A 72,089-nucleotide genomic window follows, 5' to 3' on the forward strand; every position below is an offset into this window, starting at 1 on the left:
GGCATCCTGCTGATTCCACATGCTCATCTTTACTCCAGGACATAAGCATACATTGTCCATTTGGACCGCAGTAGATCCATCTCCCCACATACTTCTTGTTTTTCTTTGGGTACAGGAACTTCGTTTCTTCAGGTGCATGAATGCTGGCCTTCATGTAGTCTCTAATTTCTTCATCTATCAGTGCCCTATTTTATTTATTTATTTATTTATTTATTTATTTATTTATTTATTTATTTATTTATTTATTTATATATACCACGCCATAGCCCATGGGCATCAGGGCGCAAAACTTACAACATATAGGCTTTTAGTATTTGATGACTGGTTTACTCAAACAGGGTTGTTTTCAGGCTTTTCCTGAAGACCTCATAGTTTGCTTCTGTTCGCATTGGTATGGAGAGTTTATTCCAATTTTTTACAGCAGAAGCAGGGAAAGATCTGCCGGTTCATCTAGCTCTTTTGATCTGTGGTATGATCAGGAGGTGTGAAGCAGTAGAGCGCAGAGACCTGCTTAGTGAGTATTTTTTTACTGTTTGCTTCAGATACAGTGGGGCCTCTCCATGCACACACTTATGCGTAAGGGTCAGTGTCTTGAATTGAATTCTTTTTTCTATTGGTAGCCAGTGAAGCTTCTCACGATACTGTGAGATGTGCTCTCTTTTTGTTGCATTGAAAATTATTCTGACCACATCGTTCTGGTTTATCTGCAACTTTTGAATGTTCCCTTTGCCTGCCCCATTCAATACGGTTTCGCAGTAATCCACAAGGGGGCATCATTATGGCCCGGACCAAAGTCTCGCAATTTTAGTGAGATACTAAAGAATGTATCTGTCGTAGAACTTTTAGATGGTAATGTGCATTTTTAGATGGTAATGTGTTCCATCCTGATTCAACATCAATCATGATCTTCATTCCTACTGCCTTCTTTGCAGTCTTCTTACATTGTGAGATTATTTTCCTGATCACTCAAAATCCAAGCAAAACCATCACTATCATGGCTCCAAGGAACTTGAACATGTCTGCCGTCCATTGTGGAACCCATGAGAACACTGATCCAAATCAGCTGTCATCAACAATGACTTTCACTTTGTCTATCATCTGGACATGTAAATTTGTCAGCAACGTCATCACCTCTGTCAAGGTGCCATTCTCGTCATCATGAGAAGGTATGAATGTGCAACATGATTCTCTGATTTTGGCACAAACACCTCCATCCATAGCTGTAATCATGTCCAGGATGTATCTATTCTGAAGAGTCATCAGTCGTATGGTTCTCAGCTCTTCCTTAATAGCATTGAAACCTTTTATAGTAGTGTTAATCATTTGCAACAATTCCCATCTGGATATCTGTAACCACTTGGTATTTGCTGCTGTCTGGATCTTGGCATGAAGATAATCGTGAATATCAATGAATAATCTGTGTTCATATGGAATGGAATCAAAAGCTTCTATTGACTTGGCTGAAAGATAGTTCTCTCTGTTCATTCAATTTATCAGCTCAGCAGACTTCTTTTTCCTCAGGTGAGCATCTGCCTTTGGAAAGTCACCAATGTTCAAGTCACTTTTAGGAATCACCAAAGCTGGAACATGGACATTTACTACAGAACATCATCCTGCACATTCTCTGGGCAGCTTCACATAAGTTCTGGATCCACAGGCCCAGTAGTGATCCATTATCACTGCTGTCCCATCCTTCATTCCTGGTACATCGAAGACTCAACCACAATTTTGATTGTTTCCAACTTTTCTTGTGCCATTGTTTCTGAAACACAGCTTTGCACTGTCCAATGGCACTATCTGTAAGGGCCATCTTTGTCTTCGACCCGCGTTAGTAGTTTAGCAATTCTTGGCCATAAAGGTTTGCATCCATTCTCCACAATGTCAATAGTTGGTTTATAGCAACCATTACTACCCACGCTCTACAAATAACTACTCCTTCCTCCCATTCATCTGGAGAAAGTACTAAGTCCCAAATCTGCATTTGGCCTCTGTTCTTCCATCTTCAGGTTTCTTCTGCAGATGTTTGTACTTTCAAGTCGTCTGTTTACTTCCCATCTAATTGCAGCTCCTTAAACACCAGGTTATTCATATCTTATCACATGTTTTCTGATATGTGTTCTTACTCTTGTCTTTGTGTCTTGAACATAATCATCTTCATCTGGAGCTGTCCATTCTGTTGCCCACACCAAGGATGCTGTTCGGCCCATGAACTGACCTCTTGCTGAGATAGACAATGTGCTGTCTGGACATCTACCTCAACAGCTATGTATATCTTAGACTTTCCCATACTATATGACATGAGTGCAAAAATTGCATTTCTCCTCTGAGGACTCCTTCCTACCTCTTTCAAGTGCTGATACCACATGTTATTCCCCAAATGTGCTGTACTGTCTCAATAATCGTTGAAGTCATGATCATCCTCCCTTGTACTTCCCTTAGGTCTCTTTCATGCCACATGAGCTTTTATATTCATCTCATGAAGCATGTCCACATAGTTCCTTCTTACTGGGGGAATCATAGGAACACTTATCAGTAAAATCAGCGTCTCTACATGTGCTACTGGTGCAGGAATGATCACTGGTTCTCACAATACACATGTTATAATAAACAGTGTGCATCGTGAGAACCAAAAGAATGACGATAAATATAATACATGGGTAAATGATGTACCAGTACATCCATCCCCAGCAACAGTGGCTACTTGCACGTTGCTGTGTTCTCTCATTGTTTGCCACATTATTATTATTGCTGTCAATGTTACCCATTTTGCCTGTGATTACTTTTAAGGAACACATTTTTTTTTTAAATTAGGCAGATTTCTCAGGTGATCAGGCAACAGATGAATCTCCTTGCGAATCTCATATATCAGCCAATTTATTGCAGATCGATTCCTGGGATGCCTTAGAAATACAAGAGTGTCAGTGCGTCGTCCAACAAGATAAGGATGTTTGTGGATCAGAAAATGAAGGATCAATCCAAGTAGTTTATGAGCGTCTTCATCAGGCACTTTCTGTACAGACCTCAGGTAGCTGGAGGACCTGCTCTATGATAGCTGCGAGCAGTCTTCTTACAATAGGACCATTTTTAGGATCTTGCAGAAACAGGTGAATGTTAGTAGTTCTCCCAACAAGCGCAGAATATGCACGAAGAATGAAGAGGGAAACAGCAAAAATGATCCGATGAATGTTGCCATTAGACACCACCATAGGTGCGCCCAACGAGAAACTCAGTGAGAAAGAAATTGGGGAACTGCTCCCTCTTCCAGTCATCGAAAAGGAATTTGAGATTTGGCAGGTTTCTTCTTCTGGATCTTAATGCCTCACTGTCCACATTCAGCAAGCTCCTGTGGCTCAAGAACAATAGCTTTTCACTCCTTGCTTAACAGCTACAAAGAGTGTCTCGGAAAAACCACAGTCCAATGTGCACACTTTCCCTCCGTCTACTTGACAGTCTCTGCGTCGTTCTTCCTTGTCATCAATCTCGTCTGCAGGTACTGAACTACTTCTCTGTGGCTTGTTTCTGAATGGGGTGGGGGTGTGGTGCTCTCTCCAGAATACACTTTAACATCTCCCAGATGTATCCATGCATGTCTTGCTAGTATGCTCAGTGCTCCTGGGGTAACATGCTCCACTATGAAAGGGCCATTAAACCTTGGCGTGTGCCACTTTCGTGTGAAATTCCTAATTAAAACTATGTCACCTGGGAATATTCTGGGTACAGGTAATTTTTAAGGTCAGGCTGCTGTATGGTCTTCATCTGTGTTCTGAGATCGACACCCCGTTCGCTTGGCTTGTTCTGAAATGACAGAGATACTTGTGGTCAAACATGTTAAGTAGGCAAGTGTAACGCTCACCTGGTATCCACAGGGACGTCACTCATCCTGTTCTGACCTCTTACGACCTCAAACCCTTCCCTGGAGGCTATTCGACTGGAGACTGGGCCTGAAACACAGGATTGGTAGAGTTTAACTCCCTATTGTCTCTGTGTGCTTGAACCATTCTTCCCCGGGGTCCAACCCTTCCCTTTGATCCACAGCTCACCTTCTTTTCTTGGATAGTGTTCTCTCCATCCTGCTTTCAGCGCAGGGGCACATTGATTGATGCAGGCTCGTTGCTGCCTAGTTACTTCACTGGCAAGAGTCCGACAGGTAAGTATAATGAGTCTTTTGAACAGTTCTCTAACTTTGTTCCTTTCCTTCCTTAGATGATGGCTGGCGTCCGGGGATGGCGGCGTGCTGCTGAGATGAGTAGCGCTCAAGGCGAGAGTGAGCGAGATGCGCGATGCACCCCTTTTGTATTTGCATTGAACTAAGTTATTTTTCTGTGTTTTTTAGGTGCTGCGACATTTTCAGCGTGGATGCCGGTTATGCAGAACAAATGCGGTGGGTAAGCGCAGTATGCAGCGCCTCTAGATGTTTCCACACTAACCTGGAGTGTATTTTCCCTCTTGCAGATGGATGAGAAGTTCCGGAGACAGACTTCCCCCAGAGCGGCTGCGATTTAGGTAAGCGTTTGTCGCTCATACAGTATTTAAAAGTAAGCGAAGATTTGCAGAATGCTTACTAATGCCTTTTTTCTGTTCTTTTCCCTTTTCCTTAGGAAGCGGCGTGCCGGGATGGGAATGACACCGCCGAAGATGCCCGCAGAGCAGAAGGAGTGATGAATGATGGGCAGAAGCGTCGCAAGGTAAGGCTGTTCCTAACGGTGTTCTTGTTCTTGCAGGAGCTGAGCGCAGAAGAAAGATGCAGGCCTACTGGAGACCGATCCAAACACAGTGAGTGTCACGCTGCAGGTGCAGAAAACGCAAAGCATGTTTCTCAGCCTGGGTGTGGCTTAAATAGTCTCTGGGTATTCCAGGTGTCTCTGGGCTGAACCACACCCAAAAGACTAGACCGCACATGCAGTTCTGGGAACCGAAATATGTGGGGGCATCCATCTTGTCCCCATCAATGCACTACAAGTCCAATCCCCAATGTTATCCTATGGGAGTGAGTGAGTCTGTTGCCACAAGCGCCAAGTCTGACTCCAAGTGGGTCTTTGGAGGGATGTAGAGGCCCTTGAGGGCCATGTAGGTGATCGTGGCCTGGCTCCAGCCTGACATCTTGGAGGGCTGGGGACATGAGGCGCAGGAATCATGACAGCACTCCCCCCCAAGGGTCCTCTCAAGGTGGCTCTTCTGTCTGGTCCTGGTTTGGTTGGATGGTTTTGATGAAATCGTCTAAGCAAGTGAGGTGCATGGATGTACTCACATGGCTCCCATGTCCTGTCTTGTGGACCATACCCCTTCCAGAAGTCCTTGACTTCGAATTCTGGCTCCCCGGCGACTACTACTGGCTGCGGTGGCGTTGCTACCCGGGTCCCAGGTTGAACAGGTTTAAGGAGAGACACCTGGAAAACAGGATGAATCTGCATGTTTGATGGCAAAGCTAGTCTGACCGCCACAGGATTCATCACGGAGGTGACAGTGAATGGACCCAGGTATCTTGGATGGAAATTTCGGGCTCCTTTAATGGACATGTGTTTAGACGCCAGCCAGACTTTGTCTCCCACTTGGTAGTTGGGGGCCTTTGCTCGGTGTTGATCAGCAAACTTCTTTTGGCGATTCTTAGCTTGAAGTAGGTGTTCAGCTGCCCTTTTAAAGGTTTGAGAAATGGTCGTGTGCAAGGTTTTGACTGCTGGCATTTCCAGGGTTGTAGGAACGTCCAACTTAGAAGTACGTGGGTGCCTGCCATACATGGTATAAAAGAGTGCCTGCCCAGTGCTGGTGTGTAGGGAATTATTATAAGCATATTCAGCTATCCATGATAGGTCGAACCAGCTTCCTTCAGCTAGGTGTAACATGCAACGCAGATACTGCTCGAGCGTCTGATTTGTCCTCTCAGTTTGACCATCCGTTTGGGGATGGTGACTGGTGGATAGCCGGATGTCGTTCTGGGCCATAGAGCAGCATTTTCTTCAGAAGTTAGATACGAATTGAGTACCTCGGTCTGAGACCAACACTGAAGGAAACCCATGGAGCCGCACAATGCCTTCAAGAAATACCTTTGCCAGAGTGGATGCATTTGGGAGCCCCTCAAGAGGAATGAAATGCGCCATTTTTGAAAATAGGTCCACGACCACAAGAATAGTGTTAAACCCTTGACTGGGTGGCAAGTCAGTAATAAAATCAAGAGACAACGTGTGCCAGGGTGCTGGTGGGATTTCCAATGTTTGTAATAGCCCAGCCGGTTTGTGCTTGGATGACGTGTTTTGAGCAAACACTCCACAAGATAGGATGAATTGGATAATGTCTTTACGCCACGTGGGCCACCAATAATTTCGTTTTACCTTGGCTAGGGTTCTAGCGATTTGGGGGTGGCCCTCGATCAAGGAATCATGATAACCGGACATGACTTGTTCTCGTAGTTCTTGGTTTGGTAAGAATAAACGATTCCTGAAGTAGGGCAACAGATCTTTTATCAAGTAATGTTCTCCTTGTGCACTCCACGCTTGTAATTGCTCCAGACTCATCAAGTTTTGGATTTCTTCATGTAATTCTTTCTGAGTTATGGTTGCTGTGATTCCTAGGCGCTTGTCACTCGGGATGATTGCTATTGGATCAGGGGTCTGATACCCTTGCTCTTCCACCCCCATACGGGAAAGGGCATCGGCCTTCCCGTTTTTTAACCCTGGTCGAAAAGTAATCACGTAGTCATATTCAGCAAAAAAAAGAGCACAACGTAGTTGTTGTGAGGATTGGGCCTTTGCCGTTTTTAGGTACTGGAGGTTCCGGTGGTCAGTTATTACAGTGATTGTGTGTCTGGCGCCCAAGAGGTAGTGCCGCCATGCCTTATAGGCTTACTTAATGGCCAGGAGTTATTTGTCTGTGATAGCATATTTGAGTTCAGGGGTGTGTATTTATGCGACCAGAAGGGAACAGGGTGTAACTGGCCCGTTTCGGGGTCCTTTTGTGAGAGGACGTCTCCCATAGCCATTCTTGAGGCATCCGTTTCCACCAAGTATGGGAGATCAGGGCGAGGGTGGCATATATTGGGGCAGATGTGAATCTTGCTTTGAGTTCCTGGAAAGCCTCCTCAGCTTCTGTTGTCCACTGGAACTTTTTGTTGCTTTTCCTTAGTAATGACGTGAGGGGATGCACGATTTGCGAAAATCCTGGGATGAACTGGCGGTAGAATTTTGCAAAACCCAGCATACTTTGAACCCCCTTGAATGAATTTGGGGATGGCCAGTTCAGGATAGCATCTACCTTGAGTACATCCATTCGGATTCCATTTGGGCTGAGAATAAAGCCCAGGAATTCCACCTCGGGGACGTGGAATGAGCACTTTTCCAGCTTGGCGTAGAGCTGGTGTACACAGAGTTTCTCCAATACGGATCAGACGTGTTTAACGTGGTCCTGCTTTGATGCGGAATATACTAGGATATCGTCGATGTACACTAGAGCACAGACATCAATCAATTCCCGTAGGACATCGTTCATGAAGTATTGAACTGCAGCAGGCGCGTTGCAAAGGCCAAAGGGCATTACTTGATATTCGTACAAGCCGTATTTGGTGCGAAAAGCGGTTTTCCATTCGCCCCCTGTTTTACGCCAACAAGGTGATATGCCCCCCTCAGGTCTAGTTTTGTGTAAATTTGGGCATCTTTGACTTGATCAAGCAATTCAGGGATCAGTGGCCGGGGGTAGCGATTTTTTACGGTAATCTGGTTCAGTGCGCGATAGTCGATGCACGTTCTCAAGTCCCCCTCCTTTTTCAGTACGAAGAATAGAGGACTGGCTGCTGGAGACTTCGAGGGACAGATGAACCCGTTGGCCAGGTATATGTCAAAATAGGCCTTCAGGTGCCGGTTTTCTGGTTCTGTGAGTGCGTAAATTCGCCCACAAGGGATTTGTGCGCCGGGTATCAGGTCGATTTGGCAATTGTATGGTCTATGCAGTGGCAGGGTATTAGCCTGTTCTTTCTGAACGACATTTTGAAAGTCCTGGTATTCACTTGGTAGGGTGCCGATTGCCACAGTCGCAAGCGTGGAGATTCCGGTGTCTATTGGTTGTTTCTCTTGGAGATAACATGTGTGGGCCCAAGTCTCAGGAAAGGCCAATTCTTTTGCTCGCCAATCGATTCGAGGATTGTGAGCTACCAACCATGGCATTCCAAAAATCAACCGGAACTGTGGTGCCTTAATGAGGTCGAAAACAATAGATTCTTGGTGTCCATCCTGGCACAGAAGGATTAAAGCTGCAGTGCAATGGGATACTGGACCAGAAGCTATTTCTGTGCCGTCGACAGTGGTAACAGTGTCAGTGGTTGATTGAGGGCATAACGGATGCCCCATCTTTGCCGCAAGATCCTGGTCGATGTAGTTCCCAAAGGCTCCACTGTCTATGTACGCTCTTACTGCTTGCATCCGAGATGGTTGTTGGTGATTGATCAAGACCACAGATGCAAAATGGGAGGTCTGTAGTTCACTTTCTACACTCGACAAGTGGACCCCTACACTTGCCGGGCTGGGGGGGTTTCCGATTCCTTGATGGTATCTTCCTTGTCCGTGGCCCCTACCGTCCTCCTCGATGGCTTCACAGGGCACTCTTTAAGTAAATGACCTGACCTTCCACAATACAGACATAACTGCTGCTGTCTCCTTTTATCCCTTTATGCTTTAGTCAAGGGGGATCTGACCTCCCCGATTTGCATTGGTTCTCCTGAACCTTCTGTTGTTCGGGCAGTATTGTCCTTTGAACGCACATACATAGGGCGAGGGTCCGGTATGGTTCGATCTGCGCTTCGGTCCTGCAACCTATGATCCAGTTGAACAACAAGGTCAATGAATTCTGAGCAGTCTTTCGGGGGTTCACTACTTGTGCGAGAACATCCTTGAGCTCCCCCCGCAAAACCCGATGAAATATGGTGGTTCTCTCCTCCACTGGCCATTCTGCTTCAACTACGTGTCTATTGAACGTGGCTATGTATGTTAATAGGTCTTGATTCCCTTGGCGTAGGGACAGAAGTTTGTTGTCTAATGCCTGCCCATGAGTACGACGGGCCAACAGCTTTTCCATCTCCTTCTGAAAGCCCCTGAAGTCATGCAGCAAAGGATCGTCTTGGGCCACAAAGGGTACAGACCAGTCCACGGCGCTACCACTCATGTAGGATAGCACAAAAGCGACCCGTGATTGGTCATTCGGAAAGGCCTCTGGCCTACAAAGGAAGTGCAGGCGGCACTGGTTCATGAACGTTGCAAACCTCTTGGGATCCCATGTAAATCGTTCAGGCGGGGCCAAGGGAACTGCCCCAGGAAGGGTTATCTAAACGGGATTGGCTGATGGCGCTGGCACTGAGGGCATGCTTCCCAGCAATGGTGCATGCCCTGCTTGTGACTGGAGAAGTTGCCGGCTTAAATCATCAGTGCGTTCTTTGGCTACTATCAGCTCTCTCCTCAGGGTGTTGGTCTCCTGCCTGGCTGCATGTACTTCGGAACGTAGTTGCCCCAACATGTTGGCTAACTGGTCGGTTTCTGACGTTTCCATGATGCCCAGGTGGATTTTGATGTGAGGCTTTGCGTTCTGTAACGCTCACCTGGTATCCACGGGGACGTCACTCAGCCTGTTCTGACCTCTTACAACCTCAAACCCTTCCCTGGAGGCTATTCGACTGGAGACTGGGCCTGAAACACAGGATTGGTAGAGTTTAACTCCCTATTGTCTCTGTGTGCTTGAACCCCTTCTTCCCCGGGGTCCAACCCTTCCCTTTGATACACAGCTCACCTTCTTTTCTTTGGATAGTTTGCTCTCCGTCCTGCTTTCAGCGCAGGGGCGCGTTGATTGATGTGGGCTCGTTGCTGCCTAGTTACTTCACTGGAAAGAGTCCCACAGGTAAGTATACTGAGTCTTTTGAACAGTTCTCTAAATTGAGGCACTTACTGCTATTTGCTGTACCGCAAGGAGCTAAAATGTGAAACAGCCACTGGATGTAAAGTTTGCCGGTTGCCAGCTTTGACGGTGCCAATACAGTGCAGGAGTCCCGCGACGTCCTCCCTCTTGTCCCCACGACTTAGGCACAGGAACAGTGAGATTTGCAGAGCTGTACAGGAACAGAAGTCTTCAGCTGCATCTTTTTCCTCTTTGCTCAGGTACTGTAAAACTAGCCTAAGATAACGTACCTCTTTCTGTGGAAGTGTTTGTAACTTCTGCAACTCACAAGTCTAATTCGCCTGTGGCCCTACATTTGGTTCTCCTAAGAACTTGTGCAAATACTTTTCCATTTACTTACCTGAAGTGCTGTGTCCTATACAAAGACTTTTGCCCATTGACTTTGGCTTAGCCTATTGAATTGAATTACTCTTCTATTGTTATCTGAAAGTATTTGCCCTGCGTAAGAATATTTGTAATTTCTTGTGTTCTAATAACCTTTGCCTTTTACAAACTATTGAGAGTATTCTGTATGCCAACAATAAGGTATTAATGTCCCCATCACCCTTGTTACTGAAGTCATCTTTGGGTGTAGGTTGTGTCTGTGGGCCATCCCAAAATGGCCTTGTCTGATCCAGAAACTCAGAGTGCACAGTATTGAAGTATATTTGTGTGTTACTATTATATTGCTCCCTTCTAAAGAATGCTTTATAACTGACTGATAAAAACATTATTAATTGTTTATGCAAGAAACCTTGAGTGCAAGAGTTTATTTGAATACCTGTAAATGTGAATCTTTGTGTAACTCCACTACAGCTCACATGTCCCCTCTTGAGATAAGCCTGGCTGCTCAGCACGCTACCAAAACCGTGTAGTACAAGCTTATACCAAAGGTTGGGTTGCCCATACCTGCAGTCATAGTTGTTTGTAGTGGTCCCTTAGGGTACTGCATTCAAACTTTGCCTAGCATTGTGGTCAATAACCAAAACCTGCTTTCAAATTTGAAGGCGAGAAAGTGTACTGCCTCAGTTACACAGGGTACACGAATTACTGACAGCACACACACAGTTAACACATGGATCATTGTAGGAAGACTTCAATGAAGTCATGGATCACATATGGGATTGATTCACCAGTAGCACAGAGAAGAACGGGAGGCACACTGTCCACCTTCATACATGCAGAGGGGCCTGGTGGATGTATGGCAGGACCTGCATCAGGACCGCAATGAGTACTCCTTTCACTCAGGCAGGCATCTCTCGATGTCCCACCTAGATCATTTTGTTTACACCAACTGGCTCTGTACACAGATTGACAGATGCAAGGTTCTTAGCTCGGGGTATTTCAGTTCACTCCCACATTCTGCTGTATATATGTAAAAAAACACCCAATCAAAGGTGAGGCTGAACCCATACTATTTAAATACTCCACAAATCATGGATACCATTTACTTGAATACTTTGATATTAACACTGAGTCCGTAATTGACTCAAAGATCCTGTGGAAGAGGTACAAGGCTGATTTACATGGCAAAAGGATAGCACTACTTTATTCATGCAGCAGACACCCCCACTGTTCCCTGGTGATGGTTAGGTATACTCTTCTTTGCCTTGAATGATGTCTATCTTCCCATCACTGTTGGAGGACTTTGGAATGGGCTGCACTCCCAATAAAGGTCCAGTGAAATTGTCTTGTCTTCTTAAAATTCCATAGGCGAATCAAAGAAGGAGTGGACACATTTCTCCGGCCCACTTTTCACTCTCTGGCTACATTAGCTGTGCTCCCTTCTAATTCCTGCACTAGAAAGGGCCTTTGGTGTGAGGATGGCCTCTGTTGATTGGGTTACCTAATGAGAGCACTTGTGGCCTAAGGGGTTCTTACTCTTCCTTCCAGGGAATCAAAGTATGCCAGCATCCTTATTATTGTCTCACTTATTGAAGTGGATACAGCCAGGCTGCCATGAATATATGTCACTGTCACGTAGCTGGTTTGGTATCACGGTTGATACTTGCATAATAATAACTATGAGACCTGTGGCATTAATAATTGTGTGTGCTTGTCAGTCACCACAGCATTACCGAGTAGAAATCATTCTTATAGATGAACCTGCCACTAAATAGATAATGCAACAATTATCACATTTTGGATCAGAGGTGTAGAAGTTAAAGTGCAGCCTCTTTCTGCAGTGATTCTGGTTCACAGCAGTTGTTAGAAATGCATATTTGCCATTTGGACCTGTCCTGTGCCACTGATGATCAGGTGCTGCAGTTGTCAGCATACTGATGCAGAAAGGGAGGACACATCTAAAAGGAATCTTTCAACAACCGCATTATACAAGCCGACTCGAACTCCAAGGAACTCTTTAAAATCCTAAGAGAGCTTGAAACTCCAGTCGCCCCCCCTGACACATGCGTGAAAGATAGTAAATGGTGCGCCAACATCCAAGCAGCCTTACTAAATAAAATCTCCACACTACAAGACAAAATCAAAGATATACAGAACAGCCTAAAGCGCGACAACCACGCTCATTCCCTCACTAAGGCCCCCTTACCAGACCCTACCAATATCACACCTTTCGCATTCTCTCCACTTACCGTGGCAGAGGTAGAAAATATAATTCTTAGAATTAAGCCAACTAACTGCCAAGGTGACCCGAGCCCAGCCCATACTACAAAGGACTCAGCGCATGAGTTGGCACCATTCATCACGGCCTTCATCAACTCTTCCTTTCAAACAGGCATTGTCCCGGACAATCTGAAGGACGCTTGGGTTATCCCACTGCTTAAAAAACCTTCCCTAGACCCGAACATTCCCACTAACTTCCGACCTATCACCACCGTACCATTCCTGCTCAAGATCCTAGACCGTGCCGCATACTTTCAGATCCAAAATTACCTGGAAACTAATAACTTGCTAGGTCTACGACAATCTGGCTTCCGCCCCAGACACGGGACAGAGACCGCTTTATTAGACCTTAAAACTCAAATCGAGGTTCTAAAGGATCAAGGCAAATTAGCACTGCTACTACTTCTCGACCTCTCAGCCGCATTCGATCTGGTCAACCATCAGATCCTGTGCGAGCACCTCCATTCAGCGGCCAACTTCTCTTCCTCGGCTGCGGCTTGGATCAAATCCTTCCTGAGCAACAGATCCATGAGAGTCTTTGCCCCAGCCGCAGCCGCGGACCCCTCCCCGATTCACTGCGGCGTTCCTCAGGGATCTTGTGTGTCACCTACACTTTATAACATTTTCACGAAACCACTCTTTGATGTACTTGACTATCTGGGTGTCTCCTATACCAACTATGCGGACGACACCCAGATACTCATCCCCATCACTGGTGATTATCTAGGTGACACCAAAGCCCTTAACGACATCTACTTGGTCATCCAGGCCTGGATGGCCCAACATCAGTTGTGCTTGAATGATGACAAGACGGAGCTCCTAATCTTGGGCACTGCACAACGTCTGAGCAGACTAGAACCGTCCTATCAATCATTCAACATAGATGGTAATATCATTCGTGTCTCAAAAGATACCAAAACGTTAGGTTTCTACCTTGATGCCACACTTTCATTAACCCGACAAACGAATGCTGTCAGATCTGCGTCTGCATACACATGCAAACTCATCGCAGCTTGCAGACCTTTCCTCACTACGTCTAACAGCGTTACGCTAGCGAGAACCCTTATTATGGCTAAAATTGATTACTGCAGTGCTCTTTATCTTGGCACCAGCCAAGAGAACCTGAACAGACTTCAAACGACACAAAACAACGCCATTCGTGCTGCGCTAAACATTCCCCGACACCACCACATCACAGAAACCAGAAGTAAGCTAAATTGGCTACCTGTCAAACAGAGAATTTCACTCAAAACACTTGCCCTTACGCACAAATGTCTAGCCAACAAAGCCCCGATCTACCTTGGTAGTCGACTATCGCGCCACTCTACCTCCCGACCTCTAAGAACAGCCCAATCCCACTGTTTAGCGATCCCGAGATTTAAATTGCAAAAAGCAGGGGGCTCAAGTTTCCCTGTCTTAGCTTCCAAGTTATGGAACTCCCTCCCTGTCTCAATTAGAGCGGAAGACTCTTTCAATACCTTCAAAGCCAACACTAGATCTTGGCTTTTCAACCAGCATTAAGGCCATCTTCGCGCCTCTCCCCGACATACCCTGACCTGCCGTCCACTACTATCATCTATCGGCACTGAAACTACTGTACATATGTATATAAGATCCTCTTGCAAATATATATAATGACTCTTTGCTTGACCTGCATTTTTGGATCCCATGTTTGTAATAATGCTCTGTTATACCTGCATTTCTGTAACCTTCTACTAATTGCGCCCTGATGCCTCCGGGCCTGCGGGTCTGCGCGTTATAAATAAAATACAATACAATACATCTATGCACAGTGCCTTTAGAATATAACTTTTTGAAAGAAGGGGTGTGATTAGCAGACACCCTTTCAGAAACAAAATGACACACATGATTTTAAATTAATTAAAGTAGAAACCTAGGGTTTTTAGATTCTTGCAGACTCACACTCTGTCACAGAGCAGATTTTTTTTAGAGAGCAGGTTGCACTGTGACAAACGTGGTAAAAGGCATCATCCGATTGTTAGGGCGACTGATAGAATCACGCATCATCAATAAGTGAAATGCATGGCTGTCCATGATTCCAAAAATTACATTTTTGCATGTATGAGTTTTGCATGTGTCGCAACAGTTGTCAGACATGCACCATACATGAAACATTTTCACACTGAACACAATTGTGAACTTCTGTCACATCTGGTGGACTGGCCAGTGTTAAATGGACATGAAAAACCTGCTCCATCGCCTAGTCAGGGATCGCGCTACGGAAGATCCTTGGAAGATCTGCCGCATAAAGGCAAGCTAGCAGCAGGTTATGATGCTAATGGCTGTAATATTCATCCCTCTCCCTGTTATGTTACTTTATTCTGTGTGCGTAATATCCCTTCAACAGTGCCTTCTTAAACACCTTTTCTGCTGCATCGAGCAATGCACTGGTGCCCCTGTCCATGGCCAGCCTCCTGTCACTACAGGAAGTCCAAGCCATGAACCAACCGTGTCCTACAATAAGCATCCTCATGCTACCAGTCACAATGATTGTCCATTCCTTCAGGTCCATCGCCCACTATCAGGAAATTGAGCGTTCAACATTAACTACAGTCGCTCACACCATGCTGTTCCCCCAACTGCATGTGAGCAACCGTAACACAATCGCCAAACCCACCCCACACATGGCTCCTCCTCTTTGCGCCTCACCTAAAGAGCCGCTTCCGAAACGAGCACTCCAACAGAGTACTCAAACCAGTCCTGAGCTCAGTACATACAGCACTGGAGAAAGTAGTGTGCCACGTCAACACCCATGTCACCAGCTCACAAGAAACAACTAAGGGACTAACATTCACCCTAATAGGTGCTTAGACACCACCTCTTACCCCTTGGCAAGACCGCCATACATTGCAAGGAAATGCTCACGTGCATGCAATGCTCCAACAATGGTGGCATAAAACGACATCTCCAACCCGCTGCTGGCATTTGCATTCAGAATTAGCAGGTTGGGCTACAGGACACTAAAAACAAGTCCCCCTTGCCTCCCTGCCACCACTGAGATGCCAGCCTAGGCCTCAGATCTCACCCTTCATACTTGCCCCATCCAGTAAAACCTGCCATAGAGGGAAGGTTAAGCAGTAGTAATCCTGCACAAGCTGCCCCCTCCCCTAAGAACTATCACCACATCCATTACCCCTTGGGCTTGGTCAGGGTGCCGTCCCAGGCCAGGGCCCAACTCCCTTCCCCAGTCACTGCCTCCACCCCACTGGGCCATATCACTGGGAAATGTGACTATACGCATGCTTTCCAGCCAAAGGAACCCCTTACTGGCCCACCCTGCCCTACCTACCCAGTAGCTGGTCCCCCTTCCCTTTCTAAAGCAGCCATAATTATTGCCAAATCCATCCCTGCCCAGGCCCTTCACATCAATGACTTGATCACTGTACATAATCTGGAACTATTAGCTATTAAATAAACTTGGTTACAGGAAGCCTCCATCCCAGCCCTTTCCCTAGCTAAACCGGACAGCCTTACCATCCTGAGAAGAGATAGACCTGATGCTAGATGAGGGGGCCTCGCCCTTATCTTTTGAGACAACCTTCCCAATAGATCCATTGCTACACCTAGGGCAGACAGCTATGAGTTGCTCTCAATTAAACTCACCTCTTCACCAACCACCTCCCTTGATATCCACATCATCTATCATCTGCCTGGCACCATTGGCTCCTTTGAAGAAGACCCCCTACAATCTATAGAAAGCAACATCAAGACCACTTCTAGATCAATTAATCTAGGCCATTTCAACCTTTCACTCAATTACGTGCCATACCATCATGCCACTTCCATTGCAAACTCGCTTACTTACCTGCACTGTGCTACGCACAACAAAGAAAGGATTCTGGATTGGGCAGCTGACCTTAATACTCATATTACTATCTCTGCTAACACTATGCCCCTGGTTGGATCACCCAATCCTATCCTTCACTTTTCTACCTTCCAAGACTCCCCAGCATTCATCACAGGCTTTCCCACCAATGTGGATGTGCAGTTCCCAAAATATATCTAAAGAAACCATCTCCCCTATTTCACACCCCTCAGCCAGGAAAATATTGGCTCCTCAGACACTAACATACTAGCAGACCTCCATTCTGAAACTCTGACCAAAGCAGTGAACACTGTTTGCCCACTGACCCGGTGGACAGCCAAGCCCATCACCCACATCAACGCTTGGTTCACTCCAGGCCCGATGTAATAATAAAGGACAACTAGATGCTGCTTAGAAAAAAGCATCAGCTAAAACCATCACAAATGCCAGCCCTAACTCCAGGAAGACGTCTGCATTCTTAGCTGCCAGCTGCCCCTCCATCCACTATCAAGAAAGATGAGTTGTGGTGCTTCAGCATGCAAATGGCTATGAAAGCCAGATTACATTTGCTACAGGAGAACATTTTGGAGAAACAAAACCTCATCAAATCCAAGGCACCAACTACCGGTACCACCCGCCACCTTCCCCCAAGCCAGGCCACCCCCACCTTTCATTTCAGAGAGACTTCTGTAGTCGAGATTGTAAACATAATTTGAATGTTGAAACCTTCGCAATGCAAAGGCGATTTCTGCCCGGCATCTATTATCAAAGACTGCTTAGACACCCTATCCCCTTCATTACCAGGTTCATCAATTCCTCCTTTTCAAATAACCATGTTCCTACCAGCTAGAAAGAATCCTGGGTCCTCCCACTACTCAAAAACGCAACTTACAACTTTCGGCCCCGAACAACTACCGCCCGATCACTACAGTGCCATTCCTGTTAAAGATCTTGGACAGGGCAGCCTACAACCAAATCCAACCCTTTCTGGAATCCAATCACATCCTAGGAAAATGACAATCTGGATTCCGACTAGGACATGGGAGATAATCTGCACTATTAGACTTGAAAAATAAATTGGACCATTTCAGAGATTAAGGAAAGACAGCCCTCCCCCTTGTCCGGTTCCATGTGTTAATATTTCTGCAAAACTTCGCCATACAAAAATATAGCTATATTTTTGTGGCGATATTAAGGCATTGAACCTGCAGGGGACACCCCCACAACCCCTGTATTATTTTAAAGGGAGCAGGGGACACCCCCACAACCCCTGCTCCCGAAAACCACAAATATTATCCCCAATAAAAATATTGCCTATGGCCGTTCCTGACAACCATATATACAGCAATATTTTTGTATGGGATAATATTATGTGATACCCCTTCTCCTTGACCTATTGGCTGCCTTTGACCTGGCAGACCACAAAAACCTCTGCCACCACCTCAAAGCAGCAGCCAACTTCTCCCAAGAAGCTATGATTTGGGTTTCATCATTCCTAGAAGGACGATCCATGAGAGTCTTCTTTGACTTGGCTAATGTCGCTGCTGGACCCATCAATTGTGGTGTACCACAAGGCTCCTGTGTCTCCCCTACCCTACATATTTACCAAATCCCACTTTGACCACCTGAATGACCTCAGCATAGTCTATACCAACTGTGCAGATGATAAACACATTCTCCTCCCCTTGTGAGGATCATATGAACAATACACCAAGATGATCAACAAAATCTACCTCACCAGCCAGACTTGGATGGCCATGAACAACCTGGGCCCAAATTATGATAAGGCATAAATACTGGTAGTGGGATCACCTGCAATGTTGAAGAAACTCTCCCCTGCTTACTCATCTTTCCTGATAGATGGTATAATAATAACAGTCTCAGCATCCATGAAAACTTTGGGAGTGCACCTGGATGCCATCCTATCCCTCTCAAAACAAGTCAATGCAATCACCACATCATCAGCATACACAGACAAATGTCTCAACACAGCCATGCAATTCCTCATGTCGACAAGCTGTTTGTCCATTGCAAGATCGATAACTGGTGCAAGACTTGACTATTACAATGCCCTATTTGCAGGCACCTCCAAGAAGAACATGTGCAAAATGCTGGTAATCCAAAACAATGTGCTACACTTAACATCTCATAAAGAGACCACATCTCAGCAGCAAGAAAGGTGGTGTATTGGCTGCCTATCCAGGAAAGGATTATCTTCAAAATCCTCACCATCACCCAAAAATGCCTTTCAAGCACAGCACCTTAATATTTATCCCAAAAAACTGTTAAAGTCAACTCCTCTAGACTGATCAGACCTTCCCATGCCCACCAACATTGAATCGGGACAGAGGAGGAGGGGCTAGTGTCCCTGAATAGTAGTATCTCATTGGAACACTTTCCTCCCTCGCTAAGAGCAGAAAAGTCTCATTGTTCATTTCGGAAAACTCTAAAAGAGTGGCTCTTTGCCTTAACTGTTCCCGGACAGACCACAGACATTGGAAGTGACAAGACCCTCTACTGGTTTCTTTTACCCGACTGTTAATTGCTCATTTCTGTAAGCATATGTACCGAGTAACTTGATTGCAACAGTGCCTTGATGCCCCCGGGTTTAGGCACTTTACAAATGCAAATACATTAATAAAATAAATAAAACAATTTGGTAAATGGCATTGTTGCCTGTTTGACACATTTACTTTATGTTCCAGAAACGACTCCTTGCAGTGTCCATGTGAAATCATTGGCATGGTCTGATACTTGGTGAAGATGAGAAGTATAAATATATACAGAAAATTAAGTGGCATGCCTTTCCCTGTTATTGGCATGGTCAAAAATGTTAATATTCTGGTCTTGTGCATGGCTGCCAACTGCATAACGGAAATATAAGGGACAAGCATGCTCGACTGTCCAGTGCTAAATGAGTGCATAATGGAAAAATAAGGGGCATGATTGCCCGACTATCACATGTGCATAAGGAGAGAATATGGGGAACATATGTGTGAATGGCCTGTGTTAAACAAGTGCATACTGGAAGGGGAAGGATGTCTGTTTGTGCAGTAGTAGCAACCACCCGCACATTGTCATCATGGAAGTGAGATAGGTGCACTAGTCCAAGCATTCGAGTAATGCAAAACATATTTTTTGAATGTCCAATTTGCATTTTGTGAACTATGCTGCTATCAATGTTTATGGAAAATACAAATTAATTCAAGAGCATATCATATTCAGATGTCATATGCATTCGACTTACCTGTTAAAGCAAACAACAGGGTGGTGATTTACATGAGAACATACTTCTATAAAAATTCTGAAAGGCTGAACAGCCCTAAACCTTCAAACCTTCAAAAGCACTGTTAGCTTTAGCAGAGGCCCTGTTAGAGTAAATTCAGTGATGCCAACGATAGGAAGTCCTCAAAGGGAGAGTGAAATAAAATCTTGTAATTTGTTTGGCAAGTTCGTAGAGAGGAGAGCAGCCATGACCATATGAACAAGAGATCGGGTGTGAATCAGTAAATCACTTGTGAGAAGAGCTTCCTTCTGGATCCTCCTTCACTGTCACAGTTATATAAGCCAACCTTGCACCAGCATCGCCTCCAAGGACATGATCCACAGAGATGGGCATGGAACATGCAGCTGCTCTCGACAAAGCATTAGGAATTACATGCTGGTTCCTCATTAAATGTTGTACATTTCCTCTTAAGTGCTAAATATTATGTGGGGCAAAAGGCCAAAGGTGGGTCTGTAAGGAATGGTTTCTGGCAGGTACGGAATGGGCATTGGCCAATGTCGCAAAAAGTTCCACAAGGTACACTGGATATCCCTGGAGTGTTGTCTTGGTCAACCCAAGATTTATATTGCTTGCTAGCTTGGCCTACCCACATTCCTGACATTCCTTTAAGTAGTTGGTACTGGTTAACAAGGGTGTCTAAAAGTGACCATCTTTCTCATTATACAGGACAGAGACTATTTTTGGTGTAGGAGGACGCTCCGTAGAATAATGGACGAGCAGAAACAAAGGTGGTTGTGCCGTCACATCTTAATACTAAGGTTGACCACCTTTTCCCTCAATCCCATATTGCCAGAATGCGTTGCCTGGTTTCAGGGAAGCACCAGTCCATGCAAACTTGAACTTTCTCTCGAGTGTCTTTTCACCATGTGTGTTCTGTGCACTGAGATCTATGACCTGTGTCCAAAACTTTCATTCTGTGGCTCTGTCACTGCGTCTCTTCCCCAGTCGCCTGCAGGACATCTTCTATTAATTATTTTTGCAAGGTCCACTCTGAGCAACATTGGTGCTCCCACCGGCTATGCTTAAGTCATCATATTACAGACACATTGGGCCTCATTTTCTAAGTCAGCGGAGCGCAAATGAAGGTGCAAAAAGATAGCTTTGGGCCATTTTCATTGTTTTTGATGCTGGAGTGCAGAGACAGAACGGAAGTTACGTTTCAGCCTTCTGTTTACCCTCCACTTCAAAAACAGCTTGGGCCTACAGCCTCATGAGAATTTCATGGTGATTTCCCATGGAATCTCCTTGCTTTTTACACCAGATAAAGCAGGCGGATAACATCATGCCCATATGGAAGGCGTCGCTTGTTCATTTTAGACTGCAGAGCGCAAAAGAGAGGCATAAATCCACTCCCGCCATTACTCCACACTTCTCGTTTGCATTCTGCAGTGCAAAAGATGAAAATTACCTGGATGGGACCTTTTTGGTGGTAAGTCTAAACATAAGCGGTGCCCTCTGGGTAGTTTAGCTCATGATTATGAGTTCAAACATATTGCTTTTGGGAATTACTTATAAGTTGTGATATGGTGCCCATTGCTAACCAATTAATTGGATGGTGTTTGTGGTGCACGTCGGTAAAGGTCTCCCATCCCAGAATCCGCTGGCAATCCTTTCTGCTGTGCTGGTGTACAGAAGGAATATCTGTGAATACAGTCAAACTATGTGCAATATTCCACTATCATCACTCAGAAGATATGAGCATCTGCAGGGTGTGGCCATCAGACCTATCATTGGGCTTTCTGGTTATCAGGACTGTTCATTTTTCTGCAAACATCATCCCTCTTCATCCCATCTCCTCTGACTTTAGAAGTGTCCACGTTGTATGTGTCCACACTAGAACTAGACACTTTACTGATCTAAGAACATATTTGGGGAACGTGCTGGATAGTGCGCCAGGCACCCTGGGTAAATGCCATCCACCGTCAGCGATGTTATGTATGCCCCGGTAACAACATTACATGTTACAGTCACATGGATGCATCTCATAGCTTGCTATTTGGAATTCTTCCTGGGAAATATCTCAGTGCCTGTCTAAGCTCTTTATCTCTCAGCCACTTCTTCATGGATATAGTATCCAGACGGCTCATTGGCTCCAAATGCAGGCCTAGGACACCAAACAAACTCCTTGTAATCCTTCCAGGGAGATAGTGGCCGGCTCTTTTCCAGAATGATGTGGTTCCTCGCTCTCATCTTTAGCCAGATGGAGCTCAGCTCACATTTATTCTCTGCTTTAAGTTTATTGTCGCAGGATGACTTCTTTATGGATTGAATGCCAGACTGTAACAACAACAACAGACTAGGATCCGTGTTAAAGTGTGCTGTGGGATGACTTTTACCCAACTCTCAACTCACAGTACACAAATATCTTTAGTCATTTAAAACCTCCACACAATCTCTTAAAGATGTGGTAGAAACTCAAAAATCAAAACATCTCACCACATTCCCTCCTTCAAACATGCCAAAATCACACTAACAAATAAATCAATGTATTTAGAAACGTTAAAGTGTCCCATATACATAGCATGTTAAATGTTAGTATGAACATGAATATGAACATGAATAGAAACATGCACACAAACTGTTCATTAGGAACATTTGCTTAAAAAATACACAAGAATTATTTGCGTCATCGCCTGACAGATGTCATGTTTCTTTCTGTTCCTCGAGCTCTAAATGCAAAACATTCAACAGGGGCTGGAATGACATATTTAATTCCGTATATGAAGGCGCAAACACTCTATACTGTATGACACAATACGCTTTGGGCCGTTTGGGGGCTTTAAATGCTCAGACCATATCTCCCATGCTAGGCGAGCTGCACACTGGCTACCAATTATAGCCAGCATCAAGTTCACAATACTCTCCATCACTTATAGATGCATCCACAACACCACACCTCCCCTCCGCAACCAAAGGATCATGAAAAAACGACAGCTGCGGTGCCTATGATCTTCCAATACTCAAGCCCAAGCTATTCCCAGATTCTCCAGGAAAAGAGATGGGGCAAACGGCTTCACTGGCACTGCCCCCACCTGGAATGCGCTCCCACTCCACATACCGGAAGAACCCTCCTTCCTCATCTTTCAAAAAAAAACGTAAGACTTTGCTTTTTGACAAATATGATTAGTTGCACCCGATGCTCTGTCTGCCAACGTACCTATTCTTTTGATTGTTTTTGTCTTGATATTGGGAAAATCTTCCTCGGGACCAGCCCTTAGAGCAAAAATTACCCAATTCAGCCCAAAATACAGGTTCTATTGTGCCGAGCAGTGAACTCATGCTAGTGACAAATGACACCTTCAAAACGTTTTAGTATTTATTCTAAACAGTGAATTTCAGCAACATTTTGGTATTCAAGTTAGAGAAGATTACAAAGCACAAAACTTAGAGAAATGCAAAATATAGAGAAACATAGAACTTAGAGAAACATAGTCTTACGCCCCTTCAATCAGCACTGGGAGACCCTGGCCCTCATAAGCTAGCTGTAACAAGCCCCGCTCAGAGGACAGCGCTGCAGGGTGCCGACAGAGCCACAGATTCCGGACACTTGATCTTGCTCGAACCAAGTCCACAGATCGATCTCCCACCTGAGTCATGTGGGCATGCATTTTTATAATCTCGTGCTGTCAGTCCATGACGCACAGTTCTAGAAGCTTCCCTGTGCAAAATATAGGCTTGCTCATGGAAAAACCCAACTCTGTGAATTTCCACTGTGCTCCTTTTCTGTGCCCCTCCCTGCTTGGAGCCCATCTGCGCGAAAGCTCAGGAATGTCTTATCAGTGTCTTCCCAGAGAAAGGAAGATTAGTTTATGAAGCCATGCAGGGCTACAGTTAGAAAGGCAGAATATTCTAAGAGAAGCCAAGATGAATTAACCCCATGTGAGCAAGCTCTAAAAGGCATGCACTCATAGCTTAGTGTTCATAGCGCTTAAGATTGGCTATCTAAGCGCTATATAGGTGCCATAATGTTCCAAACACTCCAATAATGTCTATTAGCTACAGAGCTGGGGCTTTCGCCCTGCCTGTCTATCTACAATGCATAATGTGACCTACCACCCCTACTAGGCCTGCATATTCCTTGTAGCTCACTACTGCGTAATGGAAGTGCTACAACAGACTACTGTCAGCATTTTTGGCACACACTTTGAATAAACTATTGGCTTTCAGCGGCTAATGCTGTCATCTAAAGACCTGATTGGTAAATTTGCAATTTTGTGTATCACTACAGTTTTATCACTTACTACTGTACCTGCCTATTGTGCCAACATCAGCGCCATGATACTTGCGGGTTTGGGCACTGCATGTAAATGCAATAAATAAATAAATAATGCTCAGCCCAATGCTGTGTACTACTACTGCATCTGCGAAAACCAAGCAGAAACAATGCTTACTTCTGTGACTGTCAGAAAACACCTCAACCTAAGTGTCCAAACACCTAGCCAGTGCCATCCACCTGTCCTACTTACTGGCTTTTCCTGTACTGTCAAGGTACCCAGTATTAGTCTTGGTCCCAAGTATTGCAATGTATTGCTCGAGCAGAAACTGTAGCTAGCAAAGAGAAAACCTCATTCTCTAAGATGTAAAGGAACCAGCAGCGTTCACTACTCAGCACTCGGCTGATACACACCTTTCACCCTTTTTTCTGCTGACCAGGTTTCGAGACAAGTCCGATCTATGAAAGTCTCGTCAAAACAGGTCCATCCCTGTTCCTCCAAAACTATCAAGGACCACATTGACTCCCTGGCGCCTACCCTCTTCCGACCCCTCCTGCCAAGCTAACTATCGCCCAATCTCTATCACTCCCTTCCTGGGCAAGCTCCTGGAGAAACTGACCAGCTCCCAGCTTAATCTCCATGCTGAATCTGTTGGTAGTCTTCATGACCATCAGTCTGGCTTCAAAGCTGCCAGAAGCACAGAAACTGCTCTCCTGAACATCTGTGAGGACCTGCTGTCAAACCTTGACTCTAACACCCCTTGTGTTCTCATTTTGCACGACCTCTCTTCTGCCTTTGACACTGTCAACCACACCATCCTGCTCAACCGTCTCCGTCATAACCTGGGTATCACTGGTAAGGCTCTGGCGTGGCTGACCTCCTTCCTCTCCAATCGACCCTCCCAGGTCCAATTGGGTTCCTTCCTCTCTGACATCTTTTTCTCTACCTGTGGTGTCGCCCAGGGATCTAACCTCTCCCCCTGGCTGTTCAACCAGTACCTGGCACTTCTTGCTCACCGCATCGCCGCTCTCTGTCCCAACTTTCAGTGCTATGCGGATGATACCCAGCTCATTTTCAGGCTACCCTCAGCCTCCTCTTCCCCTTCCCTCATCTCTGACTGTCTTTCTGCTATCCAGGAATGGTGTGCCGCCAACGACCTCTGCCTTAGTGCCAGTAAGACTGAGATTCTATTTATCGGCACACCCACTCCCTCCTTCCCTGCAGCTCTCTGGCCGGCCTCCCTTGGCCCTCTTCCTGCTCCTACCTGCAAGGCAAAAAACATTGGGGTCATCTTCGACTCCACACTCTCTTTCTCTCCTCACATATCTGACGTCTCTAAGAAGTCACACTACCAGCTACACCTCCTCAGAGGTATCCTTCCTTTCCTCTCCTTCTCCCAGATGCTCACTGTCTCCAGAGCCATGGTTCTCTCAAAGCTGGACTACTGTAACAGTCTCTATCTAAATCTTCCTGCCTCTACTCTCCGCCCTTTGCAACTCATCCAGAACAGGACTGCGAGACGTGTCCTTGGCCTCAAGCCCAGGGACTGTAACTCTCCAGGACTGAAATCGCTACACTGGCTCCCAGTGGCTGCGAGGATTAAGTTCAAAACCCTCTGCATTGTCCACAAGGCCTTCTGGGGCCTTGGGCCAAAATACCTTCAACTCTCTCTTCCTAAATATCTTGCTTCTCGAGCTCTTCGCTCATCCACCTCCAACTACCTCAGGGTCAGCCGCTTCTCCAAGCAACTAGCTGGGGGTAGATCTCTCTCCGCAGCAGGGGACTCCCTCTGGAACAGCCTTCCTGCCTCCCTGAAACTTGAGGAGAACCATCTCCGGTTCCAGAAGCACCTCAAAATCTTCCTCTTTGCCTCCGCTTTCTCTCCCTCTCTCGACTTCTAAAATCACTGAACCAGCACTGAATCTGCAACTGGGCCACTCACCGATCTCGGTCCTTGGCCCAGCCACTCTCCCCTGCACTGCCTACCTGCACTACGGGACTGTCTCTGTATCCTACAGCCCCTTCTCCTGGCACTTACCTTGCACTTGCCACCATCTGGCCCTATTATGTATCTTGTATTCTACTAATCATGTACTGTACTCTCCTTACACTTGCCACCAGCTGGCCCTATTATTTATGTTGTATTCTACTAACCATGTACTGCACTTTCCCCTCTCCCCTTCCCCTTGCATTTTTCCCAGTCCCCCTACCTTTGCACTTGCGCGATCTGAATGACACCAGGCCTAGTAGAATCGTTGTCTGTCTCCCCTTGTTCCCCCCGCCTCGTCGCGCCTTGAAACATTTGTGTATAGGCGCGCTACGAATTCCATATCATATCATATCATATCATATCATATCATATTCAGAGGAAAATGTCCTTGCTGGACATGGCGAATCCACAGTGTTCCCATCATCGATACTGAAAGAACAGCATTGAAACAACAAGTTTAAAGGTATAAAGCCAGAATAACCTCTGGGTGGATAACACCCCCAGCTATCTTTGTAGATGTCTTAGGTTGTGTAGGATCTCAGCTGGATCAGGTCTTTCTGATGCTCTGAACATGATCCACTCTTATAATGAAGGCAGGCAGCATAGCTAGCCCATGTGTGCTCCCCAGTCAGGCTGTCTCCTGGTGGTGGTGGCTGCGGTCCCACTCTTCCATTCTGCTCCTGGTGACTGCTGTGCATCTGCTCTGGGTGACTGCTGCCCCGAAACAAGATTCTACACATCTTCTAAGGCTCTTTCTACTTGCGCTAATCTCAATAAATTAGGCCATCCATATTCTAAATTTATCATAGATAACAACAACATCCCAGTAGCCAAGGACTACCTAGACTCCACTCTCACCTTCAAAAAACAAGTAAACTCCATGGCCTCAGCCACCGCCTACAGGTGCAAGCTAATTAGAGTAGCTAAGCCATTCCTCACACCTTACAACTGCATTACTTTAGCAAGAGCCTTGGTATTATCTAAACTGGATTATTGTAATGCCCTATATATAGGATGTAACAAATACATTATGAATAAGATCCAAATCTTACAAAATAATGCTTTAAGAGCAGCCCTCAATATCCGCAAGAAAGCCCACATATCTGACCTTAGAAGATCCAACAACTGGCTCTCCACCAAAGACAAAATCCACCTCAAATCAGCCTCCCTAACTCATAAATGCTAACACATGGCCGCCCCCCAGTACCTTATTTGCAAATTCCGGAGACAATCCACTAACCGCCCCACCAGAACAGCTAATACTAACCTACTTCAAGTGCTTAGATTTAAACGCATGAAGAGTGGTGGTAGTAGCTTGCCGGTCAAAGCTGCCCAAAACTGGAACTCACTCCCACCCTCTTTAAGAGAAGACTTGCCCTACCCACATTTCAGATCTACCCTCATCCACTGGATTAAGGAGCATGACATTTGACCCTCTACTACACTGCCACACCACTGTTCACCCCTGCGTATAACTGTGTATATATATTTGCATCTGTATAATTGTATATATTGTATATAACTGTTGCTTGTTGCTCTGTGCTACCTCTTGCTTAACTGTATGATTTGGGCCAGCACTGTTTATTATTACTTGTACTATAACGCACAAGAATTTAACCTAAGCTGAACAATCCTCTTTTCTTCTTCTGTGCCCTAATACCTTTGGGTCTGGTGTGCATTATAAATAAATAAACAAACAAACAAACAAACAACCACTGTTGTGTCATCAACTGATTTGGTAGCTTTTTTGCTTCTTGGTTTTTTCATGTTTTGTGATTAGCTGTTGCATGTTCTGTATACTCCCACAGCATCTGAGTGGAAATTCAAGTCTATAAAGGGTCCTATCTCCATCTAAATACCATGTCCCATGATTCACATAGGGCTCAGGGCCATTCCTCACAGCCTCTTGGCTCCAGCCACTGTACCCACTCTGGCAGTTCCAGTCCCTAATAACTGCTATACATGCCAGTGCTGACATGCTTCAATACTGGCCCCAACTGAAACACATGATCATGAGACGAAGGCCAGTATGCCACACCAGTATTCAGTAGTGGTCTATCTTCCTCGAAAATGTGTGTACGTTTCCACGAAGATACATCTTCCATTCAGAACCCCCCTTTCTGGCAAAGCGGGTGTTGTTCTTCTGTGGCCAACCCTCGAGTTCTAGTGTGTTTGTTTGTTAATTCTTCAGGTACCTGCTGCTGTCCTATACAGTTCCATGTTGGACTGGCATTTGCAGGTACTATTCTAGCCATTTCTGGCCTCAGATTCGGCATGGTGCCCCCAGGCTCCATGGTCATCGCTGACCATGGGGAGCCTGTGTGCCGCCTTGCTTTTATAATATCTTCATGATTCCCTTCTTCCAGTTGCTGGAAAGAGAAGGGATCATATTAGCAATATTTTGCTGAGGACAAAAAACAAAACTATTGTGCCATACTGTTCTAGGAAGAAAAGCAGAAAAAATAACTTTGGAATTTGGAAGGACATTCATGATTGCCTGAATCAAGTTTTACAGATCTTGCAACAAAGTAGGGGCACTGACATATCCCAAATGCACAGCAACACAGTGCAGGACAACTACATCTGGACTATTGAACCTAGCCACATCCTGACAAACTTCCAAAATTGCCTGCAAATGAAAAGCAGGCACAGTACTCCACACCACTTCCACTCCTTTTACAACACAATTCTTTGCCACATTCCTAAATTTAGCAGACTGCTCCAAACTATCAACAAACATATCTCCGAGCACAAACACCCTGACTTTCTCCACCTCTATCATCTTCACTACACACAGACTCTTTTAACACAAACCACAATCTCAACATCTGATTGGCTGATCCCTACAGTCCTTTTTCCATGCTGGATTTACTGAGAAACTTCAGATGTGGCATGCACTGTCCGCAGACAACTGCGATTACCGCGGAGCGCGTAACATTGGGGCAGCCCTTCTCCTCTTTCCACTGCACTCTCTGCACCGTTGGCTAACGTTAAGCAGTCATACAATCATCCACCAATCACATCCAAGAACTCTACATCTAACTCTATTATCACAGATCAGTACCTTAGATGTACTACTGATCACTCTCAGTACAATTCGGGTGTGACTGCAAAGGACCTACAGCAACAACTACTATAAAACTCCACAAGATTTCTATTTGCAGATTCATGCACATCCACATGCATGAACACAGACTACAGGTATGAATATTTTTTTATTTATTTATTTATTTATTTATTTATTTATTTATTTATTTATTTATTCGTATTTGTTAAGCGCACAGAAACAGCCCTGAAGCATCATGGTGCTGGTTACAATAAAAAGCGATACTTAGTTCTACACAGTACAACCCTGTGTTGTCCTCCATCCACTGCTGAAGCCTTTTTAGGAGGATTCCTGCAAATAACTTAGATGAGCATCTATTAGAGTAACTGGACGGTATGCACATGGATCCGCTGAATTTACCTTTTACATATAGGAACTTTAATACCAGTATGCCAGCTCAATGGCAACTCATTTGTGGTGATTACTGTATATAACATTTGCACTAAATGTGGTCATTATTTCAGGCTTTCTTAAAAATATATAATTGAGAACACATTAATTCCCTATTGATTTGTTAGGCCTTTGCCTAAGTATCACATAGTTCACCTCTTCCATGGTAAGGACACCCATCAACTCCATAGTCCCAGTTCTCCTGGTTCTGATATATCTGGGTTATCAGTTCCACAGAGATACAAAGCATGAAAATGGTCTTCCCACACCTTTCCTGTAATGCGAATCTCTGGAAGCTCCTTTACTCCAAAATCCAATTCTTTATTATTCCTTGATACTTTTGACCAAAAGTCCTTGCTGTTATTTTGACCTGTCATAACAGAGATACTGACCCACTATTCATTCGCAATATCCTACTTTCTACTAGATGGTGCTTCTTCAAAGATACCTGACATTACTCACAGTTAGAAAAAGAGCTCCTTGGAGCTTGTTCCAATTATCTGTATGCTGAACCCATGTACCCAACACTAGGCCCTTTAAGACGAGGTAGCAATAATTTGAGATGGATGGAGATGCAGAATATACTCAAACATCAATAAAGAGAATGACTAAGGAAGTTGGCAAAGAACGTCTGTTTTAATATCAATTATCTAAAACAGGGAGTTGCAACGAATATCAACTAACATCCGCTCAATCTTCTCACTCATCGAATTTCATAAAAAATACAACATTTATAGTAAATACTTGTCATCCTTGATGTCAATCTAAGTGGCAAACTACAAAAACCCACTTGGAAAAGTGATTGCTTAACAGGAACATCTAGGTATATGTTCCATACTTGTTGAGAAGGTGATTCGTTCTCTAACATCAGGAGGGGCAACTAAGCCGTCCTCTAGTCACTACAAACGTCATCAAATACATGACGTTCTATTGGTTATACAAATTATAGCGCTCTCTCTTACATGTCCCTCTACAATTAGTTAGCACCCTTGTACTACTCTGTATTAATCCACACAAGTTTGCAGCACTTAGGCTGGCACCAAGGTGCTGGTGGGCTGGTCATAACCATAGCTTCCCACCTCATTATCCTGTCATCTATCTGTACTCTTGCGGTTTTCCAGTCAATTATCCCTTTGAACATTGGCCTTGGAAATGTTCTCAGTGCCTGATAATAAAAGGGAGTAGAGGCATACATTGTCTCTTGGTTTCGATACAGCTCAACTCAGTATCTATTTTCATCCATCCACGTGACCAGAGATCATGTTTCAGAGCTTTTTGGTATTTGAAATACTATGAACCTCTGACGTCTTCAATGTTCTAGCTCCTCACCTCAGACAGGAGTTCGTTCTTTTCACATGTTTTGTAGCTACTGCATGAACATCCAAACTCACTGTGGCCTTGACTTTCTGGTGCTGGGCCAGTCAAGTTCTTCTTGAATCTACCTCTGCTATTAAGTCGCTTTCCAACTGTGCCACACTGAAAAAAGCCTATTTATTTACTGGGGCCAAACTCTAATAAAGTGCATTTTGGAACATCCATAGTTTATTCATTCCTATGCATATATGTTGGCGCATCGCTACAATCTATTCACTACATAGCCAGCCTTTAAGAATACGTTGTCTACTTGCGTTACTGCATCTGCACAATTGTAAAATGACTTGACTTTTTCTTCATCGTTCCTGTAGCATGAGCATCTTTATCTCAAGCCCAAAATGTTGCTCATCTTTAACACCTCCTCCTTAGATCTTCATAGAATGCTTACATTCTTCAGCCTCTTGTCTCTTCTCTGGATACATCAGCTCTGCTTGCATGACATCATCAATCTTCTCTTTTGCTCGTTTTTCACACTTTTTCACACACACTTCTGGGATTTCATTCATATTGTCGGGAATGCATATATGACTTTCTCAATGGGTATCTTACTTCAAGGATTCTTTTTGGTATAGGTACTCTCACTGGTACTGCACATGTCTCACACTCTGGCTCCCAACCTATAGGCATCATGGGGGTGGAGCTTTGAGTGGGGGACTTGGCTCCACCTCCACACTCCCCCCTCTGGGCGATTCATCGACCACTCTCCCATCATCCTTCACATCTGGACATCCTCGTCTGAAGAAATGCTTCTTTGTGACCCATATCTTTATGACTCCTTTCAGGCATCCTGCTGATTCCACATGCTCATCTTTACTCCAGGACATAAGCATACATTGTCCATTTGGACCGCAGTAGATCCATCTCCCCACATACTTCTTGTTTTTCTTTGGGTACAGGAACTTCGTTTCTTCAGGTGCACGAATGCTGGCCTTCATGTAGTCTCTAATTTCTTCATCTATCAGTGCCCTATTTTATTTATTTATTTATTTATTTATTTATTTATTTATTTATTTATATATACCACGCCATAGCCCATGGGCATCAGGGCGCAAAACTTACAACATATAGGCTTTTAGTATTTGATGACTGGTTTACTCAAACAGGGTTGTTTTCAGGCTTTTCCTGAAGACCTCATAGTTTGCTTCTGTTCGCATTGGTATGGAGAGTTTATTCCAATTTTTTACAGCAGAAGCAGGGAAAGATCTGCCGGTTCATCTAGCTCTTTTGATCTGTGGTATGATCAGGAGGTGTGAAGCAGTAGAGCGCAGAGACCTGCTTAGTGAGTATTTTTTTACTGTTTGCTTCAGATACAGTGGGGCCTCTCCATGCACACACTTATGCGTAAGGGTCAGTGTCTTGAATTGAATTCTTTTTTCTATTGGTAGCCAGTGAAGCTTCTCACGATACTGTGAGATGTGCTCTCTTTTTGTTGCATTGAAAATTATTCTGACCACATCGTTCTGGTTTATCTGCAACTTTTGAATGTTCCCTTTGCCTGCCCCATTCAATACGGTTTCGCAGTAATCCACAAGGGGGCATCATTATGGCCCGGACCAAAGTCTCGCAATTTTAGTGAGATACTAAAGAATGTATCTGTCGTAGAACTTTTAGATGGTAATGTGCATTTTTAGATGGTAATGTGTTCCATCCTGATTCAACATCAATCATGATCTTCATTCCTACTGCCTTCTTTGCAGTCTTCTTACATTGTGAGATTATTTTCCTGATCACTCAAAATCCAAGCAAAACCATCACTATCATGGCTCCAAGGAACTTGAACATGTCTGCCGTCCATTGTGGAACCCATGAGAACACTGATCCAAATCAGCTGTCATCAACAATGACTTTCACTTTGTCTATCATCTGGACATGTAAATTTGTCAGCAACGTCATCACCTCTGTCAAGGTGCTATTCTCGTCATCATGAGAAGGTATGAATGTGCAACATGATTCTCTGATTTTGGCACAAACACCTCCATCCATAGCTGTAATCATGTCCAGGATGTATCTATTCTGAAGAGTCATCAGTCGTATGGTTCTCAGCTCTTCCTTAATAGCATTGAAACCTTTTATAGTAGTGTTAATCATTTGCAACAATTCCCATCTGGATATCTGTAACCACTTGGTATTTGCTGCTGTCTGGATCTTGGCATGAAGATAATCGTGAATATCAATGAATAATCTGTGTTCATATGGAATGGAATCAAAAGCTTCTATTGACTTGGCTGAAAGATAGTTCTCTCTGTTCATTCAATTTATCAGCTCAGCAGACTTCTTTTTCCTCAGGTGAGCATCTGCCTTTGGAAAGTCACCAATGTTCAAGTCACTTTTAGGAATCACCAAAGCTGGAACATGGACATTTACTACAGAACATCATCCTGCACATTCTCTGGGCAGCTTCACATAAGTTCTGGATCCACAGGCCCAGTAGTGATCCATTATCACTGCTGTCCCATCCTTCATTCCTGGTACATCGAAGACTCAACCACAATTTTGATTGTTTCCAACTTTTCTTGTGCCATTGTTTCTGAAACACAGCTTTGCACTGTCCAATGGCACTATCTGTAAGGGCCATCTTTGTCTTCGACCCGCATTAGTAGTTTAGCAATTCTTGGCCATAAAGGTTTGCATCCATTCTCCACAATGTCAATAGTTGGTTTATAGCAACCATTACTACCCACGCTCTACAAATAACTACTCCTTCCTCCCATTCATCTGGAGAAAGTACTAAGTCCCAAATCTGCATTTGGCCTCTGTTCTTCCATCTTCAGGTTTCTTCTGCAGATGTTTGTACTTTCAAGTCGTCTGTTTACTTCCCATCTAATTGCAGCTCCTTAAACACCAGGTTATTCATATCTTATCACATGTTTTCTGATATGTGTTCTTACTCTTGTCTTTGTGTCTTGAACATAATCATCTTCATCTGGAGCTGTCCATTCTGTTGCCCACACCAAGGATGCTGTTCGGCCCATGAACTGACCTCTTGCTGAGATAGACAATGTGCTGTCTGGACATCTACCTCAACAGCTATGTATATCTTAGACTTTCCCATACTATAAGACAGGAGTGCAAAAATTGCATTTCTCCTCTGAGGACTCCTTCCTACCTCTTTCAAGTGCTGATACCACATGTTATTTCCCAAATGTGCTGTACTGTCTCAATAATCGTTGAAGTCATGATCATCCTCCCTTGTACTTCCCTTAGGTCTCTTTCATGCCACATGAGCTTTTATATTCATCTCATGAAGCATGTCCACATAGTTCCTTCTTACTGGGGGAATCATAGGAACACTTATCAGTAAAATCAGCGTCTCTACATGTGCTACTGGTGCAGGAATGATCACTGGTTCTCACAATACACATGTTATAATAAACAGTGTGCATCGTGAGAACCAAAAGAATGACAATAAATATAATACATGGGTAAATGATGTACCAGTACATCCATCCCCAGCAACAGTGGCTACTTGCACGTTGCTGTGTTCTCTCATTGTTTGCCACATTATTATTATTGCTGTCAATGTTACCCATTTTGCCTGTGATTACTTTTAAGGAACACATTTTTTTTTTAAATTAGGCAGATTTCTCGGGTGATCAGGCAACAGATGAATCTCCTTGCGAATCTCATATATCAGCCAATTTATTGCAGATCGATTCCTGGGATGCCTTAGAAATACAAGAGTGTCAGTGCGTCGTCCAACAAGATAAGGATGTTTGTGGATCAGAAAATGAAGGATCAATCCAAGTAGTTTATGAGCGTCTTCATCAGGCACTTTCTGTACAGACCTCAGGTAGCTGGAGGACCTGCTTTATGATAGCTGCGAGCAGTCTTCTTACAATAGGACCATTTTTAGGATCTTGCAGAAACAGGTGAATGTTAGTAGTTCTCCCAACAAGCGCAGAATATGCACGAAGAATGAAGAGGGAAACAGCAAAAATGATCCGATGAATGTTGCCATTAGACACCACCATAGGTGCGCCCAACGAGAAACTCAGTGAGAAAGAAATTGGGGAACTGCTCCCTCTTCCAGTCATCGAAAAGGAATTTGAGATTTGGCAGGTTTCTTCTTCTGGATCTTAATGCCTCACTGTCCACATTCAGCAAGCTCCTGTGGCTCAAGAACAATAGCTTTTCACTCCTTGCTTAACAGCTACAAAGAGTGTCTCGGAAAAACCACAGTCCAATGTGCACACTTTCCCTCCGTCTACTTGACAGTCTCTGCGTCGTTCTTCCTTGTCATCAATCTCGTCTGCACGTACTGAACTACTTCTCTGTGGCTTGTTTCTGAATGGGGTGGGGGTGTGGTGCTCTCTCCAGAATACACTTTAACATCTCCCAGATGTATCCATGCATGTCTTGCTAGTATGCTCAGTGCTCCTGGGGTAACATGCTCCACTATGAAAGGGCCATTAAACCTTGGCGTGTGCCACTTTCGTGTGAAATTCCTAATTAAAACTATGTCACCTGGGAATATTCTGGGTACAGGTAATTTTTAAGGTCAGGCTGCTGTATGGTCTTCATCTGTGTTCTGAGATCGACACCCCGTTCGCTTGGCTTGTTCTGAAATGACAGAGATACTTGTGGTCAAACATGTTAAGTAGGCAAGTGTAACGCTCACCCGGTATCCACAGGGACGTCACTCATCCTGTTCTGACCTCTTACGACCTCAAACCCTTCCCTGGAGGCTATTCGACTGGAGACTGGGCCTGAAACACAGGATTGGTAGAGTTTAACTCCCTATTGTCTCTGTGTGCTTGAACCATTCTTCCCCGGGGTCCAACCCTTCCCTTTGATCCACAGCTCACCTTCTTTTCTTGGATAGTGTTCTCTCCATCCTGCTTTCAGCGCAGGGGCACATTGATTGATGCAGGCTCGTTGCTGCCTAGTTACTTCACTGGCAAGAGTCCGACAGGTAAGTATAATGAGTCTTTTGAACAGTTCTCTAACTTTGTTCCTTTCCTTCCTTAGATGATGGCTGGCGTCCGGGGATGGCGGCGTGCTGCTGAGATGAGTAGCGCTCAAGGCGAGAGTGAGCGAGATGCGCGATGCACCCCTTTTGTATTTGCATTGAACTAAGTTATTTTTCTGTGTTTTTTAGGTGCTGCGACATTTTCAGCGTGGATGCCGGTTATGCAGAACAAATGCGGTGGGTAAGCGCAGTATGCAGCGCCTCTAGATGTTTCCACACTAACCTGGAGTGTATTTTCCCTCTTGCAGATGGATGAGAAGTTCCGGAGACAGACTTCCCCCAGAGCGGCTGCGATTTAGGTAAGCGTTTGTCGCTCATACAGTATTTAAAAGTAAGCGAAGATTTGCAGAATGCTTACTAATGCCTTTTTTCTGTTCTTTTCCCTTTTCCTTAGGAAGCGGCGTGCCGGGATGGGAATGACACCGCCGAAGATGCCCGCAGAGCAGAAGGAGTGATGAATGATGGGCAGAAGCGTCGCAAGGTAAGGCTGTTCCTAACGGTGTTCTTGTTCTTGCAGGAGCTGAGCGCAGAAGAAAGATGCAGGCCTACTGGAGACCGATCCAAACACAGTGAGTGTCACGCTGCAGGTGCAGAAAACGCAAAGCATGTTTCTCAGCCTGGGTGTGGCTTAAATAGTCTCTGGGTATCCCAGGTGTCTCTGGGCTGAACCACACCCAAAAGACTAGACCGCACATGCAGTTCTGGGAACCGAAATATGTGGGGGCATCCATCTTGTCCCCATCAATGCACTACAAGTCCAATCCCCAATGTTATCCTATGGGAGTGAGCGAGTCTGTTGCCACAAGCGCCAAGTCTGACTCCAAGTGGGTCTTTGGAGGGATGTAGAGGCCCTTGAGGGCCATGTAGGTGATCGTGGCCTGGCTCCAGCCTGACATCTTGGAGGGCTGGGGACATGAGGTGCAGGAATCATGACAGCACTCCCCCCCAAGGGTCCTCTCAAGGTGGCTCTTCTGTCTGGTCCTGGTTTGGTTGGATGGTTTTGATGAAATCGTCTAAGCAAGTGAGGTGCATGGATGTACTCACATGGCTCCCATGTCCTGTCTTGTGGACCATACCCCTTCCAGAAGTCCTTGACTTCGAATTCTGGCTCCCCGGCGACTACTACTGGCTGCGGTGGCGTTGCTACCCGGGTCCCAGGTTGAACAGGTTTAAGGAGAGACACCTGGAAAACAGGATGAATCTGCATGTTTGATGGCAAAGCTAGTCTGACCGCCACAGGATTCATCACGGAGGTGACAGTGAATAGACCCAGGTATCTTGGATGGAAATTTCGGGCTCCTTTAATGGACACGTGTTTAGACGCCAGCCAGACTTTGTCTCCCACTTGGTAGTTGGGGGCCTTTGCTCGGTGTTGATCAGCAAACTTCTTTTGGCGATTCTTAGCTTGGAGTAGGTGTTCAGCTGCCCTTTTAAAGGTTTGAGAAATGGTCGTGTGCAAGGTTTTGACTGCTGGCATTTCCAGGGTTGTAGGAACGTCCAACTTAGAAGTACGTGGGTGCCTGCCATACATGGTATAAAAGAGTGTCTGCCCAGTGCTGGTGTGTAGGGAATTATTATAAGCATATTCAGCTATCCATGATAGGTCGAACCAGCTTCCTTCAGCTAGGTGTAACATGCAACGCAGATACTGCTCGAGCGTCTGATTTGTCCTCTCAGTTTGACCATCCGTTTGGGGATGGTGACTGGTGGATAGCCGGATGTCGTTCTGGGCAATAGAGCAGCATTTTCTTCAGAAGTTAGATACTAATTGAGTACCTCGGTCTGAGACCAACACTGAAGGAAACCCATGGAGCCGCACAATGCCTTCAAGAAATACCTTTGCCAGAGTGGATGCATTTGGGAGCCCCTCAAGAGGAATGAAATGCGCCATTTTTGAAAATAGGTCCACGACCACAAGAATAGTGTTAAACCCTTGACTGGGTGGCAAGTCAGTAATAAAATCAAGAGACAACGTGTGCCAGGGTGCTGGTGGGATTTCCAATGTTTGTAATAGCCCAGCCGGTTTGTGCTTGGATGACGTGTTTTGAGCAAACACTCCACAAGATAGGATGAATTGGATAATGTCTTTACGCCACGTGGGCCACCAATAATTTCGTTTTACCTTGGCTAGGGTTTTAGCGATTTGGGGGTGGCCCTCGATCAAGGAATCATGATAACCGGACATGACTTGTTCTCGTAGTTCTTGGTTTGGTAAGAATAAACGATTCCTGAAGTAGGGCAACAGATCTTTTATCAAGTAATGTTCTCCTTGTGCACTCCACGCTTGTAATTGCTCCAGACTCATCAAGTTTTGGATTTCTTCATGTAATTCTTTCTGAGTTATGGTTGCTGTGATTCCTAGGCGCTTGTCACTCGGGATGATTGCTATTGGATCAGGGGTCTGATACCCTTGCTCTTCCACCCCCATACGGGAAAGGGCATCGGCCTTCCCGTTTTTTAACCCTGGTCGAAAAGTAATCACGTAGTCATATTCAGCAAAAAAAAGAGCACAACGTAGTTGTTGTGAGGATTGGGCCTTTGCCGTTTTTAGGTACTGGAGGTTCCGGTGGTCAGTTATTACAGTGATTGTGTGTCTGGCGCCCAAGAGGTAGTGCCGCCATGCCTTATAGGCTTACTTAATGGCCAGGAGTTATTTGTCTGTGATAGCATATTTGAGTTCAGGGGTGTGTATTTATGCGACCAGAAGGGAACAGGGTGTAACTGGCCCGTTTCGGGGTCCTTTTGTGAGAGGACGTCTCCCATAGCCATTCTTGAGGCATCCGTTTCCACCAAGTATGGGAGATCAGGGCGAGGGTGGCATATATTGGGGCAGATGTGAATCTTGCTTTGAGTTCCTGGAAAGCCTCCTCAGCTTCTGTTGTCCACTGGAACTTTTTGTTGCTTTTCCTTAGTAATGACGTGAGGGGATGCACGATTTGCGAAAATCCTGGGATGAACCGGCGGTAGAATTTTGCAAAACCCAGCATACTTTGAACCCCCTTGAATGAATTTGGGGATGGCCAGTTCAGGATAGCATCTACCTTGAGTACATCCATTCGGATTCCATTTGGGCTGAGAATAAAGCCCAGGAATTCCACCTCGGAGACGTGGAATGAGCACTTTTCCAGCTTGGCGTAGAGCTGGTGTACACAGAGTTTCTCCAATACGGATCAGACGTGTTTAACGTGGTCCTGCTTTGATGCGGAATATACTAGGATATCGTCGATGTACACTAGAGCACAGACATCAATCAATTCCCGTAGGACATCGTTCATGAAGTATTGAACTGCAGCAGGCGCGTTGCAAAGGCCAAAGGGCATTACTTGATATTCGTACAAGCCGTATTTGGTGCGAAAAGCGGTTTTCCATTCGCCCCCTGTTTTACGGCAACAAGGTGATATGCCCCCCTCAGGTCTAGTTTTGTGTAAATTTGGGCATCTTTGACTTGATCAAGCAATTCAGGGATCAGTGGCCGGGGGTAGCGATTTTTTACGGTAATCTGGTTCAGTGCGCGATAGTCGATGCACGTTCTCAAGTCCCCCTCCTTTTTCAGTACGAAGAATAGAGGACTGGCTGCTGGAGACTTCGAGGGACAGATGAACCCGTTGGCCAGGTATATGTCAAAATAGGCCTTCAGGTGCCGGTTTTCTGGTTCTGTGAGTGCGTAAATTCGCCCACAAGGGATTTGTGCGCCGGGTATCAGGTCGATTTGGCAATTGTATGGTCTATGCAGTGGCAGGGTATTAGCCTGTTCTTTCTGAAAGACATCTTGAAAGTCCTGGTATTCACTTGGTAGGGTGCCGATTGCCACAGTCGCAAGCGTGGAGATTCCGGTGTCTATTGGTTGTTTCTCTTGGAGATAACATGTGTGGGCCCAAGTCTCAGGAAAGGCCAATTCTTTTGCTCGCCAATCGATTCGAGGATTGTGAGCTACCAACCATGGCATTCCAAAAATCAACCGGAACTGTGGTGCCTTAATGAGGTCGAAAACAATAGATTCTTGGTGTCCATCCTGGCACAGAAGGATTAAAGCTGCAGTGCAATGGGATACTGGACCAGAAGCTATTTCTGTGCCGTCGACAGTGGTAACAGTGTCAGTGGTTGATTGAGGGCATAACGGAAGCCCCATCTTTGCCGCAAGATCCTGGTCGATGTAGTTCCCAAAGGCTCCACTGTCTATGTATGCTCTTACTGCGTGCATCCGAGATGGTTGTTGGTGATTGATCAAGACCACAGATGCAAAATGGGAGGTCTGTAGTTCACTTTCTACACTCGACAAGTGGACCCCTACACTTGCCGGGCTGGGGGGGTTTCCGATTCCTTGATGGTATCTTCCTTGTCCGTGGCCCCTACCGTCCTCCTCGATGGCTTCACAGGGCACTCTTTAAGTAAATGACCTGACCTTCCACAATACAGACATAACTGCTGCTGTCTCCTTTTATCCCTTTATGCTTTAGTCAAGGGGGATCTGACCTCCCCGATTTGCATTGGTTCTCCTGAACCTTCTGTTGTTCGGGCAGTATTGTCCTTTGAACGCACATACATAGGGCGAGGGTCCGGTATGGTTCGATCTGCGCTTCGGTCCTGCAACCTATGATCCAGTTGAACAACAAGGTCAATGAATTCTGAGCAGTCTTTCGGGGGTTCACTACTTGTGCGAGAACATCCTTGAGCTCCCCCCGCAAAACCCGATGAAATATGGTGGTTCTCTCCTCCACTGGCCATTCTGCTTCAACTACGTGTCTATTGAACGTGGCTATGTATGTTAATAGGTCTTGATTCCCTTGGCGTAGGGACAGAAGTTTGTTGTCTAATGCCTGCCCATGAGTACGACGGGCCAACAGCTTTTCCATCTCCTTCTGAAAGCCCCTGAAGTCATGCAGCAAAGGATCGTCTTGGGCCACAAAGGGTACAGACCAGTCCACGGCGCTACCACTCATGTAGGATAGCACAAAAGCGACCCGTGATTGGTCATTCGGAAAGGCCTCTGGCCTACAAAGGAAGTGCAGGCGGCACTGGTTCATGAACGTTGCAAACCTCTTGGGATCCCATGTAAATCGTTCAGGCGGGGCCAAGGGAACTGCCCCAGGAAGGGTTATCTAAACGGGATTGGCTGATGGCGCTGGCACTGAGGGCATGCTTCCCAGCAATGGTGCATGCCCTGCTTGTGACTGGAGAAGTTGCCGGCTTAAATCATCAGTGCGTTCTTTGGCTACTATCAGCTCTCTCCTCAGGGTGTTGGTCTCCTGCCTGGCTGCATGTACTTCGGAACGTAGTTGCCCCAACATGTTGGCTAACTGGTCGGTTTCTGACGTTTCCATGATGCCCAGGTGGATTTTGATGTGAGGCTTTGCGTTCTGTAACGCTCACCTGGTATCCACGGGGACGTCACTCAGCCTGTTCTGACCTCTTACAACCTCAAACCCTTCCCTGGAGGCTATTCGACTGGAGACTGGGCCTGAAACACAGGATTGGTAGAGTTTAACTCCCTATTGTCTCTGTGTGCTTGAACCCCTTCTTCCCCGGGGTCCAACCCTTCCCTTTGATACACAGCTCACCTTCTTTTCTTTGGATAGTTTGCTCTCCGTCCTGCTTTCAGCGCAGGGGCGCGTTGATTGATGTGGGCTCGTTGCTGCCTAGTTACTTCACTGGAAAGAGTCCCACAGGTAAGTATACTGAGTCTTTTGAACAGTTCTCTAAATTGAGGCACTTACTGCTATTTGCTGTACCGCAAGGAGCTAAAATGTGAAACAGCCACTGGATGTAAAGTTTGCCGGTTGCCAGCTTTGACGGTGCCAATACAGTGCAGGAGTCCCCCGACGTCCTCCCTCTTGTCCCCACGACTTAGGCACAGGAACAGTGAGATTTGCAGAGCTGTACAGCAACAGAAGTCTTCAGCTGCATCTTTTTCCTCTTTGCTCAGGTACTGTAAAACTAGCCTAAGATAACGTACCTCTTTCTGTGGAAGTGTTTGTAACTTCTGCAACTCACAAGTCTAATTCGCCTGTGGCCCTACATTTGGTTCTCCTAAGAACTTGTGCAAATACTTTTCCATTTACTTACCTGAAGTGCTGTGTCCTATACAAAGACTTTTGCCCATTGACTTTGGCTTAGCCTATTGAATTGAATTACTCTTCTATTGTTATCTGAAAGTATTTGCCCTGCGTAAGAATATTTGTAATTTCTTGTGTTCTAATAACCTTTGCCTTTTACAAACTATTGAGAGTATTCTGTATGCCAACAATAAGGTATTAATGTCCCCATCACCCTTGTTACTGAAGTCACCTTTGGGTGTAGGTTGTGTCTGTGGGCCATCCCAAAATGGCCTTGTCTGATCCAGAAACTCAGAGTGCACAGTATTGAAGTATATTTGTGTGTTACTATTATATTGCTCCCTTCTAAAGAATGCTTTATAACTGACTGATAAAAACATTATTAATTGTTTATGCAAGAAACCTTGAGTGCAAGAGTTTATTTGAATACCTGTAAATGTGAATCTTTGTGTTACTCCACTACAGCTCACATGTCCCCTCTTGAGATAAGCCTGGCTGCTCAGCACGCTACCAAAACCGTGTAGTACAAGCTTATACCAAAGGTTGGGTTGCCCATACCTGCAGTCATAGTTGTTTGTAGTGGTCCCTTAGGGTACTGCATTCAAACTTTGCCTAGCATTGTGGTCAATAACCAAAACCTGCTTTCAAATTTGAAGGCGAGAATGTGTACTGCTTCAGTTACACAGGGTACACGAATTACTGACAGCACACACACAGTTAACACATGGATCATTGTAGGAAGACTTCAATGAAGTCATGGATCACATATGGGATTGATTCACCAGTAGCACAGAGAAGAACGGGAGGCACACTGTCCACCTTCATACATGCAGAGGGGCCTGGTGGATGTATGGCAGGACCTGCATCAGGACCGCAATGAGTACTCCTTTCACTCAGGCAGGCATCTCTCGATGTCCCACCTAGATCATTTTGTTTACACCAACTGGCTCTGTACACAGATTGACAGATGCAAGGTTCTTAGCTCGGGGTATTTCAGTTCACTCCCACATTCTGCTGTATATATGTAAAAAAACACCCAATCAAAGGTGAGGCTGAACCCATACTATTTAAATACTCCACAAATCATGGATACCATTTACTTGAATACTTTGATATTAACACTGAGTCCGTAATTGACTCAAAGATCCTGTGGAAGAGGTACAAGGCTGATTTACATGGCAAAAGGATAGCACTACTTTATTCATGCAGCAGACACCCCCACTGTTCCCTGGTGATGGTTAGGTATACTCTTCTTTGCCTTGAATGATGTCTATCTTCCCATCACTGTTGGAGGACTTTGGAATGGGCTGCACTCCCAATAAAGGTCCAGTGAAATTGTCTTGTCTTCTTAAAATTCCATAGGCGAATCAAAGAAGGAGTGGACACATTTCTCCGGCCCACTTTTCACTCTCTGGCTACATTAGCTGTGCTCCCTTCTAATTCCTGCACTAGAAAGGGCCTTTGGTGTGAGGATGGCCTCTGTTGATTGGGTTACCTAATGAGAGCACTTGTGGCCTAAGGGGTTCTTACTCTTCCTTCCAGGGAATCAAAGTATGCCAGCATCCTTATTATTGTCTCACTTATTGAAGTGGATACAGCCAGGCTGCCATGAATATATGTCACTGTCACGTAGCTGGTTTGGTATCACGGTTGATACTTGCATAATAATAACTATGTGACCTGTGGCATTAATAATTGTGTGTGCTTGTCAGTCACCACAGCATTACCGAGTAGAAATCATTCTTATAGATGAACCTGCCACTAAATAGATAATGCAACAATTATCACATTTTGGATCAGAGGTGTAGAAGTTAAAGTGCAGCCTCTTTCTGCAGTGATTCTGGTTCACAGCAGTTGTTAGAAATGCATATTTGCCATTTGGACCTGTCCTGTGCCACTGATGATCAGGTGCTGCAGTTGTCAGCATACTGATGCAGAAAGGGAGGACACATCTAAAAGGAATCTTTCAACAACCGCATTATACAAGCCGACTCGAACTCCAAGGAACTCTTTAAAATCCTAAGAGAGCTTGAAACTCCAGTCGCCCCCCCTGACACATGCGTGAAAGATAGTAAATGGTGCGCCAACATCCAAGCAGCCTTACTAAATAAAATCTCCACACTACAAGACAAAATCAAAGATATACAGGACAGCCTAAAGCGCGACAACCACGCTCATTCCCTCACTAAGGCCCCCTTACCAGACCCTACCAATATCACACCTTTCGCATTCTCTCCACTTACCGTGGCAGAGGTAGAAAATATAATTCTTAGAATTAAGCCAACTAACTGCCAAGGTGACCCGTGCCCAGCCCATACTATCAAGGACTCAGCGCATGAGTTGGCACCATTCATCACGGCCTTCATCAACTCTTCCTTTCAAACAGGCATTGTCCCGGACAATCTGAAGGACGTTTGGGTTATCCCACTGCTTAAAAAACCTTCCCTAGACCCGAACATTCCCACTAACTTCCGACCTATCACCACCGTACCATTCCTGCTCAAGATCCTAGACCGTGCCGCATACTTTCAGATCCAAAATTACCTGGAAACTAATAACTTGCTAGGTCTACGACAATCTGGCTTCCGCCCCAGACACGGGACAGAGACCGCTTTATTAGACCTTAAAACTCAAATCGAGGTTCTAAAGGATCAAGGCAAATTAGCACTGCTACTACTTCTCGACCTCTCAGCCGCATTCGATCTGGTCAACCATCAGATCCTGTGCGAGCACCTCCATTCAGCGGCCAACTTCTCTTCCTCGGCTGCGGCTTGGATCAAATCCTTCCTGAGCAACAGATCCATGAGAGTCTTTGCCCCAGCTGCAGCCGCGGACCCCTCCCCGATTCACTGCGGCGTTCCTCAGGGATCTTGTGTGTCACCTACACTTTATAACATTTTCACGAAACCACTCTTTGATGTACTTGACTATCTGGGTGTCTCCTATACCAACTATGCAGACGACACCCAGATACTCATCCCCATCACTGGTGATTATCTAGGTGACACCAAAGCCCTTAACGACATCTACTTGGTCATCCAGGCCTGGATGGCCCAACATCAGTTGTGCTTGAATGATGACAAGACGGAGCTCCTAATCTTGGGCACTGCACAACGTCTGAGCAGACTAGAACCGTCCTATCAATCATTCAACATAGATGGTAATATCATTTGTGTCTCAAAAGATACCAAAACGTTAGGTTTCTACCTTGATGCCACACTTTCATTAACCCGACAAACGAATGCTGTCAGATCTGCGTCTGCATACACATGCAAACTCATCGCAGCTTGCAGACCTTTCCTCACTACGTCTAACAGCGTTACGCTAGCGAGAACCCTTATTATGGCTAAAATTGATTACTGCAGTGCTCTTTATCTTGGCACCAGCCAAGAGAACCTGAACAGACTTCAAACGACACAAAACAACGCCATTCGTGCTGCGCTAAACATTCCCCGACACCACCACATCACAGAAACCAGAAGTAAGCTAAATTGGCTACCTGTCAAACAGAGAATTTCACTCAAAACACTTGCCCTTACGCACAAATGTCTAGCCAACAAAGCCCCGATCTACCTTGGTAGTCGACTATCGCGCCACTCTACCTCCCGACCTCTAAGAACAGCCCAATCCCACTGTTTAGCGATCCCGAGATTTAAATTGCAAAAAGCAGGGGGCTCAAGTTTCCCTGTCTTAGCTTCCAAGTTATGGAACTCCCTCCCTGTCTCAATTAGAGCGGAAGACTCTTTCAATACCTTCAAAGCCAACACTAGATCTTGGCTTTTCAACCAGCATTAAGGCCATCTTCGCGCCTCTCCCTGACATACCCTGACCTGCCGTCCACTACTATCATCTATCGGCACTGAAACTACTGTACATATGTATATAAGATCCTCTTGCAAATATATATAATGACTCTTTGCTTGACCTGCATTTTTGGATCCCATGTTTGTAATAATGCTCTGTTATACCTGCATTTCTGTAACCTTGTACTAATTGCGCCCTGATGCCTCCGGGCCTGCGGGTCTGCGCGTTATAAATAAAATACAATACAATACATCTATGCACAGTGCCTTTAGAATATAACTTTTTGAAAGAAGGGGTGTGATTAGCAGACACCCTTTCAGAAACAAAATGACACACATGATTTTAAATTAATTAAAGTAGAAACCTAGGGTTTTTAGATTCTTGTAGACTCACACTCTGTCACAGAGCAGATTTTTTTTAGAGAGCAGGTTGCACTGTGACAAACGTGGTAAAAGGCATCATCCGATTGTTAGGGCGACTGATAGAATCACGCATCATCAATAAGTGAAATGCATGGCTGTCCATGATTCCAAAAATTACATTTTTGCATGTATGAGTTTTGCATGTGTCGCAACAGTTGTCAGACATGCACCATACATGAAACATTTTCACACTGAACACAATTGTGAACTTCTGTCACATCTGGTGGACTGGCCAGTGTTAAATGGACATGAAAAACCTGCTCCATCGCCTAGTCAGGGATCGCGCTACGGAAGATCCTTGGAAGATCTGCCGCATAAAGGCAAGCTAGCAGCAGGTTATGATGCTAATGGCTGTAATATTCATCCCTCTCCCTGTTATGTTACTTTATTCTGTGTGCGTAATATCCCTTCAACAGTGCCTTCTTAAACACCTTTTCTGCTGCATCGAGCAATGCACTGGTGCCCCTGTCCATGGCCAGCCTCCTGTCACTACAGGAAGTCCAAGCCATGAACCAACCGTGTCCTACAATAAGCATCCTCATGCTACCAGTCACAATGATTGTCCATTCCTTCAGGTCCATCGCCCACTATCAGGAAATTGAGCGTTCAACATTAACTACAGTCGCTCACACCATGCTGTTCCCCCAACTGCATGTGAGCAACCGTAACACAATCGCCAAACCCACCCCACACATGGCTCCTCCTCTTTGCGCCTCACCTAAAGAGCCGCTTCCGAAACGAGCACTCCAACAGAGTACTCAAACCAGTCCTGAGCTCAGTACATACAGCACTGGAGAAAGTAGTGTGCCACGTCAACACCCATGTCACCAGCTCACAAGAAACAACTAAGGGACTAACATTCACCCTAATAGGTGCTTAGACACCACCTCTTACCCCTTGGCAAGACCGCCATACATTGCAAGGAAATGCTCACGTGCATGCAATGCTCCAACAATGGTGGCATAAAACGACATCTCCAACCCGCTGCTGGCATTTGCATTCAGAATTAGCAGGTTGGGCTACAGGACACTAAAAACAAGTCCCCCTTGCCTCCCTGCCACCACTGAGATGCCAGCCTAGGCCTCAGATCTCACCCTTCATACTTGCCCCATCCAGTAAAACCTGCCATAGAGGGAAGGTTAAGCAGTAGTAATCCTGCACAAGCTGCCCCCTCCCCTAAGAACTATCACCACATCCATTACCCCTTGGGCTTGGTCAGGGTGCCGTCCCAGGCCAGGGCCCAACTCCCTTCCCCAGTCACTGCCTCCACCCCACTGGGCCATATCACTGGGAAATGTGACTATACGCATGCTTTCCAGCCAAAGGAACCCCTTACTGGCCCACCCTGCCCTACCTACCCAGTAGCTGGTCCCCCTTCCCTTTCCAAAGCAGCCATAATTATTGCCAAATCCATCCCTGCCCAGGCCCTTCACATCAATGACTTGATCACTGTACATAATCTGGAACTATTAGCTATTAAATAAACTTGGTTACAGGAAGCCTCCATCCCAGCCCTTTCCCTAGCTAAACCGGACAGCCTTACCATCCTGAGAAGAGATAGACCTGATGCTAGATGAGGGGGCCTCGCCCTTATCTTTTGAGACAACCTTCCCAATAGATCCATTGCTACACCTAGGGCAGACAGCTATGAGTTGCTCTCAATTAAACTCACCTCTTCACCAACCACCTCCCTTGATATCCACATCATCTATCATCTGCCTGGCACCATTGGCTCCTTTGAAGAAGACCCCCTACAATCTATAGAAAGCAACATCAAGACCACTTCTAGATCAATTAATCTAGGCCATTTCAACCTTTCACTCAATTACGTGCCATACCATCATGCCACTTCCATTGCAAACTCGCTTACTTACCTGCACTGTGCTACGCACAACAAAGAAAGGATTCTGGATTGGGCAGCTGACCTTAATACTCATATTACTATCTCTGCTAACACTATGCCCCTGGTTGGATCACCCCATCCTATCCTTCACTTTTCTACCTTCCAAGACTCCCCAGCATTCATCACAGGCTTTCCCACCAATGTGGATGTGCAGTTCCCAAAATATATCTAAAGAAACCATCTCCCCTATTTCACACCCCTCAGCCAGGAAAATATTGGCTCCTCAGACACTAACATACTAGCAGACCTCCATTCTGAAACTCTGACCAAAGCAGTGAACACTGTTTGCCCACTGACCCGGTGGACAGCCAAGCCCATAACCCACATCAACGCTTAGTTCACTCCAGGCCCGATGTAATAATAAAGGACAACTAGATGCTGCTTAGAAAAAAGCATCAGCTAAAACCATCACAAATGCCAGCCCTAACTCCAGGAAGACGTCTGCATTCTTAGCTGCCAGCTGCCCCTCCATCCACTATCAAGAAAGATGAGTTGTGGTGCTTCAGCATGCAAATGGCTATGAAAGCCAGATTACATTTGCTACAGGAGAACATTTTGGAGAAACAAAACCTCATCAAATCCAAGGCACCAACTACCGGTACCACCCGGTCCTTCCCCCAAGCCAGGCCACCCCCACCTTTCATTTCAGAGAGACTTCTGTAGTCGAGATTGTAAACATAATTTGAATGTTGAAACCTTCGCAATGCAAAGGCGATCTCTGCCCGGCATCTATTATCAAAGACTGCTTAGACACCCTATCCCCTTCATTACCAGGTTCATCAATTCCTCCTTTTCAAATAACCATGTTCCTACCAGCTAGAAAGAATCCTGGGTCCTCCCACTACTCAAAAACGCAACTTACAACTTTCGGCCCCGAACAACTACCGCCCGATCACTACAGTGCCATTCCTGTTAAAGATCTTGGACAGGGCAGCCTACAACCAAATCCAACCCTTTCTGGAATCCAACCACATCCTAGGAAAATGACAATCTGGATTCCGACTAGGACATGGGAGATAATCTGCACTATTAGACTTGAAAAATAAATTGGACCATTTCAGAGATTAAGGAAAGACAGCCCTCCCCCTTGTCCGGTTCCATGTGTTAATATTTCTGCAAAACTTCGCCATACAAAAATATAGCTATATTTTTGTGGCGATATGAAGGCATTGAACCTGCAGGGGACACCCCCACAACCCCTGTATTATTTTAAAGGGAGCAGCGGACACCCCCACAACCCCTGCTCCCGAAAACCACAAATATTATCCCCAATAAAAATATTGCCTATGGCCGTTCCTGACAACCATATATACAGCAATATTTTTGTATGGGATAATATTATGTGATACCCCTTCTCCTTGACCTATTGGCTGCCTTTGACCTGGCAGACCACAAAAACCTCTGCCACCACCTCAAAGCAGCAGCCAACTTCTCCCAAGAAGCTATGATTTGGGTTTCATCATTCCTAGAAGGACGATCCATGAGAGTCTTCTTTGACTTGGCTAATGTCGCTGCTGGACCCATCAATTGTGGTGTACCACAAGGCTCCTGTGTCTCCCCTACCCTACATATTTACCAAATCCCACTTTGACCACCTGAATGACCTCAGCATAGTCTATACCAACTGTGCAGATGATAAACACATTCTCCTCCCCTTGTGAGGATCATATGAACAATACACCAAGATGATCAACAAAATCTACCTCACCAGCCAGACTTGGGTGGCCATGAACAACCTGGGCCCAAATTATGATAAGGCATAAATACTGGTAGTGGGATCAACTGCAATGTTGAAGAAACTCTCCCCTGCTTACTCATCTTTCCTGATAGATGGTATAATAATAACAGTCTCAGCATCCATGAAAACTTTGGGAGTGCACCTGGATGCCATCCTATCCCTCTCAAAACAGGTCAATGCAATCACCACATCAGCAGCATACACCGACAAATGTCTCAACACAGCCATGCAATTCCTCATGTCGACAAGCTGTTTGTCCATTGCAAGATCGATAACTGGTGCAAGACTTGACTATTACAATGCCCTATTTGCAGGCACCTCCAAGAAGAACATGTGCAAAATGCTGGTAATCCAAAACAATGTGCTACACTTAACATCTCATAAAGAGACCACATCTCAGCAGCAAGAAAGGTGGTGTATTGGCTGCCTATCCAGGAAAGGATTATCTTCAAAATCCTCACCATCACCCAAAAATGCCTTTCAAGCACAGCACCTTAATATTTATCCCAAAAAACTGTTAAAGTCAACTCCTCTAGACTGATCAGACCTTCCCATGCCCACCAACATTGAATCGGGACAGAGGAGGAGGGGCTAGTGTCCCTGAATAGTAGTATCTCATTGGAACACTTTCCTCCCTCGCTAAGAGCAGAAAAGTCTCATTGTTCATTTCGGAAAACTCTAAAAGAGTGGCTCTTTGCCTTAACTGTTCCCGGACAGACCACAGACATTGGAAGTGACAAGACCCTCTACTGGTTTCTTTTACCCGACTGTTAATTGCTCATTTCTGTAAGCATATGTACCGAGTAACTTGATTGCAACAGTGCCTTGATGCCCCCGGGTTTAGGCACTTTACAAATGCAAATACATTAATAAAATAAATAAAACAATTTGGTAAATGGCATTGTTGCCTGTTTGACACATTTACTTTATGTTCCAGAAACGACTCCTTGCAGTGTCCATGTGAAATCATTGGCATGGTCTGATACTTGGTACAGATGAGAAGTATAAATATATACAGAAAATTAAGTGGCATGCCTTTCCCTGTTATTGGCATGGTCAAAAATGTTAATATTCTGGTCTTGTGCATGGCTGCCAAGTGCATAACGGAAATATAAGGGACAAGCATGCTCGACTGTCCAGTGCTAAATGAGTGCATAATGGAAAAATAAGGGGCATGATTGCCCGACTATCACATGTGCATAAGGAGAGAATATGGGGAACATATGTGTGAATGGCCTGTGTTAAACAAGTGCATACTGGAAGGGGAAGGATGTCTGTTTGTGCAGTAGTAGCAACCACCCGCACATTGTCATCATGGAAGTGAGATAGGTGCACTAGTCCAAGCATTCGAGTAATGCAAAACATATTTTTTGAATGTCCAATTTGCATTTTGTGAACTATGCTGCTATCAATGTTTATGGAAAATACAAATTAATTCAAGAGCATATCATATTCAGATGTCATATGCATTCGACTTACCTGTTAAAGCAAACAACAGGGTGGTGATTTACATGAGAACATACTTCTATAAAAATTCTGAAAGGCTGAACAGCCCTAAACCTTCAAACCTTCAAAAGCACTGTTAGCTTTAGCAGAGGCCCTGTTAGAGTAAATTCAGTGATGCCAACGATAGGAAGTCCTCAAAGGGAGAGTGAAATAAAATCTTGTAATTTGTTTGGCAAGTTCGTAGAGAGGAGAGCAGCCATGACCATATGAACAAGAGATCGGGTGTGAATCAGTAAATCACTTGTGAGAAGAGCTTCCTTCTGGATCCTCCTTCACTGTCACAGTTATATAAGCCAACCTTGCACCAGCATCGCCTCCAAGGACATGATCCACAGAGATGGGCATGGAACATGCAGCTGCTCTCAGACAAAGCATTAGGAATTACATGCTGGTTCCTCATTAAATGTTGTACATTTCCTCTTAAGTGCTAAATATTATGTGGGGCAAAAGGCCAAAGGTGGGTCTGTAAGGAATGGTTTCTGACAGGTACGGAATGGGCATTGGCCAATGTCGCAAAAAGTTCCACAAGGTACACTGGATATCCCTGGAGTGTTGTCTTGGTCAACCCAAGATTTATATTGCTTGCTAGCTTGGCCTACCCACATTCCTGACATTCCTTTAAGTAGTTGGTACTGGTTAACAAGGGTGTCTAAAAGTGACCATCTTTCTCATTATACAGGACAGAGACTATTTTTGGTGTAAGAGGACGCTCCGTAGAATAATGGACGAGCAGAAACAAAGGTGGTTGTGCCGTCACATCTTAATACTAAGGTTGACCACCTTTTCCCTCAATCCCATATTGCCAGAATGCATTGCCTGGTTTCAGGGAAGCACCAGTCCATGCAAACTTGAACTTTCTCTCGAGTGTCTTTTCACCATGTGTGTTCTGTGCACTGAGATCTATGACCTGTGTCCAAAACTTTCATTCTGTGGCTCTGTCACTGCGTCTCTTCCCCAGTCGCCTGCAGGACATCTTCTATTAATTATTTTTGCAAGGTCCACTCTGAGCAACATTGGTGCTCCCACCGGCTATGCTTAAGTCATCATATTACAGACACATTGGGCCTCATTTTCTAAGTCAGCGGAGCGCAAATGAAGGTGCAAAAAGATAGCTTTGGGCCATTTTCATTGTTTTTGATGCTGGAGTGCAGAGACAGAACGGAAGTTACGTTTCAGCCTTCTGTTTACCCTCCACTTCAAAAACAGCTTGGGCCTACAGCCTCATGAGAATTTCATGGTGATTTCCCATGGAATCTCCTTGCTTTTTACACCAGATAAAGCAGGCGGATAACATCATGCCCATATGGAAGGCGTCGCTTGTTCATTTTAGACTGCAGAGCGCAAAAGAGAGGCATAAATCCACTCCCGCCATTACTCCACACTTCTCGTTTGCATTCTGCAGTGCAAAAGATGAAAATTACCTGGATGGGACCTTTTTGGTGGTAAGTCTAAACATAAGCGGTGCCCTCTGGGTAGTTTAGCTCATGATTATGAGTTCAAACATATTGCTTTTGGGAATTACTTATAAGTTGTGATATGGTGCCCATTGCTAACCAATTAATTGGATGGTGTTTGTGGTGCACGTCGGTAAAGGTCTCCCATCCCAGAATCCGCTGGCAATCCTTTCTGCTGTGCTGGTGTACAGAAGGAATATCTGTGAATACAGTCAAACTATGTGCAATATTCCACTATCATCACTCAGAAGATATGAGCATCTGCAGGGTGTGGCCATCAGACCTATCATTGGGCTTTCTGGTTATCAGGACTGTTCATTTTTCTGCAAACATCATCCCTCTTCATCCCATCTCCTCTGACTTTAGAAGTGTCCACGTTGTATGTGTCCACACTAGAACTAGACACTTTACTGATCTAAGAACATATTTGGGGAACGTGCTGGATAGTGCGCCAGGCACCCTGGGTAAATGCCATCCACCGTCAGCGATGTTATGTATGCCCCGGTAACAACATTACATGTTACAGTCACATGGATGCATCTCATAGCTTGCTATTTGGAATTCTTCCTGGGAAATATCTCAGTGCCTGTCTAAGCTCTTTATCTCTCAGCCACTTCTTCATGGATATAGTATCCAGACGGCTCATTGGCTCCAAATGCAGGCCTAGGACACCAAACAAACTCCTTGTAATCCTTCCAGGGAGATAGTGGCCGGCTCTTTTCCAGAATGATGTGGTTCCTCGCTCTCATCTTTAGCCAGATGGAGCTCAGCTCACATTTATTCTCTGCTTTAAGTTTATTGTCGCAGGATGACTTCTTTATGGATTGAATGCCAGACTGTAACAACAACAACAGACTAGGATCCGTGTTAAAGTGTGCTGTGGGATGACTTTTACCCAACTCTCAACTCACAGTACACAAATATCTTTAGTCATTTAAAACCTCCACACAATCTCTTAAAGATGTGGTAGAAACTCAAAAATCAAAACATCTCACCACATTCCCTCCTTCAAACATGCCAAAATCACACTAACAAATAAATCAATGTATTTAGAAACGTTAAAGTGTCCCATATACATAGCATGTTAAATGTTAGTATGAACATGAATATGAACATGAATAGAAACATGCACACAAACTGTTCATTAGGAACATTTGCTTAAAAAATACACAAGAATTATTTGCGTCATCGCCTGACAGATGTCATGTTTCTTTCTGTTCCTCGAGCTCTAAATGCAAAACATTCAACAGGGGCTGGAATGACATATTTAATTCCGTATATGAAGGCGCAAACACTCTATACTGTATGACACAATACGCTTTGGGCCGTTTGGGGGCTTTAAATGCTCAGACCATATCTCCCATGCTAGGCGAGCTGCACACTGGCTACCAATTATAGCCAGCATCAAGTTCACAATACACTCCATCACTTATAGATGCATCCACAACACCACACCTCCCCTCCGCAACCAAAGGATCATGAAAAAACGACAGCTGCGGTGCCTATGATCTTCCAATACTCAAGCCCAAGCTATTCCCAGATTCTCCAGGAAAAGAGATGGGGCAAACGGCTTCACTGGCACTGCCCCCACCTGGAATGCGCTCCCACTCCACATACCGGAAGAACCCTCCTTCCTCATCTTTCAAAAAAAAACGTAAGACTTTGCTTTTTGACAAATATGATTAGTTGCACCCGATGCTCTGTCTGCCAACGTACCTATTCTTTTGATTGTTTTTGTCTTGATATTGGGAAAATCTTCCTCGGGACCAGCCCTTAGAGCAAAAATTACCCAATTCAGCCCAAAATACAGGTTCTATTGTGCCGAGCAGTGAACTCATGCTAGTGACAAATGACACCTTCAAAACGTTTTAGTATTTATTCTAAACAGTGAATTTCAGCAACATTTTGGTATTCAAGTTAGAGAAGATTACAAAGCACAAAACTTAGAGAAATGCAAAATATAGAGAAACATAGAACTTAGAGAAACATAGTCTTACGCCCCTTCAATCAGCACTGGGAGACCCTGGCCCTCATAAGCTAGCTGTAACAAGCCCCGCTCAGAGGACAGCGCTGCAGGGTGCCGACAGAGCCACAGATTCCGGACACTTGATCTTGCTCGAACCAAGTCCACAGATCGATCTCCCACCTGAGTCATGTGGGCATGCATTTTTATAATCTCGTGCTGTCAGTCCATGACGCACAGTTCTAGAAGCTTCCCTGTGCAAAATATAGGCTTGCTCATGGAAAAACCCAACTCTGTGAATTTCCACTGTGCTCCTTTTCTGTGCCCCTCCCTGCTTGGAGCCCATCTGCGCGAAAGCTCAGGAATGTCTTATCAGTGTCTTCCCAGAGAAAGGAAGATTAGTTTATGAAGCCATGCAGGGCTACAGTTAGAAAGGCAGAATATTCTAAGAGAAGCCAAGATGAATTAACCCCATGTGAGCAAGCTCTAAAAGGCATGCACTCATAGCTTAGTGTTCATAGCGCTTAAGATTGGCTATCTAAGCGCTATATAGGTGCCATAATGTTCCAAACACTCCAATAATGTCTATTAGCTACAGAGCTGGGGCTTTCGCCCTGCCTGTCTATCTACAATGCATAATGTGACCTACCACCCCTACTAGGCCTGCATATTCCTTGTAGCTCACTACTGCGTAATGGAAGTGCTACAACAGACTACTGTCAGCATTTTTGGCACACACTTTGAATAAACTATTGGCTTTCAGCGGCTAATGCTGTCATCTAAAGACCTGATTGGTAAATTTGCAATTTTGTGTATCACTACAGTTTTATCACTTACTACTGTACCTGCCTATTGTGCCAACATCAGCGCCATGATACTTGCGGGTTTGGGCACTGCATGTAAATGCAATAAATAAATAAATAATGCTCAGCCCGATGCTGTGTACTACTACTGCATCTGCGAAAACCAAGCAGAAACAATGCTTACTTCTGTGACTGTCAGAAAACACCTCAACCTAAGTGTCCAAACACCTAGCCAGTGCCATCCACCTGTCCTACTTACTGGCTTTTCCTGTACTGTCAAGGTACCCAGTATTAGTCTTGGTCCCAAGTATTGCAATGTATTGCTCGAGCAGAAACTGTAGCTAGCAAAGAGAAAACCTCATTCTCTAAGATGTAAAGGAACCAGCAGCGTTCACTACTCAGCACTCGGCTGATACACACCTTTCACCCTTTTTTCTGCTGACCAGGTTTCGAGACAAGTCCGATCTATGAAAGTCTCGTCAAAACAGGTCCATCCCTGTTCCTCCAAAACTATCAAGGACCACATTGACTCCCTGGCGCCTACCCTCTTCCGACCCCTCCTGCCAAGCTAACTATCGCCCAATCTCTATCACTCCCTTCCTGGGCAAGCTCCTGGAGAAACTGACCAGCTCCCAGCTTAATCTCCATGCTGAATCTGTTGGTAGTCTTCATGACCATCAGTCGGGCTTCAAAGCTGCCAGAAGCACGGAAACTGCTCTCCTGAACATCTGTGAGGACCTGCTGTCAAACCTTGACTCTAACACCCCTTGTGTTTTCATTTTGCACGACCTCTCTTCTGCCTTTGACACTGTCAACCACACCATCCTGCTCAACCGTCTCCGTCATAACCTGGGTATCACTGGTAAGGCTCTGGCGTGGCTGACCTCCTTCCTCTCCAATCGACCCTCCCAGGTCCAATTGGGTTCCTTCCTCTCTGACATCTTTTTCTCTACCTGTGGTGTCACCCAGGGATCTAACCTCTCCCCCTGGCTGTTCAACCAGTACCTGGCACTTCTTGCTCACCGCATCGCCGCTCTCTGTCCCAACTTTCAGTGCTATGCGGATGATACCCAGCTCATTTTCAGGCTACCCTCAGCCTCCTCTTCCCCTTCCCTCATCTCTGACTGTCTTTCTGCTATCCAGGAATGGTGTGCCGCCAACGACCTCTGCCTTAGTGCCAGTAAGACTGAGATTCTATTTATCGGCACACCCACTCCCTCCTTCCCTGCAGCTCTCTGGCCGGCCTCCCTTGGCCCTCTTCCTGCTCCTACCTGCAAGGCAAAAAACATTGGGGTCATCTTCGACTCCACACTCTCTTTCTCTCCTCACATATCTGACGTCTCTAAGAAGTCACACTACCAGCTACACCTCCTCAGAGGTATCCTTCCTTTCCTCTCCTTCTCCCAGATGCTCACTGTCTCCAGAGCCATGGTTCTCTCAAAGCTGGACTACTGTAACAGTCTCTATCTAAATCTTCCTGCCTCTACTCTCCGCCCTTTGCAACTCATCCAGAACATGACTGCGAGACGTGTCCTTGGCCTCAAGCCCAGGGACTGTAACTCTCCAGGACTGAAATCGCTACACTGGCTCCCAGTGGCTGCGAGGATTAAGTTCAAAACCCTCTGCATTGTCCACAAGGCCTTCTGGGGCCTTGGGCCAAAATACCTTCAACTCTCTCTTCCTAAATATCTTGCTTCTCGAGCTCTTCGCTCATCCACCTCCAACTACCTCAGGGTCAGCCGCTTCTCCAAGCAACTAGCTGGGGGTAGATCTCTCTCCGCAGCAGGGGACTCCCTCTGGAACAGCCTTCCTGCCTCCCTGAAACTTGAGGAGAACCATCTCCGGTTCCAGAAGCACCTCAAAATCTTCCTCTTTGCCTCCGCTTTCTCTCCCTCTCTCGACTTCTAAAATCACTGAACCAGCACTGAATCTGCAACTGGGCCACTCACCGATCTCGGTCCTTGGCCCAGCCACTCTCCCCTGCACTGCCTACCTGCACTACGGACTGTCTCTGTATCCTACAGCCCCTTCTCCTGGCACTTACCTTGCACTTGCCACCATCTGGCCCTATTATGTATCTTGTATTCTACTAATCATGTACTGTACTCTCCTTACACTTGCCACCAGCTGGCCCTATTATTTATGTTGTATTCTACTAACCATGTACTGCACTTTCCCCTCTCCCCTTCCCCTTGCATTTTTCCCAGTCCCCCTACCTTTGCACTTGCGCGATCTGAATGACACCAGGCCTAGTAGAATCGTTGTCTGTCTCCCCTTGTTCCCCCCCGCCTCGTCGCGCCTTGAAACACTTGTGTATAGGCGCGCTACGAATTCCATATCATATCATATCATATCATATTCAGAGGAAAATGTCCTTGCTGGACATGGCGATTCCACAGTGTTCCCATCATCGATACTGAAAGAACAGCATTGAAACAACAAGTTTAAAGGTATAAAGCCAGAATAACCTCTGGGTGGATAACACCCCCAGCTATCTTTGTAGATGTCTTAGGTTGTGTAGGATCTCAGCTGGATCAGGTCTTTCTGATGCTCTGAACATGATCCACTCTTATAATGAAGGCAGGCAGCATAGCTAGCCCATGTGTGCTCCCCAGTCAGGCTGTCTCCTGGTGGTGGTGGCTGCGGTCCCACTCTTCCATTCTGCTCCTGGTGACTGCTGTGCATCTGCTCTGGGTGACTGCTGCCCCGAAACAAGATTCTACACATCTTCTAAGGCTCTTTCTACTTGCGCTAATCTCAATAAATTAGGCCATCCATATTCTAAATTTATCATAGATAACAACAACATCCCAGTAGCCAAGGACTACCTAGACTCCACTCTCACCTTCAAAAAACAAGTAAACTCCATGGCCTCAGCCACCGCCTACAGGTGCAAGCTAATTAGAGTAGCTAAGCCATTCCTCACACCTTACAACTGCATTACTTTAGCAAGAGCCTTGGTATTATCTAAACTGGATTATTGTAATGCCCTATATATAGGATGTAACAAATACATTATGAATAAGATCCAAATCTTACAAAATAATGCTTTAAGAGCAGCCCTCAATATCCGCAAGAAAGCCCACATATCTGACCTTAGAAGATCCAACAACTGGCTCTCCACCAAAGACAAAATCCACCTCAAATCAGCCTCCCTAACTCATAAATGCTAACACATGGCCGCCCCCCAGTACCTTATTTGCAAATTCCGGAGACAATCCACTAACCGCCCCACCAGAACAGCTAATACTAACCTACTTCAAGTGCTTAGATTTAAACGCATGAAGAGTGGTGGTAGTAGCTTGCCGGTCAAAGCTGCCCAAAACTGGAACTCACTCCCACCCTCTTTAAGAGAAGACTTGCCCTACCCACATTTCAGATCTACCCTCATCCACTGGATTAAGGAGCATGACATTTGACCCTCTACTACACTGCCACACCACTGTTCACCCCTGCGTATAACTGTGTATATATATTTGCATCTGTATAATTGTATATATTGTATATAACTGTTGCTTGTTGCTCTGTGCTACCTCTTGCTTAACTGTATGATTTGGGCCAGCACTGTTTATTATTACTTGTACTATAACGCACAAGAATTTAACCTAAGCTGAACAATCCTCTTTTCTTCTTCTGTGCCCTAATACCTTTGGGTCTGGTGTGCATTATAAATAAATAAACAAACAAACAAACAAACAACCACTGTTGTGTCATCAACTGATTTGGTAGCTTTTTTGCTTCTTGGTTTTTTCATGTTTTGTGATTAGCTGTTGCATGTTCTGTATACTCCCACAGCATCTGAGTGGAAATTCAAGTCTATAAAGGGTCCTATCTCCATCTAAATACCATGTCCCATGATTCACATAGGGCTCAGGGCCATTCCTCACAGCCTCTTGGCTCCAGCCACTGTACCCACTCTGGCAGTTCCAGTCCCTAATAACTGCTATACATGCCAGTGCTGACATGCTTCAATACTGGCCCCAACTGAAACACATGATCATGAGACGAAGGCCAGTATGCCACACCAGTATTCAGTAGTGGTCTATCTTCCTCGAAAATGTGTGTACGTTTCCACGAAGATACATCTTCCATTCAGAACCCCCCTTTCTGGCAAAGCGGGTGTTGTTCTTCTGTGGCCAACCCTCGAGTTCTAGTGTGTTTGTTTGTTAATTCTTCAGGTACCTGCTGCTGTCCTATACAGTTCCATGTTGGACTGGCATTTGCAGGTACTATTCTAGCCATTTCTGGCCTCAGATTCGGCATGGCGCCCCCAGGCTCCATGGTCATCGCTGACCATGGGGAGCCTGTGTGCCGCCTTGCTTTTATAATATCTTCATGATTCCCTTCTTCCAGTTGCTGGAAAGAGAAGGGATCATATTAGCAATATTTTGCTGAGGACAAAAAACAAAACTATTGTGCCATACTGTTCTAGGAGGAAAAGCAGAAAAAATAACTTTGGAATTTGGAAGGACATTCATGATTGCCTGAATCAAGTTTTACAGATCTTGCAACAAAGTAGGGGCACTGACATATCCCAAATGCACAGCAACACAGTGCAGGACAACTACATCTGGACTATTGAACCTAGCCACATCCTGACAAACTTCCAAAATTGCCTGCAAATGAAAAGCAGGCACAGTACTCCACACCACCTCCACTCCTTTTACAACACAATTCTTTGCCACATTCCTAAATTTAGCAGACTGCTCCAAACTATCAACAAACATATCTCCGAGCACAAACACCCTGACTTTCTCCGCCTCTATCATCTTCACTACACACAGATTCTTTTAACACAAACCACAATCTCAACATCTGATTGGCTGATCCCTACAGTCCTTTTTCCATGCTGGATTTACTGAGAAACTTCAGATGTGGCATGCACTGTCCGCAGACAACTGCGATTACCGCGGAGCGCGTAACATTGGGGCAGCCCTTCTCCTCTTTCCACTGCACTCTCTGCACCGTTGGCTAACGTTAAGCAGTCATACAATCATCCACCAATCACATCCAAGAACTCTACATCTAACTCTATTATCACAGATCAGTACCTTAGATGTACTACTGATCACTCTCAGTACAATTCGGGTGTGACTGCAAAGGACCTACAGCAACAACTACTATAAAACTCCACAAGATTTCTATTTGCAGATTCATGCACATCCACATGCATGAACACAGACTACAGGTATGAATATTTTTTTTTATTTATTTATTTATTTATTTATTTATTTATTTATTCGTATTTGTTAAGCGCACAGAAACAGCCCTGAAGCATCATGGTGCTGGTTACAATAAAAAGCGATACTTAGTTCTACACAGTACAACCCTGTGTTGTCCTCCATCCACTGCTGAAGCCTTTTTAGGAGGATTCCTGCAAATAACTTAGATGAGCATCTATTAGAGTAACTGGACGGTATGCACATGGATCCGCTGAATTTACCTTTTACATATAGGAACTATAATACCAGTATGCCAGCTCAATGGCAACTCATTTGTGGTGATTACTGTATATAACATTTGCACTAAATGTGGTCATTATTTCAGGCTTTCTTAAAAATATATAATTGAGAACACATTAATTCCCTATTGATTTGTTAGGCCTTAGCCTAAGTATCACATAGTTCACCTCTTCCATGGTAAGGACACCCATCAACTCCATAGTCCCAGTTCTCCTGGTTCTGATATATCTGGGTTATCAGTTCCACAGAGATACAAAGCATGAAAATGGTCTTCCCACACCTTTCCTGTAATGCGAATCTCTGGAAGCTCCTTTACTCCAAAATCCAATTCTTTATTATTCCTTGATACTTTTGACCAAAAGTCCTTGCTGTTATTTTGACCTGTCATAACAGAGATACTGACCCACTATTCATTCGCAATATCCTACTTTCTACTAGATGGTGCTTCTTCAAAGATACCTGACATTACTCACAGTTAGAAAAAGAGCTCCTTGGAGCTTGTTCCAATTATCTGTATGCTGAACCCATGTACCCAACACTAGGCCCTTTAAGACGAGGTAGCAATAATTTGAGATGGATGGAGATGCAGAATATACTCAAACATCAATAAAGAGAATGACTAAGGAAGTTGGCAAAGAACGTCTGTTTTAATATCAATTATCTAAAACAGGGAGTTGCAACGAATATCAACTAACATCCGCTCAATCTTCTCACTCATCGAATTTCATAAAAAATACAACATTTATAGTAAATACTTGTCATCCTTGATGTCAATCTAAGTGGCAAACTACAAAAACCCACTTGGAAAAGTGATTGCTTAACAGGAACATCTAGGTATATGTTCCATACTTGTTGAGAAGGTGATTCGTTCTCTAACATCAGGAGGGGCAACTAAGCCGTCCTCTAGTGCAAGTCACTACAAACGTCATCAAATACATGACGTTCTATTGGTTATACAAATTATAGCGCTCTCTCTTACATGTCCCTCTACAATTAGTTAGCACCCTTGTACTACTCTGTATTAATCCACACAAGTTTGCAGCACTTAGGCTGGCACCAAGGTGCTGGTGGGCTGGTCATAACCATAGCTTCCCACCTCATTATCCTGTCATCTATCTGTACTCTTGCGGTTTTCCAGTCAATTATCCCTTTAAACATTGGCCTTGGAAATGTTCTCAGTGCCTGATAATAAAAGGGAGTAGAGGCATACATTGTCTCTTGGTTTCGATACAGCTCAACTCAGTATCTATTTTCATCCATCCACGTGACCAGAGATCATGTTTCAGAGCTTTTTGGTATTTGAAATACTATGAACCTCTGACGTCTTCAATGTTCTAGCTCCTCACCTCAGACAGGAGTTCGTTCTTTTCACATGTTTTGTAGCTACTGCATGAACATCCAAACTCACTGTGGCCTTGACTTTCTGGTGCTGGGCCAGTCAAGTTCTTCTTGAATCTACCTCTGCTATTAAGTCGCTTTCCAACTGTGCCACACTGAAAAAAGCCTATTTATTTACTGGGGCCAAACTCTAATAAAGTGCATTTTGGAACATCCATAGTTTATTCATTCCTATGCATATATGTTGGCGCATCGCTACAATCTATTCACTACATAGCCAGCCTTTAAGAATACGTTGTCTACTTGCGTTACTGCATCTGCACAATTGTAAAATGACTTGATGTTTTCTTCATCGTTCCTGTAGCATGAGCATCTTTATCTCAAGCCCAAAATGTTGCTCATCTTTAACACCTCCTCCTTAGATCTTCATAGAATGCTTACATTCTTCAGCCTCTTGTCTCTTCTCTGGATACATCAGCTCTGCTTGCATGACATCATCAATCTTCTCTTTTGCTCATTTTTCACACTTTTTCACACACACTTCTGGGATTTCATTCATATTGTCGGGAATGCATATATGACTTTCTCAATGGGTATCTTACTTCAAGGATTCTTTTTGGTATAGGTACTCTCACTGGTACTGCACATGTCTCACACTCTGGCTCCCAACATATAGGCATCATGGGGGTGGAGCTTTGAGTGGGGGACTTGGCTCCACCTCCACACTCCCCCCTCTGGGCGATTCATCGACCACTCTCCCATCATCCTTCACATCTAGACATCCTCGTCTGAAGAAATGCTTCTTTGTGACCCATATCTTTATGACTCCTTTCAGGCATCCTGCTGATTCTACATGCTCATCTTTACTCCAGGACATAAGCATACATTGTCCATTTGGACCGCAGTAGATCCATCTCCCCACATACTTCTTGTTTTTCTTTGGGTACAGGAACTTCGTTTCTTCAGGTGCATGAATGCTGGCCTTTATGTAGTCTCTAATTTCTTCATCTATCAGTGCCCTATTTTATTTATTTATTTATTTATTTATTTATTTATTTATTTATTTATATATACCATGCCATAGCCCATGGGCATCAGGGCGCAAAACTTACAACATATAGGCTTTTAGTATTTGATGACTGGTTTACTCAAACAGGGTTGTTTTCAGGCTTTTCCTGAAGACCTCATAGTTTGCTTCTGTTCGCATTGGTATGGAGAGTTTATTCCAATTTTTTACAGCAGAAGCAGGGAAAGATCTGCCGGTTCATCTAGCTCTTTTGATCTGTGGTATGATCAGGAGGTGTGAAGCAGTAGAGCGCACAGACCTGCTTAGTGAGTATTTTTTTACTGTTTGCTTCAGATACAGTGGGGCCTCTCCATACACACACTTATGCGTAAGGGTCAGTGTCTTGAATTGAATTCTTTTTTCTATTGGTAGCCAGTGAAGCTTCTCACGATACTGTGAGATGTGCTCTCTTTTTGTTGCATTGAAAATTATTCTGACCACATCGTTCTGGTTTATCTGCAACTTTTGAATGTTCCCTTTGCCTGCCCCATTCAATACGGTTTCGCAGTAATCCACAAGGGGGCATCATTATGGCCCGGACCAAAGTCTCGCAATTTTAGTGAGATACTAAAGAATGTATCTGTCGTAGAACTTTTAGATGGTAATGTGCATTTTTAGATGGTAATGTGTTCCATCCTGATTCAACATCAATCATGATCTTCATTCCTACTGCCTTCTTTGCAGTCTTCTTACATTGTGAGATTATTTTCCTGATCACTCAAAATCCAAGCAAAACCATCACTATCATGGCTCCAAGGAACTTGAACATGTCTGCCGTCCATTGTGGAACCCATGAGAACACTGATCCAAATCAGCTGTCATCAACAATGACTTTCACTTTGTCTATCATCTGGACATGTAAATTTGTCAGCAACGTCATCACCTCTGTCAAGGTGCTATTCTCGTCATCATGAGAAGGTATGAATGTGCAACATGATTCTCTGATTTTGGCACAAACACCTCCATCCATAGCTGTAATCATGTCCAGGATGTATCTATTCTGAAGAGTCATCAGTCGTATGGTTCTCAGCTCTTCCTTAATAGCATTGAAACCTTTTATAGTAGTGTTAATCATTTGCAACAATTCCCATCTGGATATCTGTAACCACTTGGTATTTGCTGCTGTCTGGATCTTGGCATGAAGATAATCGTGAATATCAATGAATAATCTGTGTGCATATGGAATGGAATCAAAAGCTTCTATTGACTTGGCTGAAAGATAGTTCTCTCTGTTCATTCAATTTATCAACTCAGCAGACTTCTTTTTCCTCAGGTGAGCATCTGCCTTTGGAAAGTCACCAATGTCCAAGTCACTTTTAGGAATCACCAAAGCTGGAACATGGACATTTACTACAGAACATCATCCTGCACATTCTCTGGGCAGCTTCACATAAGTTCTGGATCCACAGGCCCAGTAGTGATCCATTATCACTGCTGTCCCATCCTTCATTCCTGGTACATCGAAGACTCAACCACAATTTTGATTGTTTCCAACTTTTCTTGTGCCATTGTTTCTGAAACACAGCTTTGCACTGTCCAATGGCACTATCTGTAAGGGCCATCTTTGTCTTCGACCCGCGTTAGTAGTTTAGCAATTCTTGGCCATAAAGGTTTGCATCCATTCTCCACAATGTCAATAGTTGGTTTATAGCAACCATTACTACCCACGCTCTACAAATAACTACTCCTTCCTCCCATTCATCTGGAGAAAGTACTAAGTCCCAAATCTGCATTTGGCCTCTGTTCTTCCATCTTCAGGTTTCTTCTGCAGATGTTTGTACTTTCAAGTCGTCTGTTTACTTCCCATCTAATTGCAGCTCCTTAAACACCAGGTTATTCATATCTTATCACATGTTTTCTGATATGTGTTCTTACTCTTGTCTTTGTGTCTTGAACATAATCATCTTCATCTGGAGCTGTCCATTCTGTTGCCCACACCAAGGATGCTGTTCGGCCCATGAACTGACCTCTTGCTGAGATAGACAATGTGCTGTCTGGACATCTACCTCAACAGCTATGTATATCTTAGACTTTCCCATACTATAAGACAGGAGTGCAAAAATTGCATTTCTCCTCTGAGGACTCCTTCCTACCTCTTTCAAGTGCTGATACCACATGTTATTCCCCAAATGTGCTGTACTGTCTCAATAATCGTTGAAGTCATGATCATCCTCCCTTGTACTTCCCTTAGGTCTCTTTCATGCCACATGAGCTTTTATATTCATCTCATGAAGCATGTCCACATAGTTCCTTCTTACTGGGGGAATCATAGGAACACTTATCAGTAAAATCAGCGTCTCTACATGTGCTACTGGTGCAGGAATGATCACTGGTTCTCACAATACACATGTTATAATAAACAGTGTGCATCGTGAGAACCAAAAGAATGACGATAAATATAATACATGGGTAAATGATGTACCAGTACATCCATCCCCAGCAACAGTGGCTACTTGCACGTTGCTGTGTTCTCTCATTGTTTGCCACATTATTATTATTGCTGTCAATGTTACCCATTTTGCCTGTGATTACTTTTAAGGAACACATTTTTTTTTTTTAAATTAGGCAGATTTCTCAGGTGATCAGGCAACAGATGAATCTCCTTGCGAATCTCATATATCAGCCAATTTATTGCAGATCGATTCCTGGGATGCCTTAGAAATACAAGAGTGTCAGTGCGTCGTCCAACAAGATAAGGATGTTTGTGGATCAGAAAATGAAGGATCAATCCAAGTAGTTTATGAGCGTCTTCATCAGGCACTTTCTGTACAGACCTCAGGTAGCTGGAGGACCTGCTCTATGATAGCTGCGAGCAGTCTTCTTACAATAGGACCATTTTTAGGATCTTGCAGAAACAGGTGAATGTTAGTAGTTCTCCCAACAAGCGCAGAATATGCACGAAGAATGAAGAGGGAAACAGCAAAAATGATCCGATGAATGTTGCCATTAGACACCACCATAGGTGCGCCCAACGAGAAACTCAGTGAGAAAGAAATTGGGGAACTGCTCCCTCTTCCAGTCATCGAAAAGGAATTTGAGATTTGGCAGGTTTCTTCTTCTGGATCTTAATGCCTCACTGTCCACATTCAGCAAGCTCCTGTGGCTCAAGAACAATAGCTTTTCACTCCTTGCTTAACAGCTACAAAGAGTGTCTCGGAAAAACCACAGTCCAATGTGCACACTTTCCCACAGTCTCTGCGTCGTTCTTCCTTGTCATCAATCTCGTCTGCACGTACTGAACTACTTCTCTGTGGCTTGTTTCTGAATGGGGTGGGGGTGTGGTGCTCTCTCCAGAATACACTTTAACATCTCCCAGATGTATCCATGCATGTCTTGCTAGTATGCTCAGTGCTCCTGGGGTAACATGCTCCACTATGAAAGGGCCATTAAACCTTGGCGTGTGCCACTTTCGTGTGAAATTCCTAATTAAAACTATGTCACCTGGGAATATTCTGGGTACAGGTAATTTTTAAGGTCAGGCTGCTGTATGGTCTTCATCTGTGTTCTGAGATCGACACCCCGTTCGCTTGGCTTGTTCTGAAATGACAGAGATACTTGTGGTCAAACATGTTAAGTAGGCAAGTGTAACGCTCACCTGGTATCCACAGGGACGTCACTCATCCTGTTCTGACCTCTTACGACCTCAAACCCTTCCCTGGAGGCTATTCGACTGGAGACTGGGCCTGAAACACAGGATTGGTAGAGTTTAACTCCCTATTGTCTCTGTGTGCTTGAACCATTCTTCCCCGGGGTCCAACCCTTCCCTTTGATCCACAGCTCACCTTCTTTTCTTGGATAGTGTTCTCTCCATCCTGCTTTCAGCGCAGGGGCACATTGATTGATGCAGGCTCGTTGCTGCCTAGTTACTTCACTGGCAAGAGTCCGACAGGTAAGTATAATGAGTCTTTTGAACAGTTCTCTAACTTTGTTCCTTTCCTTCCTTAGATGATGGCTGGCGTCCGGGGATGGCGGCGTGCTGCTGAGATGAGTAGCGCTCAAGGCGAGAGTGAGCGAGATGCGCGATGCACCCCTTTTGTATTTGCATTGAACTAAGTTATTTTTCTGTGTTTTTTAGGTGCTGCGACATTTTCAGCGTGGATGCCGGTTATGCAGAACAAATGCGGTGGGTAAGCGCAGTATGCAGCGCCTCTAGATGTTTCCACACTAACCTGGAGTGTATTTTCCCTCTTGCAGATGGATGAGAAGTTCCGGAGACAGACTTCCCCCAGAGCGGCTGCGATTTAGGTAAGCGTTTGTCGCTCATACAGTATTTAAAAGTAAGCGAAGATTTGCAGAATGCTTACTAATGCCTTTTTTCTGTTCTTTTCCCTTTTCCTTAGGAAGCGGCGTGCCGGGATGGGAATGACACCGCCGAAGATGCCCGCAGAGCAGAAGGAGTGATGAATGATGGGCAGAAGCGTCGCAAGGTAAGGCTGTTCCTAACGGTGTTCTTGTTCTTGCAGGAGCTGAGCGCAGAAGAAAGATGCAGGCCTACTGGAGACCGATCCAAACACAGTGAGTGTCACGCTGCAGGTGCAGAAAACGCAAAGCATGTTTCTCAGCCTGGGTGTGGCTTAAATAGTCTCTGGGTATCCCAGGTGTCTCTGGGCTGAACCACACCCAAAAGACTAGACCGCACATGCAGTTCTGGGAACCGAAATATGTGGGGGCATCCATCTTGTCCCCATCAATGCACTACAAGTCCAATCCCCAATGTTATCCTATGGGAGTGAGTGAGTCTGTTGCCACAAGCGCCAAGTCTGACTCCAAGTGGGTCTTTGGAGGGATGTAGAGGCCCTTGAGGGCCATGTAGGTGATCGTGGCCTGGCTCCAGCCTGACATCTTGGAGGGCTGGGGACATGAGGCGCAGGAATCATGACAGCACTCCCCCCCAAGGGTCCTCTCAAGGTGGCTCTTCTGTCTGGTCCTGGTTTGGTTGGATGGTTTTGATGAAATCGTCTAAGCAAGTGAGGTGCATGGATGTACTCACATGGCTCCCATGTCCTGTCTTGTGGACCATACCCCTTCCAGAAGTCCTTGACTTCGAATTCTGGCTCCCCGGCGACTACTACTGGCTGCGGTGGCGTTGCTACCCGGGTCCCAGGTTGAACAGGTTTAAGGAGAGACACCTGGAAAACAGGATGAATCTGCATGTTTGATGGCAAAGCTAGTCTGACCGCCACAGGATTCATCACGGAGGTGACAGTAAATGGACCCAGGTATCTTGGATGGAAATTTCGGGCTCCTTTAATGGACACGTGTTTAGACGCCAGCCAGACTTTGTCTCCCACTTGGTAGTTGGGGGCCTTTGCTCGGTGTTGATCAGCAAACTTCTTTTGGCGATTCTTAGCTTGAAGTAGGTGTTCAGCTGCCCTTTTAAAGGTTTGAGAAATGGTCGTGTGCAAGGTTTTGACTGCTGGCATTTCCAGGGTTGTAGGAACGTCCAACTTAGAAGTACGTGGGTGCCTGCCATACATGGTATAAAAGAGTGTCTGCCCAGTGCTGGTGTGTAGGGAATTATTATAAGCATATTCAGCTATCCATGATAGGTCGAACCAGCTTCCTTCAGCTAGGTGTAACATGCAACGCAGATACTGCTCGAGCGTCTGATTTGTCCTCTCAGTTTGACCATCCGTTTGGGGATGGTGACTGGTGGATAGCCGGATGTCGTTCTGGGCCATAGAGCAGCATTTTCTTCAGAAGTTAGATACGAATTGAGTACCTCGGTCTGAGACCAACACTGAAGGAAACCCATGGAGCCGCACAATGCCTTCAAGAAATACCTTTGCCAGAGTGGATGCATTTGGGAGCCCCTCAAGAGGAATGAAATGTGCCATTTTTGAAAATAGGTCCACGACCACAAGAATAGTGTTAAACCCTTGACTGGGTGGCAAGTCAGTAATAAAATCAAGAGACAACGTGTGCCAGGGTGCTGGTGGGATTTCCAATGTTTGTAATAGCCCAGCCGGTTTGTGCTTGGATGACGTGTTTTGAGCAAACACTCCACAAGATAGGATGAATTGGATAATGTCTTTACGCCACGTGGGCCACCAATAATTTCGTTTTACCTTGGCTAGGGTTTTAGCGATTTGGGGGTGGCCCTCGATCAAGGAATCATGATAACCGGACATGACTTGTTCTCGTAGTTCTTGGTTTGGTAAGAATAAACGATTCCTGAAGTAGGGCAACAGATCTTTTATCAAGTAATGTTCTCCTTGTGCACTCCACGCTTGTAATTCCTCCAGACTCATCAAGTTTTGGATTTCTTCATGTAATTCTTTCTGAGTTATGGTTGCTGTGATTCCTAGGCGCTTGTCACTCGGGATGATTGCTATTGGATCAGGGGTCTGATACCCTTGCTCTTCCACCCCCATACGGGAAAGAGCATCGGCCTTCCCGTTTTTTAACCCTGGTCGAAAAGTAATCACGTAGTCATATTCAGCAAAAAAAAGAGCACAACGTAGTTGTTGTGAGGATTGGGCCTTTGCCGTTTTTAGGTACTGGAGGTTCCGGTGGTCAGTTATTACAGTGATTGTGTGTCTGGCGCCCAAGAGGTAGTGCCGCCATGCCTTATAGGCTTACTTAATGGCCAGGAGTTATTTGTCTGTGATAGCATATTTGAGTTCAGGGGTGTGTATTTATGCGACCAGAAGGGAACAGGGTGTAACTGGCCCGTTTCGGGGTCCTTTTGTGAGAGGACGTCTCCCATAGCCATTCTTGAGGCATCCGTTTCCACCAAGTATGGGAGATCAGGGCGAGAGTGGCATATATTGGGGCAGATGTGAATCTTGCTTTGAGTTCCTGGAAAGCCTCCTCAGCTTCTGTTGTCCACTGGAACTTTTTCTTGCTTTTCCTTAGTAATGACGTGAGGGGATGCACGATTTGCGAAAATCCTGGGATGAACCGGCGGTAGAATTTTGCAAAACCCAGCATACTTTGAACCCCCTTGAATGAATTTGGGGATGGCCAGTTCAGGATAGCATCTACCTTGAGTACATCCATTCGGATTCCATTTGGGCTGAGAATAAAGCCCAGGAATTCCACCTCGGAGACGTGGAATGAGCACTTTTCCAGCTTGGCGTAGAGCTGGTGTACACAGAGTTTCTCCAATACGGATCAGACGTGTTTAACGTGGTCCTGCTTTGATGCGGAATATACTAGGATATCGTCGATGTACACTAGAGCACAGACATCAATCAATTCCCGTAGGACATCGTTCATGAAGTATTGAACTGCAGCAGGCGCGTTGCAAAGGCCAAAGGGCATTACTTGATATTCGTACAAGCCGTATTTGGTGCGAAAAGCGGTTTTCCATTCGCCCCCTGTTTTACGCCAACATGGTGATATGCCCCCCTCAGGTCTAGTTTTGTGTAAATTTGGGCATCTTTGACTTGATCAAGCAATTCAGGGATCAGTGGCCGGGGGTATCGATTTTTTACGGTAATCTGGTTCAGTGCGCGATAGTCGATGCACGTTCTCAAGTCCCCCTCCTTTTTCAGTACGAAGAATAGAGGACTGGCTGCTGGAGACTTCGAGGGACAGATGAACCCGTTGGCCAGGTATATGTCAAAATAGGCCTTCAGGTGCCGGTTTTCTGGTTCTGTGAGTGCGTAAATTCGCCCACAAGGGATTTGTGCGCCGGGTATCAGGTCGATTTGGCAATTGTATGGTCTATGCAGTGGCAGGGTATTAGCCTGTTCTTTCTGAAAGACATCTTGAAAGTCCTGGTATTCACTTGGTAGGGTGCCGATTGCCACAGTCGCAAGCGTGGAGATTCCGGTGTCTATTGGTTGTTTCTCTTGGAGATAACATGTGTGGGCCCAAGTCTCAGGAAAGGCCAATTCTTTTGCTCGCCAATCGATTCGAGGATTGTGAGCTACCAACCATGGCATTCCAAAAATCAACCGGAACTGTGGTGCCTTAATGAGGTCGAAAACAATAGATTCTTGGTGTCCATCCTGGCACAGAAGGATTAAAGCTGCAGTGCAATGGGATACTGGACCAGAAGCTATTTCTGTGCCGTCGACAGTGGTAACAGTGTCAGTGGTTGATTGAGGGCATAACGGAAGCCACATCTTTGCCGCAAGATCCTGGTCGATGTAGTTCCCAAAGGCTCCACTGTCTATGTACGCTCTTACTGCGTGCATCCGAGATGGTTGTTGGTGATTGATCAAGACCACAGATGCAAAATGGGAGGTCTGTAGTTCACTTTCTACACTCGACAAGTGGACCCCTACACTTGCCGGGCTGGGGGGGTTTCCGATTCCTTGATGGTATCTTCCTTGTCCGTGGCCCCTACCGTCCTCCTCGATGGCTTCACAGGGCACTCTTTAAGTAAATGACCTGACCTTCCACAATACAGACATAACTGCTGCTGTCTCCTTTTATCCCTTTATGCTTTAGTCAAGGGGGATCTGACCTCCCCGATTTGCATTGGTTCTCCTGAACCTTCTGTTGTTCGGGCAGTATTGTCCTTTGAACGCACATACATAGGGCGACGGTCCGGTATGGTTCGATCTGCGCTTCGGTCCTGCAACCTATGATCCAGTTGAACAACAAGGTCAATGAATTCTGAGCAGTCTTTCGGGGGTTCACTACTTGTGCGAGAACATCCTTGAGCTCCCCCCGCAAAACCCGATGAAATATGGTGGTTCTCTCCTCCACTGGCCATTCTGCTTCAACTACGTGTCTATTGAACGTGGCTATGTATGTTAATAGGTCTTGATTCCCTTGGCGTAGGGACAGAAGTTTGTTGTCTAATGCCTGCCCATGAGTACGACGGGCCAACAGCTTTTCCATCTCCTTCTGAAAGCCCCTGAAGTCATGCAGCAAAGGATCGTCTTGGGCCACAAAGGGTACAGACCAGTCCACGGCGCTACCACTCATGTAGG

The sequence above is a fragment of the Ambystoma mexicanum genome, chromosome 3p (assembly GCF_040938575.1).
Source record: "Ambystoma mexicanum isolate Mex_15411 chromosome 3p, UKY_AmexF1_1, whole genome shotgun sequence".
NCBI classification, from domain to species: domain Eukaryota; kingdom Metazoa; phylum Chordata; class Amphibia; order Caudata; family Ambystomatidae; genus Ambystoma; species Ambystoma mexicanum.